We start from the raw sequence: 72,089 nt of genomic DNA, 5'->3' as shown, positions 1-72,089 counted from the left end.
AGTCTTAAACAAAATCTCCCATCTGATCCACTTTTATCTTACAAAATTCTTTGGCCTTAGCAAGAAATTATTTCATTAACTGTGTAATACAAGTACTTAATATATGTGGCTTCAATCCTGATCACTACAATGGTCACATCCTACGCATAGGAGCTGCCACAACTGCAGGAAAAGCACACATTGAAGACCATTTGGTCAAAACACTAGGACACTGGTCCTCTGGTAGTTACTGCAGGTATATAAGAGTGTCATCTACTTCAATTAAATATGCACAAGATTTGTTAGGAAAATATTAACATAAACATTATAATGTTTCAATACTGACTACTTTTAGTAAAATATTGTAAATTAGAATGTAGATCTACACATATATATATATTCATGTACATAGGTTTTTCCATTGTTATTTTTTTATATTTTTTTTCTCTTTCTCATGACTTTATTGAAGGTGAATAAATCTCAATCCTAAATCCTTGGCACTCAGCTGTTCCATCTGAGTTTTTGGACCTTGATGGAATTTTATCACTCAGTCTGGTTATTTGTAAAATTTCATTCATCCCCAAGCATTTCGGGGAAAATTTTTATCAAATTTATTCCAGCGCCAGTTTGATAGACCCCTGCTACTCTACTAGCACATGGGCTATCCCCATGCAGACTTTGCACACACCGACTGCAGATGAAACGCCTAGTCTCATCACCTAAGTGGAGAACCATCGCTTTACATTCCCTGGCTGGCGTATTGTCGGGCAGGCAGGTTCTTCCTCACACTAGAGGTTGCAAGCTGACTTGCTCAGGCAGGAACTCAAACATTGTCTTGTATGCTGAGTGTTTCCCTAAGGCCAAAACCAGATTGATTTATTGTTTTTTATAATAAAATTATTATTCATTCTAATATATCTTTCTGGTTTAAGCCAGTATGATTTTGCTAGGACCATGTTTTTTGGTTTACTCACAGATATCCCTTATGTTACATTTGGTAATGTTTTTCGGAGCTGGTATTTGCTCAATTACAAGGATGAGATCTGGACATTAATTGAGATTTGCTCTATTATGAGAGTTTGACTTTGAGTAAGTGTTGGGTCAGGAATTGCTCATTAATACAAACAGAACAAAATTTTACCAGAAAAGTTACACCTGTTAAAATATAGGTCGATGTGATCATTAACATTTCATTTCATCAATGGAAGGCTTGCATATTGATGCTTTGATCTTTGGAAAAGGTAAATAAAAATTATGTCTCTAGAAATTTAGTAAGCCTGCCACTGGTGACCTGGAATGTTTTGATCACTGACACTAGAGGCATAGACAAGGAGTATTTGCAAAACACTCTAACAACTATATAAAAAAATACAACATCATACTAAAAGTACAGAAACAATATTTCACTTTATGAGACTCAATAAATATACAACATTACACTGAGTAAAATAAATATGAGACTACAGAAAAGAATTACAATATGAGACAACATAATACAAACTTGGCTTGTTTGTATAAACTGTTGACAAAAGTTTGAATTGTTTGAAAAACTACGGATAATCTATTCCAGGAATAGAATACATGTTATAGACAACAATTGCTGAATTTGGAAAACGTTTTTGAATTTTGAGTCTTTTATGGTCTCTAAACATTTTTTCATTCGACTGTCATTAATAAGTCTTTTGTACACGAAACACGCGTCTGGTGGTCAAACATGTTTTCTTTGACTATCTTGCTTTTTTTCTTTGATATTCAATTTTCATTGTTTTACTTTGACGTCACATGTGAATATCCAATCAAAAATGTAAACGAATCCTTTATTCATTTGATTAAGGTTAAAGTCTTTATAGTACTATTATTTTGGAGGAGATATGATTGATTGAGGGGTGTTTTCTGACCGTCCAGTGGCAAATACTTTATGCATGCAAAAAAAGTAATGAAGAGAATAATTTGCAAACAAGAAACACGAAGGGACTCGCGTTGTCGTTGAAAAAGAACGACGGGAAGAAAAAGTTTAGAAACTGCATTTTTTTCTGCCGTTTCGCGAATCTTGAGGTGTTTACAGCAACAAAGCATGAACAAAAACAGCGGAACTTTACAAATCTATTGATGTTTACAAAAAATAAAGATGTTAAACTTTTAAAATATAGTATTGTTATCCATAGCACGTCACTTATAATTTAAACGAAAATTGGGGGCCGTTCTCTGATGCTTGTCTTTTACTATTTGCAAAAGTATGAATTATTCAAAGTACCAAGGATTTTTTTTATCAAAGGCATAGATAACCTTAGCAGTATTTGGCACAACTTTTGAAATTTTGGGTCATCAATGCATTTCAACTTTGTACTTGTTTGGCTTTCTAACGTTTTTTATCTGAGCGTCACTAATGAGTCTTATGTAGACGAAACGTGCGTCTGGCGTAGTAAATTATAAGTCTGGTACCTTTGTTAACTATTGTAAGACTTTATACCTGAAGCTACTCAGATTTTCAAATGTATTCAATGGTGAAATTTGAATCAAAATATTAAAAACATTAGCTCCAAGGGAAACTCAAAACGGAAAGTCCCTATTCCATTTGCGAAACCAAAAGCTCAAGTTTACACATTACATATGTTAATTTCCTAGATAACTAGAAAGAATTTCATAACGCATCTTATTGATAACAAATTGATAGTTAACGTATTCCATATGATTTCCAAGTGAAACAAACAAATTAGAAAAAATAGCAAATCATGTTTTTCTTTCAAATCAAAAGGGACTTGTAACAGCTTTAACGGTATCGGCATCCTTTATATGTAAGTAAAACATAGAAATGACATTGAGCGCGAGTAGTAAAGGTCACGCAAAATGCAAAAGAAAATCCTGATAGTTTAATCAATCAAACGAACTTGTAAATAAAGGCAACAGTAGTATACCGCTGTTCAAAACTCATATATCCATGGACAAAAAACAAAATCAGGGTAACAAACTAAAACCGAGGGAAACGCATTAAATATTAGAGGAGAACAACGACATAACACTAAAATGTAACACACATAGACAAAATCCCACGAGAATAACAAATATAACATATATATAACATCAAAACCAAATACATGAATTTGGGATAGACAAGTACCGTGACACGTTTTATCGCAATGTGAATTTACACTCAAAAATAAGAGAAAACAAACGACACAACGTTATAAGGTAATACACACAGAAACGAACTATAATATAACAATGGCCATATAACCGTGTGCAACGAAAATAGAAATGACATACCTAACACGCAAATGTGACACTTCACAACACCCGAACATGGATTTGTCATTTCTATATTTAAAAGAAAATCGAACGGTGGATCTAGACTTATATATCAAAAACGAATATAAATAATGATGAGCTTATCAACTAAAAAAAGAAACTAGAAGATATAATAAACCAAAATAAGTTTATAAATCAGAGTTTTTCATGGAAGTGTTTGATTTATTAGATCGGTATAATAATTCAGTTGAAACTAAAAAATGATCGAAAAAAATTAAACTGAGAAGATGTGGTACATGTCTGAATGTGTAAAAAGTAAACCAGTATAGGTCAAAGAACGGCCTTCAACACGGAGCATTGGATTAAGCCTTTTTCAACTAATTTTTATAGTTTGTTCTTATGTTGTATTGTTATACCACTGTCCCAGGTTAGAGAGAGGGTCGGGATCCTGCTCACATGTTAACCCCGCCACATTATGTATGTATGTGCCTGTCCAAAGTAAGGATCCTGTAATTCAGTGGTTGTCGTTTGTTTTTTTCTTTAATTTTTTAAATAAATAAGGCCGTTAGTTTTCTAGTTTGCATTGTTTTCCATTGTCATTTCGGGGCCTTTTATAGCTGACTATGCGGTATGGGTTAAGCTTATTGTTGAAGGCCGTACGATGACATATAGTTGTTAATTTCTGTGTCATTTTGATCTCTTGTGGAGAGTTGTCTGAATGACAATCATACCACATCATTTTTTTTTATACAAAATTACTAGTGTAAAACAATTCAAACATGAAATTAACGGTTTAATCATAAAAAATACAGAGAACCACTTACAAACCAAATCAACAAACAACAAAATAACTTTAAATAAAATAACATACAAACGTAGTTTCAAATATTATATTGCTTTAAATTAAGAGTACGGAAATATTTAATTAAATAAAGTTGCTGTTCTTAGTACTTGAACTGATGATAATGTATCGTTATACTAATTACTTATATAACTTGTACATACTAGATGGGCATTAGCTGCCAAATCTATGTTCACCGATTTGACTACAATTGTCATATTTGATTTAAAATCTGCTAAAGCGTATATATATAACTTATAAGAAGTCTAAATTGAACAATTCACAATTCAGAATGCATGGACTCGATAATATTCAGTCCAGACGCCATTCAAATAACCATCGAGTTGTTCTCCGAAAACTGTGGATTGTCATACTACTGGATATAAATATAAATATATATAGAGAGAGATGTGGTATGATTGCCAATGAAATAACTCTCCACCAGAGACCGTACGGCCTTTAACAATGAGCAAAACCTATACCACATTGACAAATGTAAATTAATAACAACGAGAAAAATTAACAAACAGCTGATGTATGTACAAAACAATAAACGAAAAAATACCCAACAATTTCTTGCTAAAAGAAAAAGAAGTACGTGTTGCTTTATGTTCAGTGTAATGTTGTTCAGGTGAGACAAAAAAAGAACAAAAAACCAAAAAACAAATGTACAGTTTTTATCTTTCCTTTCACTTTTGTTTAGTTCAAAAATTAACATTGTTTACAAAAAACAGCAACATTTTTTTTTTACACGGAACATGACCAGGAAAAATATTACTTAAATATATATCAACTAAAACTAGCTTGTGCGTCAATACTACTTAAAACAAACGTTGCAAACATGCGGCTCATTTATAAAATACAGTCCCTGTAACCCCCGTAGCACTGTTATTTTAAAATAGTTCATGTTAAAGTGAGTTGAAATTATTTTCATTTCATTTTCCACTATTTAATTAATTATTTATTTCTGATATACGTATTAGCAGAGTCCCCATAGATTCAGAAGCCGGTCAACACATTTTCAATTTGATTGAGAACAATAGATTCATACAAAGATTATTTGAACCGAGAACTACATCATTCTTTAATTGTAAACAACTTGCTGTTTTGTCTTTTAAATCATTACTTAAAGTTATGTTTTCAGTTTTAAATTCAAAGATATGAAGTTGTCTTTGAATTGGCTTTCTGTGTTAGATTTTGGACTTGTAGGCACGATTTGTCTTTCAATGCTATTGTGTTGGTCACTTGAAATAATTTTCAATTGTTTTCCTCTATCTAATTAATTATTTATATCTGGTATGCGTATTAGCTGAGTCACCATAGATTCATAAGCCGGTCAACACCTTTTCAATTAATTCTTTAATTGTATCAAACTTGCTCTTGTGTATTGTTAATTACCACTTATTATTATCATAAAAGCATTAATAAGAAACGCATCATAGACTATAAGCTCGTTGTTGTTCTCAACATTCAAAGAGGAAAAGTTGATTGATTAAGTTCGATGATTTTATCTGATTGACAACTTGCTTTGCGTAAGGGCCGAACACAGAGATCGTACTAGTCAGGAGCGGACAGATAAACAATTCATTCACGTGAATTTATTCATTTAACCCACCATTTAAAAAATGGACGAAAAAAAAGAAATGGAATATTCCGGACCAGGGTTGTGGACAAATTTCACAGAAACCACTGGATTTCATGGTTTGAACAAAATGACGTTTGATAAGAAATATCCAGGACGTGTAGTTCGAAGGTATCAATTGTTTAATTATTTATTTACTTTATTTATGTACAAATTTTGATTCAATACAATATTAAATTTAAAACAAAGGAGTCGTATGATTTCATCATGCTTATGACCTCTATAATCAATATTTATACTAAGGTTAGTATTGTTGTGAAAAAAAAAAGAACTACGTGAAATATTACTTGTACTTTACATATGATTGTAATCTTGTCCCTATTATACTATCTGAAAGATTCTTTTATTTTATTAAGACCGTATTTGCATTAAGGGAAATTTGTCAAAAATTAATATCTCGCCAAAAAGAGAACCATAAAAACGTTTTGTTTATCAACGGTGTTACATTTGACCTCATTAAGAAAGATTTCAGATGATTAAATTTTCTTTAAAAAAAATGAATTCAAGGTTAAAACATCCTTCATTGTATATAACACTAGTGATTGGTGGTAGTCATGGCAGTATTGGTGATATACCAATATTTTATTTGCTGAGCAGTTATGTGCAGTAAAACAGTTATAATCAGACCTGGGTCAATAACATGCCAAAGTAATTAACTACATTTCAATTACATTGATTTTTTTAAAATTTAATTACAATTACATTGCCAATGTAATTAATTACATTTCAATTAATTTTATCCAAAGACATGTAAGAGCTATATCATTTAGAACAAAATCATGAAAATAACAACCAGCTAGAATAGAATGAAACTTATTTATACATATATACCAGTACGTTTACTTTTTAACAATGAAAAAATTCGAACAATATTTGTTCAAAATAAAAAGTTTTCATTTTTCTAACGTTATTGTTACATTTAATCACCATTCGTCTTTCAATGCTGATTATTTGAAATTTTGTAGAAAGTGTTTAAATAATACCCATCAGTACAGAATTTTAACATATAAATATGATAGTTTAAAAAAGCATTGCCTTTGGCATTTTGGGCGATATCTTTTTGCGCAAAAAATTAACTCATTTGTGCCACAACTTATTTGCGCCAATGCTACTTCTGCGCCACTTCATAATAAAAACCATAGGTATCATTTGCGCCAATTGAAAAATCATCTTTTTGCGTCAATTTTATGAATTTATATTTCTTAAATGATTTTTACACAAAACAAAGTCATCATCTTCGTTTGTTACAACACTATTTCATCAAGAATTCCATGAAATTTGGGTTGATTTTTTTGGCTCAGATGGGGGCAGTTTCCTTCTTTCTCTGTACATGGATTGAGATATTCCAAATTTTTCTTTTACAAATCTTCTTCGTCAATTTTGAAGAGCTCAGAAGTAATCATAAACATATCATGCTTTTTGTAAGCATGCTGTTTTCAAAAACTGTCTGTCTAGTTTCTGAGTATTAGTTTCATGTAAATGATCTAATTCCCCATTCAAAATAACCGTACAAATTTCATCTGTACACAGCCTAGCACACTACGACTTAACTGTACATCTCAATCAGACATCTTTAAATGTGAAAAAACTATTCTCTTACTGAACTATGTGTTTCTTGGTGACTTTTCTCAATTTTGATAAGTGTTGAGTTTAATCTGAAAGTGATAGGTTATTCATAGTACATGATTCTTGTATGCTATAGGTAAAAAATATACAGGTAAATGTGGCGCAATTTGATGCCATTTATTGGCGCAATTGATATCATCAGAAAAATAAAGAGTAGTGCAATTAATACCTTTTCAGAACTGTAATTGGCGCAAATTGATTGTGCCCGGCATTTTAATCAAGGGACAAATTTGTACTTAATAATTAGTTATGTGAAAAGAGAATAACCTGAGTCTAAGCTTATTGTTAATTGTTAAAACAACATATTTACAAATTATATGTATATTGGTATTGTTTAAATTTATAGATTTTTTACGTAAACATGTGAAAAATTAATGAATTAAATACAAATAAAGATTATCATACATGCTATAAATTTGAAGATCACATACTAGTAACCATTTATGGCGGAGGGACGGGAGTTGGGGTGAGTGGAATGTGTTGCAGGTGAATAATCATTCCCACATTCTTTTTATTATTTTTTATTTTTGGAAGGTGATTTATATCTTACATATCCTCACTAGTCAAGGTCTTATCTTCAGAAAGGTCAAACTTCGAAATAATGGAAACGTATTGTCTTATTCGATACTAACAAATGAAGTGTAGCGTACTGAAGCTACGATTTCGCTGTTTTAGAAATGAAGAAAAAGATAGCAAAAGGGGACTAATAGGCTATATCATACCCATACAAAACTGCTTAGAAATCTACAGGATGACTAATTACATAAACGGCATCAATCTAAAGAAAACTGTCAAGCACTGGGGAGGGGGGGGGTTCCTGTTTCATTTGTTGCTAATGGCAAGTACATATTCGGAGGTAAGTCGTATGTGGAGATGACCTCATTGGAGTTATCCTTTTATAGATACCTTTATTCAATTCAAAATATACAATTGATGGTTTGTGTGCTGATGTCAAATTATATACACGCTGTCCACCATTTATTTTATGGTCTTTATTTAAGAATTGAATGCTTCTTTTTGTAAATTTATTGGTGTGTAAAAGCGTTGACCGAAGTACATTTTGTATGAAGCGCGGAAGTGCTTCATTCTAAAAATGTACACAAGGTCAACGCTTTTACAACCCTATAAAACTACCAAAAGAAGCATTCAAATACTTTTAATTATATTTGTTTTTGTTATGATCATAAAACACGATTTCTATCAAGTTTTTTTTCATTTACATGTGCACTTAATTGTGAAAGCTCGTGCCATCATGCATGTTGAATTTCATTTTGAAATGAAGATTAATTGCAGAATGACGCGAGATTGCTGTTAGCCAATCAAAATAACATATTATAATGAGTGTATCTGATACTGTTACCTATGTCAATTAGTAGTAGAGAAACAGGGATATTGGGAAAGTATGCATGGGGCCAACAAACAAGTTAAACCCCGCCAGGAGTCGGTAATTCGGTGGTTGTCGTTTGTTGCTGTGTAGCATATTTGTTTTTCGTTCATTAAACTATACAAAAATTAGGCCGTTAGTTTTCTCGTTTGAATTGTTTTACATTTGTCATTTCGGGCCCTTTGATAGCTGACTATGCGATATGGGCTTTGCTAATTGTTGAAGGTCGTACGGTGACCGAAAGTTGTTAATTTCTGTGTCATTTGGTCTCTTGTGGAGAGTCGTCTCATTGGCAATCCTATCACATCTTCTTATTTTTACAGATGAGAGTATTTTCTGATATTTGTATCTTTCGAGGTAGTATTGTAGTTGCTGGATACATATTTAACTATACATACAGACCTGGGGTCAATCACAAGGCAAAGTAATTAATTACATTTCAGCTACATTGATTTCTAAATGTAATTAATAACATCACAATTACATTGATTTTCAAATGTAATTAATTACATTACAATTACATTGCCAATGGAATTAATTACATTTCAATTACTTTTATCCAAAGACACAGGAAAGGGCTATATCATTTAGAATCAAATCATGAAAATGGCTAGAATAGAAAGAAACTTGTATATACATATATACCGGTACGTTCACTTTTTAACAATAAAAACATTTGAACAAGATAAGTATAAAAAAAGTTATATATATAGAGATCCAGATTATTTTTTTTTTTTTCTTAAGAATTTTTTCTTAAAATTTCAAGTGTCTACTTAAAATGTTAATTTAATTTAAAGGTTTTCCTATGTACCTCATGTGAAATTTGATGTAACTTCACAGATTAAAATTGTCCAGTATATTGGACTCCAGTTTTGTATGTTTTGACTGGTTTTTTTTTTATTTTGTAGAAATTGTTTAAATAGTATCCATCTGTACAGATTTTAACATATAAGTATGATGGTTTAAAAAAGAATGCATTTGGCATTTTAATCAAGGGACACATTTGTACTTAATAATTAGTTAAGTGAAAGGAATACATGAGGCTAAGTTTATTGTTAATGGTTAGAACAACAAATTTACAAATTGTATATAAGTAAATTGGTATTGTTTTTATTGTTTTTAGATTTATTATGTAAACATGTGAAAAATTAATGAATTAGATACAAATAAAGATTATTATACATTCTATAATGATTAATAAAAGATCTTGGGGAATGTTATATGTTTTTCATCATGATAAATATTTAAAAAGTATTAAGACAAATGAAAGTACCAAGTGCATATATACTAAATGAAGGGAAAAACATAATAAATGTACAAGTTGCAGCAGAAAAGCCCAAAAAGTTTAAATGTCCTTGCAATTATTTAAATGTAATTCAAAGTAATTGAAAAGTAATTCATAATTACATGGCAAAAAGGCAATGTAATTTATTACTTTCAATTACATGTAATTGAAAACATGCTCAATTACACATTTCATTGAATTACTTTCAAAATTGTAATTAATTACAACTAGTTACCATTACATTTTTAATTACCCCAGATCTTGAGAGTACGTATGATAGTCTTACTCGCATTTACTCGCATGACCCATCTGTTGCTATGTAAACAACACACTTTATTCAATTTTTTAAGTCATAATATGCATGAATGGCAATTACCGCGGAAAGGAGTACACCAAAACCAGTAATAATATCGAATAATGGGCTTTCTTAATTTTTCAAATCAAAGGAAAACACTTTTTTTTCGTTTTCTATATTTATGTTCAGCAAGCATAGCTAGCATTTTTTTGACGTTTCGTTATATGCTATTCAAGTTTAGGTAAAATGTCATCAAGTAAAGGCAACAGTAATATACCGCTGTTCGAAACTAATAAATCGATTGAGAATAAACAAATCCGGGTTACAAACTAAAACTGAGGTAAACGCATCAAATATAAGAGAACAACGACACAACAGAAACACAACATTAAAATGTAACACACACAGAAACGAACTATAATATAACAATGGCCATTGTCCTGACTTGGTACAGGACATTTTAAGAAAAAAAGGGTGGGTTGAACCTGGTTTTGTGGCATGCAAAACCTCCCGCTTTTATGGCAATGTTACATATAACATTAAAATGACAACATTACATGACAGGACTACAATACAAATAAATGGGAGAACATATAGGACAGAGAAACACACATATAATAGCTAACAAAAGGTACCAGGTTTAAAATTTAATACGCCAGACGTGCGTTTCGTCCACACAAGACTTACCAGTGACTCTCAGATGAAAAAAAGTTCGAAAGCCAAAATATAGTACAAAGTTGAAAAACACCGAGAACCAAAAGTTCCAAAAAGTTGTGCCGAATACGGCTAGGGTTTTCTGCCTGGGATAAGATCATCCTTATTATTTAGAATAATTCATACTTTTGCAAACAGTTAATTTTATAAAATGACTATATAATAGATATACATGATAAAACTGAAGTGGTGACTAACTACATAATAAAAACGGATACATTACATAAAACAACCTAATCAAGCACATAAAAACACACAGCCGAGCTTATAGCCATAGCCTCAACGCGCAAAGTGACGTCACATTTGAAATTCTAAAAAAAAAACCACACAAATTGACGTCACATTTAAATTTCTAAAAATATTTCCCAAAAATAAGATAGAATTAGGATTGATTCAAGACTAGATTTGTAATACTGATATTACATTCATTAATAACAATGAAAATTACAATACTTATTAATATCAAATTGTGGTAGTAATTAGATAATTAATTGTATTATCTAGCTATGTCGGTGTTTCTTCTGAATCAAACTGTAAACCAAATATATTGTATAAATTTCATTGAACCAAACTAAAATCTAATAAATGAAGGGGTGATTAATTATCTTTACCATAACACACGATCATATAACAGAAAAGACGTTAAGACATTTGACAAAATCCGATGACAATAACAAATATAACATCAAAACTAAATAAATGAATTTGGAATAGAAAAGTACCGCGACACGTCTAATAGTAATACGAATTCACACTCAGCAAAACAGTCACATTCGGGAATAAATCACGTTCGGTAATTTAAAGATCAGACGACGTAATGACAAACCACAATCTAACACGTGGTAAACATGTCCTTAGTTAGTTTGGACAAAGACACATCGTATGGATCAACCAATTCGTGATGGTGTCCTTAAAATTTAATCTGTCCTCCTCATAACATTGTTGGAGCAGTTTCTGTGTTAGGAGCACACTCCTGTATATGAAGTCCATATAGTGTGAACAAGCACGAGAATAACGTATCAATTGAGATATGTAAACACCACACGAAGGGGCAGAGGGTATGTTACTGCTGAGAAATGGGAAATTGATAATTGGGAAGTTGAAGTCGTCCCGTTTATCATAGATTTTCGTGTGAAGTCGTCCATTTGTGTCAATATTGAGTAAAAGAACAAGGTATGAAGCAGTCCTTCTAGTATCAGTAGTATCCTTAATTTCAAGTTCAACAAAAATTCGCTTCAAAGTATAAGTTTGGCCTTTTTCGGAAACCAGATCTTGTTTCGTTCACTATTACTTCCGGTGGATGATTTGATCTGAACATGTGTATGTAAAAACTGTTGGCAAGTACCGAGCCATGGTACACGACAATGGAAATGTAATAAGTGGTACAATAATGACTTTCTGTAAAAAAAGGTCTGTTTAATGTTGTGTTAAAATTGTAATATCAAGGTTCTTGATATTAAATTGGTACTGTTGAAATTAACCTTTATACACACTAGTGCACGTAGGTTCTTAATATTGAAGACTTGATCAGTGAGTTTGTACACCAGGCACCCAATATTGCTTTAATGACTGATATTGATCACTATAACAACTTAAAATATTTATCATTTATTTTAACAACTAAGTTTAAATCTCCAATATTTAGATAGTAAGGAAGATAAATTCCTTACACAATGTGGTAATGACGTAATACGATATATACGGGGTCAGTAAATTCCATATTGGGCTCGAATTTCATACACATTACAATAAAATTGACTGATTGAGCAAGATTATCATAAAAATCTTGAGAAACTTTAATGAGGTAAATCAATTCAATTCAATTCAAATCTTTATTGTCATTACACTACTATATTCAAAGCATGTGACACACCATTAAAGAATGAAAACAAACAGTAATCAACAATATCATTTATATACATTATAAAAGTAAATATTTGTTAAGATTTTTGTTGAAAGAGTCTGATGTCATCATTTCTTCAGACTGTTTTAAAAAGGAATCATGCTTCTTTACCTGAATGTGTGATCCTCGGTTGAGGATATATGTAATTTTATCTATATCATTTAAATCTATAAAGTGTGAGTTCTCATTTATCGAAAAATTCAAACAAACAAAACCAACCAAACGAAACTTTTTTTTTTATTTTTCTGTTAATATCTCAATATAAAGAGAAATGAATGTCATCTTATGCTATTTTACAACCAATCTAAACATCTACAAAATAAAAGAATTTTTTTTTAAAGACTCGTCATTAGAAAATAATAAAACACAGACATTTTTGTTTTCATGAATTAACCTTCATCCAAATTATTTTAACACATTTTGCAGTTTAGTCTGGACATTAGTATGGCTTGCGTGTGCTACAGTGCTCATCTATATAATTGTAACGGAGTTATTGAATTACTACAGTTACCCATCGCTTTCTTCAACGTACCTCCGATTTGACCAAAAACTTCAGTTTCCTGTCGTTACACTGTGTACCCAAAATCCAACCGATTTTAACAGCGTATCATTGTATTTCGATCAATCTTTTGTGGGTCACTCGGAAATACCAGTGGTTGAATATACAGATTTTTACTTTTATGAGACTGCTTATATGTGTGGCTGTGTCTGTAGAAGATTTAATGCCAATGAAGCGTTTGTTACAAGTCAATATGGAATATCGTCTGGTCTGTTTCTTCAAACAACATCCAAAGAACTGCAGGTATTTAAAATTAAAAGATATCATGGATATTGCGCAACACAACTTTAGCAATTATGAATGAAACTATTTCAATGTTTATTCAATTTTTCATAAAACATATTTAGGAGCATGCATTCAGAAAATAAAATGGCTACAAAGATCAATGATAGTCCATAAATAAAGAATGTATCACCAAATTTTAGATACTCCAATTGAAATCCAGAATAAACTCAGGTGTTCCAGAAAGAGTTCCATTCCATCTCGATTGTTGATAAGTACCAATTAGTTATAAGTCCTGTCAGTGGAATTGTTTCTAATGGCATGCGTGTATGTCAACATGAAGGTTTGGATAAGAAGTGAAAATTACGTCAAAATGACGTAACTATTGGAAGACATGAAGTAATCGATGCTTCTATTTTCCAGCTTTGCGTTTGATTTTTATCTCATTAACTTCTATTTTCCCGCTTTGCGTTTGATTTTTATCTCATTAACCTGCTATTACTCTTTGTATAATGATTTCGTTTTCGATAATCATTTCTGATGTTAATAACCTTTTGAAATACAGCTGTGCTTGTCAAATTAAATTATGAACTAAAATGGCCAAACGAAAGTATTCAAGGCGCCAACTGTTCGTTAGAATAAACCGTAAGAACATATTTTGTAGAATGAGCTTCTTCCATTATGAGTAAATGATTTGTCATAAAAAAAAGGTAGGAGCGCCGTAAAACATGTATTTTCTAAGTACTTATGGAAAGTAAGGAATATGGTAGTCAAGCGTCAATTGGTAATAATTAAAAAAAGATAGAACCTTCAAATATAATTGCAAAAACAAGGCAGGCGCCACACTACAAAAACAAGTAGATTTTCATTATTTACAAAGTAAAAACTTATCAGAGGAATTCTATAACACGACGGACCTTTCGGCTATATCAAAAAACTTTCATTGTCTTTTAAACAATAATAGCACCATGAACAAGATGACTGTTAATTTGTGAGTTTCGACTTTACACTTGATATCTTCCTCCTTTGAATCAAAATATCAGTTTCCATGATATGATTTCACGTTCCAGTGTACTTTTTTAAGTAATCTCCGCTGATGCCCAACTTGGGTAACACAGACTGTCTTTACACTAAATCAAGTGGATGTGTTCTGATTGATACATGAGTAAGGTAGACAATCGTTTATATATCAGTTGTTATTGGCTTTGCACTAGCTTTCAGTAACTGTGAGTACTATTAGACCGTTACTTCGTGTCTTTTATTTTTATGCTAGTAATTCCATGTGTCGATCTGGTTAGTCAAGCCATTTCCTACTGATTTTGTTACTTTGTTTTGATATTGTACTGTTATACGACTGTCCAAGGTTAGGGGAGGGTTGAGCGCTGACAAACATGTTTAACCCCGACACGTTCTTTATTTACAGGTCCCGAGACAGCAGTCTTCCATTCGGTGGTTGTTGTTGGTAGCTGTCTGTGATATATGCTAAACGTTTATTGATTTGTCATAAATAAAGCAGATAGTTTGTTTGGTTTGAACCATTTCATATCTTGTCATATCGGGGCCTTTAATAACTGAGTATATGGTATAGGTTTGGCTTATTGTTGAAGGTCTTACGGTGGCATATAATTATGTAAATCCTCGTCATTTAGACTCTGCGGGATGATTGTCTCATTGGCAATCATACCACATCTCCTTATTTCATTCAATATATGAAAATCGGATGTAAAACCATAATGACTTGATGACTTGTATAATGTTTCCGTTGTTAGTCTTAAATCAAGATCAAATAATTGTCAGCTTCAAAAGACGAACACAAAGAACATTTGCACACAATGTTTCAGCGTTAAAATTGAGAACGATTGACGTCATAGACCAAGAGTTTCACTTTGAAACGTGAACCATAAAAAAGTGTGCCTAAATTGACACATCAATAGGATATTTTGTCTTCTATTTGTCTTGTTAACTGATCTTATTCGTTTGAATCGCAGTATGATTTTTAATGACGGGAAACTTGTAATCCTAGTAGAATATACAGGTGAAATGCTTGTTCACTGAGGGAAATGGATGATTTGTTGGTAACTGTAAATTCAGAATTTTTCACTATTTTGTTATTTTGACGAAAAACACAACGGTATGGATTTCTCAAACCAATAGCCAAATATAGGATATATAAGATATGAAGAATTATAACAATCTTTTTGTAAAGTAAGCCCTATAAAACTCGATTTTTTGGCAAGGACAGATTTTCGATTTTTTTTTCATTTAAAATACACAAGGAAAAAAAGAATGTATAACTTTTTACAAATAATACAAAAAACAATAGTTTGAAAATATTTTGTGATACATGTTATAGTTTAAGAATGTACTAAGGTGAAATTAAGAAAAAAATCTGGAATTTAAAATTGATACTATAAGTAAGTAGAGAACTAGTTAAGGAACAAAATAAGTTAAAAATATTAATTGGTTATGGAGCTCCCTTTTGAGATATTTGATTTAAGAAAAAAAAAATGACGGGAAAAGGCTTACTCGTACTTTTACCTTATATTTGCATTGGTATTATTTGGGTCTCAAATTGAAAGAAAAGAAATCTAGAATCTGCTTAAGTTTTGGTAAATGACTTTTTATGAGCTATTGAAGTCTTATATGAAAAGAAAAATGGGTGTAGTGGGGAAAATTATTTTACCTTGTATCGTTGGAAAAAAACCAAGGAGTCCGAAACATCTGACAAAAATTCCTTATAACTGACCTTAGTACACCTTTAAGACGTATTTTATTGAGAAATATAGCATTATATTTTGTCCATTAACAAAATTAAATTTCCGACGCCATTTTTTTAGACGTCTAGTATTTTTGGGGCTTGGGTAGAAGCGTGATTGAAAACTTATTTGAATTTTTATGAGTGTATGTCTTTTTTTTGTTTTTTTTCTTTTCTTTCCTTTTATTTTTTTTGGGGGGGAGGCTCTTCAAGGAGAAACATCGTTGATTCTGTGAGCATCAATCAGTGTCAATTGTCGCCCTTTTGGTGCCAATGCTCTACTGTTCCTTACATTGTCAAAAGATTTTTTTTTGTGTTAATCAGATTGCTATTCATGATCCACAAGAAGATCCAAATATGGTGAGGGATGGTAGAACTGTGAGAAATGGCACTGAAACATTTATAGAAATTCACAGGAGAGAGGTCAGTATTCGTTATTTAAGTTTTGGTTGAACTATAGATCTTTTTTTTAAATCATTGAATCAGTTTGATGTAATTGCTGAAATTACAGTTCTGACAATATCATCAAAACCCTTCCATTTTGATTTATAAGGTTTAAAATGTGCAACCATCTGAAAAGCATAAATTATATTTTTTCATATGACCATTTCCGACCAATCAAAGGCCACTGATAGAAATTTATTTTTAAAGGAATGTTCACCTGACTTAGTCGCATTATCATACATGTATGAATAAAAGAAAGATGCGAGATAACATTGATGAGACAGCAACATAACGCCAAAATGACCATACAATCAATAAATGCAATACACCTTTAAGTTATTGCTATTTATCCGCCATTACTGGACATAACAAACGTTCGCGTGAAATTTTGACGTCACAAGAGAAAATGTCTGACGCCACAAAGGGAAAGTGATTGTTGTATGACGTCAATATGTCAAGTGTCGCAAATGCTTGCGTCAAGTGTTGCAGCTTCCCAAATAACGACAGGTCTATTATTGTGTTGCAGCTTCCCAAATAACGATAGGTCTATTATTTTGTATCGGATGGTTCTGATTGAATGACACTCAGAGTAACATTATCATAACTGAGTGAAGCCGACATTTTGAATTCTAGAATAAATTCCTCCAATAATAAGCAAAAACTCATTGTTTGCACCTGGATACATGTATCTTCTTTTGATCAAATTGTATTACATTCTGAGGCGAACAAGAAGCAAGAAAACATACCTAAGTTTGGGTGCGAAAAATAATAACATCATTTCGCGGAATTTTTGTTTATTGAACATTTTACCGCGAAATAATGGCCTATAAGTAAATGATTTTTCAATTTTGCATTATAATTGAGATTACTGTGTTGTATTTGAAGCTTAGGGGTCATCCATGTTAACTCAAATTTCGACAGTAAAACAATACAATACTATTAGTTATCTTACCTCCTATACATTTATAGGAATATGATTGGTTAATAGCGACCTCGTGGAGACTGTGTATATTCAATATTAGGTAAATTAGGAGGAGGGACTTATTTCAATACACGGTTAGTAGTGGATTTACAACTTAGGCATTGTTTGATTATTAAAAAGTATTGAAAGATCTGTTTAATATTGTTATATCAAGGTTGTTGATAATAGATATTTGTCGTTTACATTATATTTTTAGTGCAGACCAATTGAAGAAGGTTCTTAAAATTGAACACTTGAACACTTTTATACAGAAATAAGAAGATGTGTTATGATACCAAATAAGACAACTTTAATCTAAATTCCACTAATTAAGATAGTCGGTAAGATAAATTCGTTACATAGTGTGCTAGTGACCTAATATGATATAAACAGGGTAAGTAAATTCCATTTGGGGTGAGAGCGAAGCACACTATGTAACGAATTTATCTTACCGACTATCTCAACATGTGGTATATATATATATAGACTATAGCTAGTGGCGTATCAAAGTGATCAAGTTTTCAATACCACTTGTATAACAACTTGATAGATTTAAATGTGTTTTATGAATTTATTTTAATCAATCGTTCCTGAACAATTTTTCACCTTTAAGATTTTCCTCAACACCGTGTTGTTTTTACAAAGGGACGTAATACCACTATTAACCGTGTATTGAAATAAGCCTCGCCTACTAACCTTATATGGAATATACATGGCCTCGATACGGTTGCTTTTAACCAATCCTATTTCTAGAAATGTATAGGAGGTAAGATGAAGTTATCTCTTGAATATCTAGAGATCAATAAGAAGTCTTCAACAATAGACAAGTCTTTACACTATATATCAAGTATAACATCTCCGGATCTAAACACTTTGTGAATACACCTTGTATCTATATATCATGCTTACAAATTTTTGTGTATATAGTAACAAGTTAAGGGCATACGATACGGTATCGAGGGTATATAAAATCGCCTTGCACTGTGCCCGACGCGCTAGACCACTGGACCACCTAGGCTCTATTTATAGATAATGATGAATCCAAACTTAACACGTTGTTATCACAAAAGTGCCAACGATAAGCATCCAAAATTCTCGGAAAAATTACTATCAACGGAACATGAAGATAATGTATTATCAAGCACACGAAATCTACTGCGGGGGCAAACAAATTTTTGGCAATAAAAAACTTTTGACTTCTTTTTCATCAATACATTCGTATATAACAGTAATATTTGTTAAGTTTTGATGTACGGCGGGAACTACATTGGGACGTTTATTACAGTTGCGGATCCAGCAATTTTCATAAGGGGGGGGGGGGGGGGGGGGGGGCTCCAGTCACGTTTCAGTGATTCCCTATATAATTAACCGACTTTTTCCCACAAAAGAGGGGCACGGGCCCCCCCCCGACCCCCTGGACCCGCCTATCCGTTATGTAGCGCCAAACAAGTGAAATAGGATCACCGGCATTTCAAAAAAGCTAGGTTTTCTATTTCTAGCTAAAAAAACCACTGTTTAATTTGCAATCGATTATATACTGCTTCAAGAAATCTGTTTCTAGCTAAAATATAGCAGATGAACCCACTTTTTAATTTGCAATCGATTATATACTGCTTCAAGAAATTAATTATATATAGAAATTGCAAGAATCAATCAACTATAGATTCTTTTTGGTAAATATTTGTATTGTCTACTACTTTTTATTACCAATAATTGTAAGATGTACAAAAATGTATTTCAATTCGGCCATCATTTCATGACTTTCTTAAAGGCCAACTGGGTGAAAATATCTCTTTCCGTATGATAGTTGTGCTTTATTTTCAGAAAAGTATTGACATAAAATATGCATATTTCAAACTAAAATATCTCGAAAAGTAAGTAAATTCTATGACAAACGCGACGATTTTAATTTTGAAATTATCAATTTCTCCCACCTTAGTAGCAATATACCAACTTCACCTGCATATATGGAATATACATTTCCCAACTCATTCGATATTCAAGAGCTTGCAGCTGCTACTCAGACTTTGTTCAACGTCACCAGTGTCTGAGCAGAGAGTTGATGTCAAAGAACGTCTCGTTCATCGTCCATACTAAATGGATGATTGATTTTGTTTACTGTAAATATAAAAATTGACAAATAACCTCATTTTTCATCAATGTATTATTCAATTTATATTTAAAATTTTCAAAGACTCATATGTGTCAAATTTATTAAGGATTAAGTTTATATATTACAGTATAAATCTTTACCAAGTCCATATATAGCGTATGGAAATCAGATTTGTATAGACGACACCGATTACGGCTTTGTTGATTGCAAACGTAAATGTTTTAATGAAATGTTAAAGAAAGAGTGTAGCTGCACGATGAACCCTTCTCCAACAGGTATTTTTAGTAGTTACCAAATTAATGCATCGAAAAATGGAAATACGGTAAATCGTAATGAGAATTTGTTTTTGAACTGACCAACTGAAATCATATCATAAGATAACAAAGAGCTTTTTAGACGCACTCAGTGCTCATGGTTCCAGAGAATATCATCAGCCTAGTTTTCAGCACACATATGTTAATTGACATATTCCTGATGCGGTTATTTTCTCTTCAGGAGTAACTTCGGTATGGGCCCTTTTTGGACCCAAATATTAAGTGCAATCTTTTCAAATATCTTGTCGAGCTTTTTATACAAAGCGTTGAAACACTTAATGTTTTTCTACCTCCAGGCATAGATGAGTTTTCAAGATTTGGTTTTCAAAAAGCCCTTTAACTGCGTTATTGATGTATCATTCAAACTGTTTTGATTAGAGCCCATTATGTCTTTGTCTCTTATTTTAACGAAATGTGCATACTAAATTGTTAGTCTCACGACTCTGGTATCACTAAGTTGTTCGACATTTAAGGGCAAATAACCGCCCGCAAAAGGACTTCAATGCAAGCTTATTGAGAATAATAGCACCAATGAAATCATCAGCATGTTTCATATAACGGAAGATATATAAAAGTAAGGTAGACGCTTTAAAAACTTCATGATTGAAATTGTCTTTTCAAAACATTAAAAAGATTTTTTTTCACTTTTCGTCGTTCATAGTCTTTTTTAGGTCATAAAATTGGAATGGAAAAGAGGAATGTGTCAAAGAGACAACAAAAATGTGTACTAGTTCAGTTAAAATGGACACTAAACTCCGAAATGTATAAATGAACTAAAATTAAAAAAAACCATACAAGACTAACAAAGGCCAGAGGCTCCTATCTTTGGACAGGCGCAAAAATGCGGCGGGGTTAAACATGTTTTGTGAAATCTCAACCCTCCCCTTATATCTCTAGCCAATGAAGAATAAACAAAATCACAGCAATACGCACAGTAAAACTCAGTTTAAAAGAAGTCAGAGTCCGATGTCAGAATAGGTAACAGAAGAAACTAAGAAATATGACAATGATACATAAATGAACAAAGAACTACTAGCAGTTACTGACATGCCAGCTCCAGATCTCAATTAAGGAAATAGACCTAAGTTAAGGGAAATAACTATGAAATTCATCAATACGTTTGTGTCAAACATTTTCATAGATATTTTCTTAGCTTCTATGTTACATAGACTATTTCCAATCTGTCTCAGGTAAATGCTTAAAATATATTGATGAAACTTGACTTTTAAAAACGCATGACTGATTTATCTCCCTGTACCAAGGTCTACCCTCTTAAACTGATTGAAAGAATATGTCTTCATAGTCTGTACCAACATGAACACGAACTACATGGATGACCAGATACTACATATCATTTCACATTTAGGATAGGCTTCAACTTTGAAGATTACAAATTCTAAGAAAATGGAGAAAAGAAAAAGGTCCTTATCATACCTTGACCTTTTATAGTGTATTACATACAAAATGTATTAGGAAAAAAACACACTTGAAGCCTTAGCTGTTCAAGTTTTCTTAAATTATATCGATCGATAGTTTTAATAATTTAACGATAAATACTTCTTTTTTTGGTGGTTGAAAAACTAATTAATATAAAAGGGAGGTTTGTTTTTATAAACGTATGACCACTACCTAATCAACGTACTACTGTATGTCGCCTTTTTATCGCAGGTTGAATCTACGAAGGGACAGTTAAATATTGGCCAAGTACACAACAATCAAGTAGACAGTCAAATGTTTGCATACACTTAATTTTGCTTCAAAATGCATACTGCTTACTGCAAACAAAATACAAATTAGAAGGACGTAAAAATGTCCCGATATACGATATACATGTACAATGGTTCTTTTCCTTAGCTGACCTTATTTTTTCCTTATTTGTAACCCTATTTCGTACTATTTTCTGAAAAAAGTCATCAAAAGTATTATAACCGGAAGTTGACCCTTTTTAATTTTCCTTATTAGGAAATGAAACATATTGCGTCGATGATTACCATACCAATACTTGTGCCGCAGAACTTTATGGTAAGTATTTATATAGTTATACATATATTGCTACCTATTATGGTAATGATATGGTTTCAGTGGCCATGTTTTGTTTCATAATTCGGACACGATCACTGACGCATTCTGCACATGGATTCCAGGAAATTCAAGTTGAGGTCATGCTTTAAACGACAGTAACGACAAACCTTGATTTTTTTCTCAATTTTCCGAAAAATAAGTTATGTTTTTCGTGGAGATTAAATGTAATTGGGCAAAAAATGGTTGGTGAATACTAAGTTTTGATACCTTGCTATGTAAGATCTAAACATATAGAGGACATGGAGACCAGTCTTAACAAGGAACGAAAAATCTCGAAAACCGAGAGGTCAATAAAAATCTTAAATGAACAAAAGCTTTCTAGACATCACTTAAATAAATAATTGAATATAAACATATCTAAATGTTATATCTTTTCAGAAGAAGCGTAACCGATTCTTTCAATTAAATGAGGAACATAAACAAATGTATAAAAGCAACATGCTTATTTTCTTATTTGACATACATTTATTCAGTTTTACATTACTTACTTTTACAGGGGCTATATTACAGTCGTCAACATTATGTGTTTGTCCTCCAGAATGCCGGATCATTAAGTATGACCAAGTATTATCATCCGTAACGAATAAGTAAGCATACTAATTACTTGGGTTAAAATTTAGGCTTGGCACCATAGAATCTTAGTGTTATTAGAACTTTGGATTTTTTTTTAAATATATACATACATTTAACTTGGAATTTATTGGAGGGGAACGGAGAGGAGTGGAAGGGGAAGCTGGAATTATGTGCAGAAAAAATATTGACTTACCATAAACCTTAACAGAATGATTTTTCCATAAAACGAAACAGTATGACTTTAAGGACGAAAGACATTAAAACATTTTGAACAAAAGTAAACCTTATTACTCACTAAACATAATGTATATATTCAGGTACTAAAGGCTTTCTCAGATGAGCTTGATCTTAAACTTTTCTCAAAACCCTAGATGAGATGATTATTATAAAAAACTTGTATTTGTTAAAATCTTTGAAATTTATCTTTCTATCGCACATATTTTTGGAACAGCTTTATTTCCTAATTATACTACAAGCAGCTGGTTTTTTTGGTTTTTTTTTTTCGTTGTTCATAATTGATTTGGTATAACGGCTCAAAAATCTTTACATATTAACTTTTAACTTATCTATATGAAATATATAAAAATGGTCCAAAGCCAACCAATGGCACGATAAATACTGAAACAAACAAGCACGCTAAACTAAAAATTCTATTGCGTATTGTTAAAATAAGTTATTTTATTGATAAAATTTGACTTGAATAATTTCGTTTTGGAATTGTAAAGATATTTGGAAAACCCAAATTAACCTATAATAAAATATACACTTTAACATATTAAACATTTCCGTCTTTTTTATCTAATGAATTTCAAAATCTAAAAATTATAAATTATATTGTAGAAATGATTTTCAAAGCCATTACCTGAAGATTCGAATATATCTGAAAGACCTGTCAACAACAGTAACTGAACAAGTTCCTAAATACGACGGTGTTACTTCATTATTAGGTAGATAAGATAAACTCCTGCTAGGAAAGATCTATATTGGTCGGCATAATTAAAACTAAGCAAAGATACAACGATTGTAATAAGATGTTTTGTATAGCTCACAGTCCAGCATGACTTGGAATTAGTTTTTCGGTTTTCCTTGGTTGATCTCTTTAATAATACATGACAAATATGGGGATGCCGCATAGCAATAGCTTGTCATTTTGCAGCAGCAAAGGACTTTATACCCTATACCCGGTTTTCGTGGGGTACATTTAGTCAATTTCTCATGATTATGTAATCTGACTTATGTGTATAATCACTTGGTTACGGCCTTGCTTGTCGGAGGATTTTTTTCAGTTTCTGTTAAAAGAAATTCCGACGTTTACATTAAAATTAAATCATCTATTACCTAGTTTTAATGGACCGTTTTACAAACTGGATTATTTCAAATTTCCAATAGCCAACGTCCATGTTTTCTACATGTATTTTGTGTTTTGTATGCTGTGGTTTATGTTTTTGGTATTTTTTTCTTTTTTGTCATATATTTATATTCGCTTTATGAGTTTGAATGTTACTTTGGTATCTTTCGCCTCTCTTTTCCAATTTCTCAGGCTTTGAATGGCGTTTACATTATTCAGGTGATACGTTTCTTTCGTGCACATTCACAGTATACGGTATTTATAAACTGTGGAATGCTTTTTACACTGAACTGCTCCATAACGACTGAACACCATGGCTAACAAAGAAAAAGAAAGACAAACAAACAAACAATAGTACTCAAAACACAGCGTAGAAAACTAAAGACTAAGCAACACGAGCCCCAGCAAAAACTTGGGGTGATCTCAGTTGCTTCGGAAGGGTAAGCAGATCCTGCTCCACAAGTGGAACCCGTCGTGTTGCTCATGTTAGTACAAACCCGGTAACAAGTCTTATTCGGTAGGTCACATTCATGAAGAGGGGAGGGGATTGTACTTACCATAAGTTTTACTGTCATTATCTCCAATTGGTCTCAACTCACCAGGGACATATTTTCGCAGTCTTAGATCTATAAATCCCGAATTTACCATTTGTGTCCTATTATCGATTGTGAAATTTTCTGTTGATTCGCATGACGGGTTATGGATGAAAAACAGCAAATAAATACCCTAGCGAAGCATTCTGTCTCGGTTTTTTTGCAGTTGATTCGATTTCCTAATTTTTGTTTGTTGCCTTCATATTGTATATTTTTTTCTATTTTGTTAGTTTTTTTTACCTCAAGTCCTAGTTATTTTAAAGGAATGAAGGATATACACAATAAGATATACTGTTAAGTTATCTAGCAATTACCTTGTATTGTTTTTATTGGACATATACTTGGTGAAGATAAATCTAGAAAAGCCCTTTGAACGAAATTAATAGATCAACTTTTCTTGAGGGAGTTTGAACCTTAATTTCTTTTTTAAACTTACGGGGCTATTTTAGAAAAAATATTTTATAAATCGTGTCAGCACCGAAGCATGGACTACTGAAATAATGATAACCTGAGGGGACGAATAGCCCACCTGCAATATCGACTAAGTGCTAGTTAAAGAAAATAACATTTTAACATGAATTTTGTTTGCATGAGATTTCAGCTTATCTATACATCCCTGGCTTTCAAGTGTTTGGCATGTTTGGATTCTGATGTAGGTGTATTAAGTAAAGCACTTATGACGCACGACACTTTTAAAGTCTTTATTTTCATATGTCTCGTGATACACATTTTATATAACATTTGCTTAAATTGTTGATTTGGAAAGTCTTCCATTTGCAATACGGCGTGAAGTTTTGACATAGGCTGAAAATCCTGTTATAAAAACCACGCTCAGGATGTTTTCTATAGACCACACTTTATGTAACGTCTCCTTGAGGTGCTGATAGAGCTTTTTAATATATCTATCAAACTGTCAAGATGTTTTTTTTTTTCTTTCGATCAACCACTTTATTTGTTATAGACTCCAATGTGAAAAATGAAACACAAGTGCTGGTTCTTTTCCTTTTGTTTAATCGTATGCATGTAGCTATATAGGGATGAATTAACTCGTCGTATCAGTTGAATAAATATATTTATTTTTTCATCAATTGATTAACTAGGTGCAATTACCGGTAAATCCGTCTATGAATGAGGTTTAACAAAGTAATGAGGAAATCAGATGTTTGTTAAGTCATTAGTCGGCACAATTGATACATTTGAGTTATACATTAAAAGGTTTAAACTGAACTGTATATATCGAAAAATGCCAATCGAACCAATCTTTTTCAAATATGTGTGATTTTGGAAAAGATTGATTAACACTGTAATAGTGAAGCGGGAATTGAGCAAAAACTAAATAATTGAATATTATCAAAACTCATCTAAGATAACAGGCATATGATTTATTATGCCAGGTGCTCATTTTGTTAACATAAGACTCACATTTGTCGCTCGAACAAACAAATTGGAAATTGGAATAAATAATGAAGTTGAACAGGATTGAAAACTAAAAATTCCAAACTGATGTACATAACATGGGATAAACATCTATATGTTAGGGTACCCTACTTTTTCGAGTAATTAAATTTTTTTAACACTTGATGAACTGTCGATTAACATAAAATGTCCGTATCAATGATATTTCATTTCGAAATATGAGAACTGACTCATACTGAACTATGAGCTTATGAGTTTCTCAGGAACTTCCAACAGCGTGGCATTGACCAAGTGGTGGTAAAAACTAATTCACAGTTACCAAGCTTATACTTCATACGCTAAACTCTCGTATGGTTTCGTCGCTCGAATCAGAACAATAAGAAAGTCTCGCAATTATGAAGTTAAACAGCATTGAATACCAATATTTTCAACAAGTTGTTCCAAATCTGGATAATGCATGATGCATGGGGGAAATAAACCGTAACATATTGAGTAATTAAAACAGTTTCCTTTTTAGATAATTTGGTCCACTGACATGGTCTCTTGTCTTCCAATTGACGTTTGTACGTAGTTCATATCTAATAAATGAGTTGAGCCTTCTCCCGAATTAAGTTTTGTAGCATAAAACGGTTTTATGGATGCTTTTTCTTCTATTTCTCGACAAACTTGAATAAGCTTACATGTCTTATTAATCTTTTCTCCACATCCCTTTGTACCTCATCATTTACATTACAAAATAGGAAAGCACAAGTTTGTAGATAACATTTAAATCAAATATAACTTTGCCTAACTTATACAAGAGGATATGTCTGAATGCAGTATGATTGAATTAATCGCAATTCATTTACACATTATAACTTTTGGATGGAATTGAAACAACATTAACTCAACGTGTGATTTGTTGGTCACTTAGCTGTTCGAGATTGAAGTTCTAGGAAATATTAATTTACAAAATAACTTATTACGTGTCAGATTTTAGATTTAAGAAATTGCAAAACTCTTTTTTTAATGAAATTTTTTTTACACAATTAATTTTGTGTGACAAGTGACCCAATTGTACATTTAAAAATATGCAAAACATAAAAGAGTCATTAAATTGATCTACAAGGGTTTTTAATACACATATCTAAAGTTTACTGAATAAAAATATATTCTTTTGCAGCAACTCTTGGAGGACAGATGGGCCTATTTCTTGGTGCCAGTATCCTTACTATTACAGAGCTGTTGGAATTTATCATATTTATCGTGTGGACGGTTATTCAACGTCGTGCGAAAGGAAAGAATGCTGTTCGCCATATAGACATATAAAAAAGACATTTTAAATAAATAATATGATTATAGTACATTTCGACATGTTAACCACAGAATAACAACGAATACCTAAAATAATTAAGGACAGTACACAAAAACAGTATAATAGTATTAAGAACTGTCCGTCACACGAACATATCAACGCCAGAAAAAAGTAACGTCACAGGTAAATTTCTAAAAATTGGATATAAATCGAGATTAGGTTTGCAATTATGTTATTTGATGTATTTTATAACAATTACAAAAATAATAATATAGAATTGTGTTAGTAATTGTGTAATTAATTGTATTATCTAGCTGTGTCGGTATTTCTTCTAAATCAAACTGTAAAACAAATAAATCATGAACATATAGTTGCTTTAAACTAAAATCATATGAATAAACTGGGTAATTAATTATCTTAACTTTTACATACATTGTACGTATAGAAAATAAAAAATAGAAATAACTACAAACGATAAGAAATAAAACAATATCCGATCAGACTTACAAATTGAACATCACAACTAAATACATGAATGTTGGATAAACAAATACCGAGACACGCCTTAGAGGAATGCGAATTCACTTTCAGCAAAACAGTCATATTCGGGAATAGGTCACATTCGGTATTAAAAGACTAAACGACGTAAATGGTAAAACGCAATTTAAGACGTGGTATAAATGTCCTTAGTTAGTTTAGACACAGACACATCGTATGGATCAACCAATTCGTGATGGTGTCGTTACATTGAACGACATTGTACGACAATTAGAATCGTTACAATGTACGATAATTTTCATCTTTCAGCCTTTTCCTAGTCTAACTTTGCAAATTCGTCATAACATTTTGCTTTGAAATAAAATTGAGAATGGCAAAGGGGAATATGTCAAATAGACAACAACCCGACCAAAGAGCAGACAACAGCCGAAGGCCACCAATGGGTATTCAACGCAGCGAGAAAATCCCGCACAGGAGGTGGTGCTCAGCTGGCCCCTAAATAAAATTGTGTACTAGTTCAGTGAAAATGAACGTCACACTAAACTCCAAAACATATAAATGAACTAAAATTAAAAAACATACAAGACTAACAAAGGCCAGAGGCTCCTGACTTGAGAGCAGCGGGGTTAAACATGTTTTGTGAGATCTCAATCCTCCCTCTATACCTCTAGCAAATTTAGTATAAAGAAATACATAGCAATACGCATAGTAAAACTCAGTCTAAAGGAAGTCCGAGTCCGATGTCAGAATAGGTAACATACGAAACTAAGCAAAATGGCAATGATACATAAATGAACAAAGGACTACTACATGTACGTAGAGGAAAGTGATGGATAACTGTAGTAGTTTAAAAACTCAGTTATTATATTATAGATGAGGAGCGCAGCACTGGCTAACCATACCACTGACCAGACTACACTGAAAACAATAAGTTACCTTTAATTATAGATTCATGATGAAATCATTATTATTGACATACAATAACTAAATTGAACAAGATGGTATCACAATTTAAAGTAAAACTTAGTTAAGCTTGATTTTGTTAAAGTATGGTGAAGACAAATTATTTCTTTACAAATAATTTAAATGTTCATTAATGCTGTATATTCGTTTATCGATTACTTAAGGGTTTGTTTTTTTTTTACAGATAATTGTCTATTTTATTAACTTAATCTAAATAAGATGGTAATAATGGTACCTATTCTCATAATATCTAGATAAAGATGGCCAACATACCAAAACATTTATATAAAAAAAATTAACATTATGACCAAAACGAAAAATGTCATCACATTACTTAGAAAACAAAAACTATACATGAAACTCGTCGCCTTAAATTCAGGAAAGACATTTACATTATACATCCGAAGCACCTGAGATCACCCCTAGTTTTTGTTGGGGTTCGTGTTGTTTATTCTTTATGTAGTTTTCTATGTTGTGTCATGTGTACTATTGTTTTTCTGTTTGTCTTTTTCATTTTTAGCCATGGCGTTGTCAGTTTGTTTTAGATTTATGAGTTTGACTGTCCCTTTGGTATTTTTCGTCCCTCTTTTCTTTTACATTAGAAAAAAGATCGATCTCTCTCTATATATATAACTGTGTAAATATCAGACTGTAAAACTATCCAATATCTTTTATCATATATTACAATATGGATACGTAAATCAATTATAGGAAAACAAAGTATATGAAGTTTCAGTCATGACATTTAATCAGGTAATGCCCAACAACAAAAACACACACACAAAAAGCAAAGGAACAATGCTTTTATTGCTGTTCTTCATCTGAAAGTCACATTGAGGCCTTCAACACAAAGCAACAACAAAACAAAACCAACTCGCACGCACTGCATGTTTACGACGATCCCTAGCACCGGGCTGAACGGAATTCTTTGCAAAAATAGTTTGGATAGACCTTGTTTTTACCATGTAATCTGACCCTGTCAAAAAAGAACATGCTGGAAAGTTGTACATATTTAAAACAATAAAGTTCCAACGCATAAAGGTAAATCTTTAATAATGTATTATATATTATAATAGTAGTTAATGTATCAGATGAAAGTTGAAGTACTTGTGATCCCTGTAGAACACACAGTTTTCTGATAATGTTATCTTCAAAATCTATTATGTTAAATGTTTATCTGATAAAGATGCATAACTTGCTCAATGTAAAATAAATATATTGTTATCAAGGAACTGAGGGGCGTACACATAAAGATGTAGTCAGCCTCCGATTTATAACATTTAAGATCAATGAATACTAAATGCACGGATTAAAGCTTGCATCATGAGAAAAAAATAACACCATTGATAAAAGGTTGGTATAATGCCACCTAGAAAAAAATATTAATATCAGACACAATTATGTTCAACGCATACAGGGTATTATTACCACAAACAGTTTAATAAAGGGACACCTTTACAACCAAATCTAAAACAATTCATCATATTAACATTTTGTTGTAAAAGAAACAATATTTGATACCTTCGAATTAAACGTCCTGGATAGTTCTTATCAAATGTCATTTTGTTTAAACCATGAAATCCGGTGCTTTCTGAAAAATCTTCCCATAATCCCGGACCTGAATCCTCAGATTCTCCTGTCTTGTCCATATTGTCTGAATGGATTCAATGAATGAATTTGATAAAATGTTTTGTTTATCTACCCTCTGCTGCTTATAAATGTCTCTGGTTCGGCCTTCACACAAAGTAAGTTGACAATCAAATGGTAACATCAAACAATATCAAACAACGTTTCCTCTTGGAAAAGCTGAATACATTACGACCAATTAACCAGACCACTTTACTGATTTATGATTTATGATAATAAGAAGTCAAAACTGCCATTTTGATACAAATTAAGACCAAATAATATGTTTAAGAATAGTTTTTTTTTCTCAATTAGTTGAAAATGAGTTAATCAGCTTATAAATCATTAGGGATTCTGTATATACGTATACCATTAATTAATGGATAATGATATAAGTGAAAAGCATTGGAGATTATTACAGACGGAAAACAATTGACCTTGACAGACTAGCCATGCTTACAGGGCAATGGCCAAACACAGAACAGAACTTAGACAAAAACAAATTATATTTCTAAAGATGTAGTTAGTTTTCTGTTCATGACGCATGCTAAGTCCAATATTTTGGCATAATTGATCACTTCATGGTAAACGAATGAAACTTTAAACAACGTTAGTTATGAAGTTTAAAATATTTATGGATATGGAACCATCTAAAAATATTCCATAAACTCCGCCGAATTCAAAATGGTTGCCAATTGTCAAGAGGTAAATTCAATTTATTGGTACAATTGAACTCTTTAAAATAAAAAAACACGAAACTTTGCACAGTGTTAGTTATAATGATAATTAACATTTTTTTTTAAAATGGAACCATCTATAAAAATCCGTAAGAAGCTTCTGTACCCTAGTCATTCCTTCATTGATCAGTATGATTTAGTCTAGACCCAGTATTAATAATCGTTCATATTCTCAGTCGAAATTAACAACAGCTTCTGGTGTATAGTTGTACAAAGAAATAATTCGACCGTCATCTGAAAGATCATGAACCCAAAGGACGTTCTTTTTTGGGATTCATGATCCACTGTAAGACTAGAAAACGTGATCTAGTAGACACTTTCTTCCAACAAGTACTATCTGTTTCCTCTGACATATTGTTAGAAATTCTACTTTGATGGCCAATGATGCTTGTCATCGTTATATCTAGGAAGGTATTGTTTGCCCTACCCACACTGCACTTCTATTCTACTGCAAAATGTATTCACTTCCTCTGATGTAGACAACACTGACCACAATTAAAGTAGTATATCATCAAAAGATTCATTTCATGGTGCCGGTATATCTTTATTCCAACATAATTCGAAAGATGTTCAAGGAGTTTTGCAAACATTAGCCCAATCTGAAGCTATTTTAAAATGACAATCAAAGACATTCTCCTTTTTACTAGAGAGTTATTAAAATCTTCCACCAGCTGTATTGAGATCCAGCAAACCAGATATCCAATTAGCGAAAGGAGAACTATCAATTGGTATGTCATCATTCCCAGTTGCATTTAAGGGTGAAGTTAAACGCCTTAAAGATGTTGCGGAAAATTCAAGCGTTAAGGCTGAAGATGAGACAAACATGTCATGCTTCATCGTTGCCAGATGGGAATAACCTACCAGCAATCTTTGCTCTATTACTTCGGTTTTACAAGCATGCTTAATCCCTTGCAATGATATGACATTCTTTAAACTTATTCGTAGCGCTGTAATAATGCTTAATCGAGGTCAAACATACGTTTTTATTTTTTACTAACCTCTTTTCACAGTAGTAAAATCAATACAATGGAACTTGCCTTGGATGTATCGTGAGCAAAACTTTGTCATTATATTCGGCGGACTACATATAGAAATGGCTGCGTTCAAAGCCTATGGTAGTTGGCTTCACGATAGTGAAAGGACTAGTGTTTTAGTAAATACCGTAGTTACTTCACCCAGTACAGTAGATTCATTCCTGAAGGCGTCTCATGTTACAAAATCACAAAAAACACACCAAGTTACAGCAAATACTTTCCGCCAGTACACATATTCTATGAATGACTATGTGGTAATCTTAGAATCCAAAAAGTGGTGTTAATTTTGAAAGATCAAAAGAATCTCCTCATTTTAAAATTCTGGTATGTAACCCTGCATTTGAATTGACAGTAGTGAAGCGTGTATGGTTTACATGTGAAGCTAACGCCGTGCCGACCGAACTGTCGTTGATAAAATCAAAAGGAACAAGTTACCCCTTTTTTTTTTAAATTACCTCATGCAAAGAAAGATTCTACGATATATCAAGTTACTTTATTTGAAAAGTATTTTCAGGTTTTTCACAACTGTATATTGCTTGTCATTCAAGAGATGAAAAAATCGCTTAGTCAAAATGTTACTATCAGTCTAGAAACAAAAGCTGACCTGTCAAAATGTCTATATAATATATCGCTACTTACAGATGTTCAACCTGTAGCATCTTCTATTATTCTTGGTGGATCTACTGAATTGACAGTAGTGAAACTTGTATGTAGATATAGGAAGATGTGGTGTGAGTGCCAATGAGACAACTCTCCATCCAAATAACAATTTAAAAATTAAACCATTATAGGTTTAAGTACGGCCTTCAACACGGAGCCTTGGCTCACACCGAACAACAAGCTATAAAGGGCCCCAAAATTACTAGTGTAAAACCATTCAAACGGGAAAACCAACGGTCTAATGGTTTACATGTGAAGCTAACGCCGTGCCGACCGAACTGTCGTTGATAAAATCAAAAGGAACAAGTTACCCCCTTTTTTTTAAATTACCTCATGCAAAGAAAGATTCTACGATAGATCAAGTTACTTTATTTGAAAAGTATTTTCAGGTTTTTCACAACTGTATATTGCTTGTCATTCAAGAGATGAAAAAATCGCTTAGTAAAAATGTTACTATCAGTCTAGAAACAAAAGCTGACCTGTCAAAATGTCTATATAATATATCGCTACTTACAGATGATCAACCTGTAGCATCTTCTATTATTCTTGGTGGATCTTCAGATGCAGAAACCAGAATGGAGCTGCATGCTTTAGATGCTGCCTAGAAAGAGTACAACCGAATATTGATCAGAACAGTTGACAAAGATAATGTTGTATTGTATGTGTATTGTTTCAACAGATTTCAGACTGAACAGTTGTAGATATGTTTTTGCACTTGAAAGAACTTCCGAGTTTTTTAATTTTATGGATTATGCCTTGCTCTAGGACCATTAAAATCGAAAGTTTTTAGAAAATCAAAATGAAGTGGAAATACTAAAAGTAATAAAAATTATAGAAATGATTGTTGTTCTTCTGTGTGACAGATCTAGTTCATTTAACACAGTGAATGAATTTAGAAAACATTTATTGACACAGAAGACAAGAACAATTGACAACATTCCTCCAACACGAGATGCACTACTACAACATACGAAACATGTAACTTACCAAGGTATCGTTATTTTGGGTAATTGTTAAGTCGCTTATCCTAGTATGCCATCACCAGATTATTTGTATAGAAAAACTTGATGGTTACGTGGGTACCATTATCGGAGGAGCTTGAAGAAGCTGCAAATAACATGTGAATGCTTGAAAGCAGCATTGCAATGCACAGCATTATGTAACTGCTCATCGGACTGTGAGAGAGAAACTGTTTGAGTCTGCGCTTAATTTTGAATATCCTTCATTTGGATCTTAATTAGTAATAAATAACTTGAATATGGTCTATAAGGTTTTTATGCCAAATAGTTACTTTTTGTTCCTATATTAAAAAGAAAAAAATAATTGGTTTGTATTTTTGAAGGGTTTCATACATATTGTTCATTGCTAGTAAATTGAAATTTTTCTGAAGTCGCGTTAACATTAACTATAACTATGTAAACTTAAACCTTGTCAGAGAAGCCATTTACACTTCGTAGTTTAAGCCATCTCTTACACAAACATAATATGTTGGTTTGCATTTGTATCGAAATACAAACATAATATGTTGGTTTGCATTTGTATCGAAATAAATGTTTCGGTATTTATGTATCATTTTATATCACATAATTACAAAAACAAAACGTCAAATTTTGAAATTTTCTACGATGCCATTTTGATTAATTATTTATCTATAAATTTTAAACAAAATTATTAGCATATCTTAAATGTATTTCCTTAACTTTGTGATATCTACTGAACTTTTGCATATAGGTACACTTCATCAAGTGTATGATGTTGTATTACCAGAACTGTATTTCAGTCATCTTTAATTTGGCGGTCATTTAGATTTTTTTTTCGTGGCTCCATATCGTTATTTTGTTTATATAAACACTTGCATATCTTTCATTATGTCAAGTTTCATGCTTTTACCATAAAGTGATCAATTATTCTTATATCCGCTTGACTATATGAAAAATCCAATATGGCGGCCATTTTAAAATGTCTACCAATCAGTCCAAATTTCAAATTTTTTATGCAAAATGCATTTAAACCAAACCTTTTTTTAAATCATATAAAATGTAATCCAACGTTTTCTAGTAAGTCATGTCGGTATATTATAAGACATGTCGTTATATTATTAGACTCTTGGCCGCAAAAAAAGGGAAAAATGAACCAACTTGAGACAAGGCTTTGCTGATATTTATTTCTTCTATCGTTTGGAGGTCATGCAATAAAATAGATATTGCGTGGCGTAATCCCTTTTGGGATTATGCGTGTCCATGAACCATGGATGCTGCTTGCAAGACAATTTTATCAAAGGTCCCAAAAATAGAAACATTCGAACGATTTTAGGACGCGGTCAGGATTTGTGTAACCGTTGAGTACCATCTGGGAACCAGTACGTTAATAAAACCAGATATGATCTCTATGTTTCATCTCATAGAGACATAACCTGGGAATGTAACCATGTTAAAATACATGGTAGTGGCAAAAATTGAATTCTGAGGAAGACCCAAAGGGAATGGAGGGGTAGTACAGACTTTTGGTATTAGTTTAAACTCTTCGAAGTTCAGGGCATATAAATGATGAAAATATGTTGCACAGCCCTATGTTTTCATAGTTAAAGTGACACAGTTTAAGTCGTAAAGGGAGTTCCTATGTACAATTGCATTGTTTATTTTACAGATGTGCAACCTTGATCAATCACTGTTTTCTAATCAATCACATCAGATTCTCAAAGATGCCATTTCGATATGAAGACATAAAACAAAACTACTTTTTGTTCTGCTAGAAATATGTTTTCCCAGTTCCACTGTTCCAATTTTTAAAAGCAAAAATCCTATGGGAAATTAATTGCATTGTCTATATTTACAGAAGTGCAACCATGATTAATCACTGTTTTCTAATCAATCACATCAGGTTCTCAAAGATGCCATTTCGATATGAAAACCTAAAACAAAACTACTTTTTGTTCTGCTAGAAATATGTGTTCCCAGTTCTACTGTTCCAATTTTTAAAAGCAAAAATAAAATGATTGATCACAAATAATAATTGATACATGTCTTGGACAAAAATTAACACATTGCTAGATTGTATTCAAGGAATGTCGAATCGTTGTGACAGATTTGATCTCTTCCCTAAACATTGGTCAATGATGACAGATATGTAAAGATGGATGACCATTAAGCTTTGCTCTATAGTTATTGTTGTCAATGTTTTCCATGACTGATGTAAAACCACCATGTTGTACGGGAAAGATCACATATTCAATTTTGAATGTTTCATAGATTGAATCTTCTAATACTGTAGATAAATGGATAATTAAACTATACATTTTGTCTCATTTAGTGCCTCCTATCCTAAGCCTTCCATCCAGTAGAAGATCTATTTACATTAAGAAATAATTTTATTCAGTTGAATGTAATGTTAGAAAAGAACAGAAAAACAAAACAGAAGTAACTTCGAAATTGTTCACGTCGCATTTGTCTCAAAGGAATAACTCGACTGTATCTGAACATTTGGCCAACAAATTATCAACTAATGTTTAATGCCTGTAGAAAAGACTTTTACCTTCATCATGACTTTTACAGGAACTCAAATTTTTAGATCATTACCATTTCCTCTACCAGTTGAATACATGTATAAAGAAAACTTCTCGTCGAGAAGTATACATTCTAGTTAAATTTAGCTTAGCTTAAATATTGGAAAATCGCCACTGTCTATACGAAATCCCTCGGTTGTAGAATAATATTCTGCAAGAACTGAACCATAGTAACGATTGTCTATACTTTCTACACAAATCTTTTGATGTTTGGCTTTAGCATATACATGTGGTATACACTTGATATTATAGAGCACTTAGTTTTATGAAGTTACGTCAAAACGAAAACTTTGTACCTTATATAAGGAATATCTGTTCATTTTGATATTTTATTTTTCTTGGAAAAAGCCCCAATATTTGAATTTCAAGATGGGTCCATTGCTTATATTGATCGAGCTACCCAGCACTACTTCCATGTCAAATTTGCACTAATATAATTGATATCTGTTGATTTTGATATTTTATGGCGTTCATCTTGGAAAAAAGATTACATATTGAAATTTTAAGGTAGGTCCATAGTTTCTTTTGTTCGAAACACCTAGCACCACTATTATGCCAAATTTGACCTTGAATTTGACCATATATAATGGATATTTGTTGATTTTGATATTCTACGGCGACCAACTTGGAAAAAGCCGCCATATTGGTTTCACGGTTGGTTCATAGTTTATACTGTGTGAAACACTAAGCACTACTAGCATTCCAAATTTGGTGCTTTATCATTAAACCCGCCATTTTGTCACCGATCTGCAGGACTATCTGGGTCTTCTATCTTCTGAAACTAAAAGCTATGTACAAAAGGTTTACGCCTTCGCCAACGGATTGTAATCCATATGTCTCGCCCACTGCGACTTAAGTCGCAGGCGAGACAAAAAGCATGATATTTTTTTATAACATATGTTCTATGTCCCTTATTAATATGGCTTACCTAAAGCAGTCATTAGTTGGTTTTTGTGCCGATCCTAATGTTGTGCAATAACAATACTGTCCCAGGTAAGGGAAGTGTTGAACACTTGCTAACAATATATTCTAAACCACACTACCTTCTGTATGTACCTGTCCCATGTTTGGAGTCTGTAATTGAAACGATGTTGGTTGCTCTCTGTCATATTTGTTTATCGTGTATTGCTTTAACATCAATCAGGTTTTCTTGTTTGAATTGATTTACATTCTGTCATGTCAGGTCCTTTTGACCTTACTACATGTATACATGTTTTGCTTATTGTCGTTGGCAGTAGTTATAACATTTGTTTACAACCACATTCATTGGGCACTTGTGGATATATTTGTCTCATTGGCAATCGAACTTCATCTCCTAATTTTCATATTAAAGTATTAACGATGATTGCTAATTTTGTGTATCCAAATATCTTTATTTACAGATTTTGGTACTCCTGATCAATCGTTGTTTTACTAAATATAATATACTATAAACTAATGATTTGTCTCACTTGTTTATAAATGTTAAAGTAAAATGCAAACATTGAAATCATAATGGTAATACTTTTAGATGAAAATAATGCAAAATACACATAGTCAATGAACCATGACAAGGCCAAACGATTTCTTAGAGATAAGATATCCAATGATAATACAATTGCAGGTGTTGTCTCTAAACACGTCAGTCACTCAACCAGTTAAATTGCTGTCCAACTTAGTTTTAAAAAATGTAAGCAGACAAGTTAGATTACTGCATCGGTGTTTTTTCTTTCTTTTTACTACTGCAGACTTATTGACAAGTCTGCTCCAGACCCGATCTTTGGAAAGACTAGTCTGCTTTTAAACAGTCATGAGGACAGGTTAGCTTCAGGCCAGACTACAGAAACGGATGTAAGGGAACAGGGGCCCGGCCCCCATTATGAGGCTTCAGATATTGTAAATGCATATTTTTTTACAAGTATCCCTCCCAACGTTGGCTTGCCAGTTCCTCTTTCAAAAAACTGGATCCGTACCTTGACCAGACCTGTGGAATGCATGCTTTTTACCAGTCCTGAGAATAGTCCGCTACTGACCAGATATAAGGGGAATTCAAATTTTGGCAGATAGACTTGTTTAACACTTTTTATATCAGACCTGACGTTTGATAATATAAACGGTGATCATATTGTGTTATATCCAATACAGAAAAATATCGTACTTTAAACACTGTGACTAAAGTAGAGAATGGAATCAAGGAACGTGTCAAAGAGACTACAACCCGACCAAAGAGCAGAAAATAGCCAAAGGTCACCAATGGTCTTCAACACAATGAGAAAATCTCGCACCCAGAGGAGGGCTTCAGCCGGCCTCTAAAAAATAACGTTTACTAGTTCAACGAAAATGGACGTCACACATAACTCCGCAACATATAAATGAACCAAAATTAAAAAAACCATACAAGACTAACAAAGCCCAGAGGTTCCTGACTTGGGACAGGTGCAAAAATGCGGCGGACTTAAACAAATGTTTTATGAAATCTCATCCCTCCCTCTATACCTCTAGTTAATATAGAATAAACAAACACACAGCAAAACTCAGTTTAAAAGAAGTCCGAGTCCGATGTTAGAATAAGTAACAGATGAAAATAAGCAAAATGACAATGATTAACATACATTAACAAAGGAATTATTGACCTGCAAGCTCCAGACCTCAACTAAACTGATTGAAAGTCTTCATCATATAAAAACCAAGCAAAATTACTTCCGTTAAGGGTTTAGTATCATATCATCATAAAATAGATGAGAGTATCATGCCAACACCTAGTTTTAGAATTAATGTGTTTATTTCCGAATCTTAGACCCTATGAGTGAATATTAATACCTACAAATGTCATCTGTAATGTCCTGACAACAGTATCATAACTATATACCTTCTGATTAAGTGTGTTAAAAGTTGGATTAGCTTTTGCGGTGAATGACAATATTTTTGTGCTTTGTATAGAATATTAGCATAAAAGATGAGATGTGAAATATCTGCACGTTGATTTATATTTACAAATGATATCCTTGTACCGATGATTAAATAGTAAATGTACATGAGAATTTCTTTTTCGTTCATTCTTGTATGAATCAAAAAATGGTTATAATATTTTGCAGGTGTCTATCGACATCGGCATGCATGTATTATATTAAGAAAGAAACGCTTTTGTGCATTCGAAGACGGACAAAAAGGTTATCCAAGAAGATGAGATATTAACAACATTGTTTCAACAGCTTTTATTCCCAATTTAATATAATATCCTCTATGTATTATTCTCGGAGTTCGGTATTTTTGTTATTTTACTTTTTACATTGATTTTTAATCGCAATTCATTTGGTTTGCCCTGGATTTATAATATACTGATGGCGGAATGTTCAAAATAAGGTTGTGAAAGGCCCGGTTATTTAAGAATTACTGTATAATTTACTAATGCACGTTATAATTTTCTCGTCAATTATGATTAATATGTCTCTGGTATAACATATGTATAGACGACTTTTAAGTTTCAGTTTTATGAATGAACCACTTCGGTTGACCTGGTGTCATTTAGGAAACCAAAAACGTCAAAGGAAATTGAGCCATGAAGATATTTGCATTGTTACATCATTTTTCTCCGAAAAAGAATTATTAATTGGAAGATCGTGTATGTTATGTCTAAGATTTCGGTTTTATCAGCTCCTCAACATTTGCATTGTTAAATATTTTTAAAACAATTTAGTCATACAATATTTCATCAACTTCCGAGATATTAAAATTGCTGATAATTTTGTGTGTGACGGTTAAAAATTTTGAATAAAAAGAGGAAATGTTGGCATCCCAAATTGATTTTCATAATTAAGGTCAAATATGGTTGACCTATGCGGGGGAATAATGTGTTATACGCATCATCCTGAGATATTAAAACTTCTGATTTTACTGACAGTTCAGTATTTTGAATAAAAAAGGGAAATGTTAAAACTTTAAACAGAGGCCATCAAAAATTTGTATTCATTGTGTACCATTATTGCTGTCATTTATATTATACATTCAAGGTACCTCGGTGGCCGAGTTGTCTATTGGCTCAATTCATAGAACCTTGTATTCGAATACATAAAATATATGCGGGATATAATCGTTATACAAATTACAATAGAGGTTCTCGTGATCCTGGATAAATCACTTGGAAGCCATGTTTTATGTGTTAAGGGGTCTAAATAATTGGTTTTGGAGACATTAAAAAATTTGGAGTTCTAAGTAGAACTTCTGTATCATTAGCTTGTCAACACTGAGGTTGTGAGTGCGAGTCCTGTACGTGGCAGGTGCCCTCTACTTCAACCTTAATTAACTACGATTGATGTTTTTTTACCGAAGGTTGGTGGTTCTCTTCAGGCACTCCGGCTTCCTCGAACAATAAAAACTGACCGTTAAAAAATAGTACAATATTGCTGACAGTTGCATTTAATATCAATCAATCAACCAATCAATACATTACACATTCCATCATATGCTCATCGCTAATTTAACAATTACGGACAATTTCACAACCTTTCCACAAACCCTAGATCCACTCCTACCTTTTGAAACCTTCCCGTGGGGTTAACAGCCAATTAATTCAGTGGTTGTCGTTTGTTGCTGTTTGTCATAATCGCACCACATTTTCTTTTTTTTTTAAATTGACAATATACACTGTTTATTTGCACAAACGCAATCAAATCAATCAGTAAAAACTCAATACAAATAATATTTATTAAAATACATATAATATTCGCGTGGGACTATTGTTATACAAAGTACAATAGAGGTTGTCGTGATCTTTGATAAATCATTTGGAAGCCATGGTGTATGTGTTAAAAGATCTGAATAATTTATATCAGAGACATCGAATGCAAGAAACGTTGACTACACAATACTAAAACCAAATCACACGAGCTGCTGGTAACAGCAACTAACTAAAACAAACAGGTTAAATTTACAAGGAAGTCAAATGGCATACGTAATAAGTTTATTAGAAAAAAGCATTACTGTCTTATTTTTGTGCTGGATGTGAAAGAGATTCAATGAAATTTTGCAGGCTGCAGTGAGAGTTAATACAACTTAACTTTTCACAAAATTGAGTTAAATATTTTTTCGAGCAGTCATTTAAATTAATTTGAATAATTAATCAATAAAGTGACTTAACTGAAATTCTGAAAGTCTTTTTATAGACTTCAAAAAAAGCTTCAACAAATTTTAAGCCGAACTGTTCCTGAGGCAATAACAACATTAAAGGTCCCAATTTTATTGGCATCCTTCATTTATCCGACCAAAGTAGCTAAGAACACCTTTAGTTTTCAATGTTGTGTATTTAGTTGTTGTCTTTTCGTCTTTTTTCTTCTTTTTTTGACGTGGCGTTGCTAATTTGTGACTCATGAAATTGCATATCCTTTTTGTATCTTCGCCTCTCCTTCACCAGGGGCGTTACTTAAACAAGTTATTTTTTTTAATTACTTATATAAGTATTTTTTTATTTTAAAAATAATAAAATTACTTAATAGAGTTATTTAATTTTCAATAGAAACATAGACTTAATGTAGTTTTCATGATTTTAAACAACATTTTATATCATAAAATGATGAATTTATCAGATTTGAGAGGAGTATAGGAATAAAGGGTTACTTTGAAAATAATGACAAAAATGTTACTTGAATAAGTTAATTTAGAAATTTTTGAAAAAAAATAGCAATAACACTTATCTAAGGCACATATGTAATTGATTTAGGTTACAAATTATAGATAACTTCAGGTCTTTATTAATTCACAAGTATCTATCTATTTATATCAGTCTACTTTCAAGATTTTAGAGGAAAATGATAATTTAATAGTCCCGAGAGACCAATCTTTGACCCAGAAGCGTCGGTATGAAAGATAAGTGCGTCGGAAAGTTAATTAGTGTTTCTGAAGAATTAGTTTTTATATATCAAGGGAAAAATAACCAGATGACTGTGAAAAATATTTAAAGCTAGTAAAATTTGTATTCTTGGACACCTATAAAAATAATATTCAGAAAAATAACTTATATAAGTTATATTTAAATTAGCCTCTTTTTCAACATTACTTGTTCAGGTAATTTTAATTGTTAACTGTTTAAGTAATGACTGATGAAAACATTTCTTTAAAATAGGCCACACCATATGACTGTTCACATTGTTTTTGTGTATATTTTATTAAAACTAAAGTTATAGAACAGAAAAGATACGGGGGGGGGGGGGGGGGGGGGGGGGTTATGCATTCTCGACACAAAATAAGTTTGTGCATAGCAAAAAACTACAAAAAGCATAAAAAACATCGCTTTGCTGTTTTTCATTTCAAAGTCACAGTTGGGCATTAAGACACTATCAAATTTTACCGCCGTCGTAGGATTAACTTTCAAAGAACATAAACGAATAGTTTTAAATCATAATGCAGAAGCTTTACATTTGTGCGACTTTTGAGGTAAAATTGTGAATTGGTAATATAATGATGAATAACGTAACATTTTTATCGTTATCAAGTAAATGGGAAATTATATTTTTTATCGTTATCAAATTACTTTAAATTGTCTTTTTTCTCGTTATTAGGTTACTGGAAATTGTTTTGGCGTTAGTATTGGACAGTACTTTACAGTTCGGATATTTTCCTTTTGCAATCACAAATTAATCTGCGCGTTGTAATCGTCTTCCTTGGTGTCTTTTAGATTTTTCATTACGTCTAAAACATGATTAAGTCTAGATGTGTTCCATTTTTAATAGCTATGAATTATATCGATCATGCCGATTAAATAATCAAATTAATTCAGTTTGACCATTTTTAAATATAACTCACTGTTTCACTTAATACGTTTTTGAAAAATAATCACTGGTTTGTCAATTCGAATATGATTTAGGCAATATTATATAAGAAATAACGAAAAGCAAATAAAAAAAGCAATTACAAGCTGACCAAGTTCGGTCAAAATTACCTGTACCTTGTTGGCACATTAACCATCCAGTTTTCCTATATCGTTTAAATTGAATTATTACTATGCTCATAAAGGATTTTAATTACGTATTCTTCATTTTGATGAATTATCAGTTTTTTTTTTTTGTTTTTTTTTTTTGTTTTGTATTAAAAAACATTATAATTTTTAATCTCTTATCTATTTTTTTTTAGTCAGAGGGTTTCTAGGTAATCTTATAAATTCCGTATTTTCACTTTCTACTTTTCACTTGATTGCATAGTTCTGTTGCCATTGTCACTACTTCAAGAATTGTTAAGTAGAAAGTAAATATCTGGCAAATAATTTTTACTAGATTGAATGAAATGTCTTTCTTAAATGTTTTTTTAAATGTCTTTCTTAAATGTCTTTTTTTAGATGTCTATATTTTGAACAGCATTCCTTCCTTTCGCACGACGTTGAATAACCGTCCACACGATACATATGATAAATTCCAACAGCTCTGTTATAGTGAGGATACTGGCACCAAGAAATAGACCCATTTGTCCTCCAAGATTTGCTGCAAAAGAATATATTTTTATTCAGTAAACTTTAGATATGTGTATTAATCACCCTTGTAGATAAGTTTAATGACTTTTTTTTTTTTGCATATGTTTTAATGTACAATTGGGTCACTTGTCACAGAAATTTAATTGTGTAAAATAAATTTCATTCAAAAGAGAGTTTGGAATTTCTTAAATCTAAAATCTGAAACGTAATAATTAATTTTGTAAAGTAATATTTCCTAGAACTTCAGTCTTGAAAAGCTAAGTGATCAACAAAAGTAGGGTACCCTAACATATTAAAGCCATGTTATGCACATCAGTTTGGAATTTTTAGTTTTCAATCCTGTTCAACTTCATTATTTATTCCAATTTCCAATTTGTTTGTTCGAGCGACAAATGTGAGTCTTATGTTAACAAAATGAGTACCTGGCATAATAAATCTTATGCCTGTTATCTTAGATGATATAAAAAAGAAGATTATCAATGAGACAACTGTCCACAAGAGACCAAAATGACACAGACATTTACAACTATAGGTCACCGTACGGCCTTCAATAATGAGCAAAGCCAATACCGCATAGTCAGCTATAAAAGGAGTTTTAATAATATTCAATTATTTAGTTTTTCCTCAATCCCCGTTTGACTATTACAATGTTAATCAACCTTTTTCAAAATCACACATATTTAAACAAAAAATGGTTTGATTGACATTTTGTGATATATACAGTTCAGTTTAAACCTTTTAACATGTTTAATGTATAGCTCAAATGTATCAATTGTGCCGATTTCGCTATAGAGATGAATTAATACAACTAAATTAATTAATGCCACACAACTAAAATTAAGAACAACGAAACATTTAAGTGTATGACATGAATAATATATTGTTGTATTGCATTAGTTTTATTTTAAACAATTCTTGAATGAGTTAATGGGATTAATTTATAAATTCACTAAAACTGGCTTTTGGATATATTTATCTCAGTTTGCCGAACAAAAATTTTGATTCCAAAAAGGTGAATATTTGACAGCACTTGTATTTCTTTTTTCACATTGGAGTCTATAACAAATAAAGTGGATGATTGAAAGAAAAAAAACGTCTTTGGTAGATGTATTAAAAAGCTCTAGTAACATGCAATGGTTACATAAAGCGCGGTACATACTAGTATAGTAAACGTCATGTGTGCGGTATTAATGAAATACTGGGGGCTGCAAAAAGTTACATTAGCAAGGAAATGCTAAATTACGTTGAAATGGATAAACAAGAAAATCAAATAACTGAAAACTTTAAGCGTCTCTCAAATGAATTAATGTCCGTGACAAGTCCTTTGAAAACTAAATATAGATACAAGTAATTAACCCCAAGTGTCGTCTGTCTGTCCGAGTGTCTCTAGACTTCATATCTAAGTTTCCGTTTTGTCATAGTATTTACATGAATAACGAAGGCTAGCTGAAGTATAAATCGGCGGTGAAATATCAAATTGAGCTCAAATGTATGTTTGCATTATAGTAAAGGTACGTTCAAACTCTTAAGTCGCAAAAAAAAAACTGACAACGCCATGGCAGAAAAGAAAAAAGACCTGAAGACAAACAACAGCATACAAAACACAACATAGAAAACATGGAAGTTAACAATTGAAAAATTGAAATCATCCTGTTTGTAAAAACGGATCATTAAAACTTTGTAATGATTTAATGTAAACGTCGCCATTTCTTTCAACTGAAACTGAAAAATCATTTGACAAGCAAGGCCGCAATCTAGTGTAAATAAACATAGTCAGATAGAATAATCATGAGAAATTAACGAGTATGAAGTCCTCTGCTCCTGCAAAATGCCAAGCCATGTTGTGTACTATGTGGCACCCCGGGTTTGTCGCGGATTATTTACGATATCAAAAAAGTGAACCGAAAAACAAAGCATAGACATGCTGGACTGTAAGCTATACAAAACAATTGATTATAATCCTGGTATCTTTGTTTTAATAGCTTTGATTAGGCAGACCAATCTCTACTGGCAGAAGTTTATCTTATCTACCTAATAATGACGCAACACCGTCGTATTTAGGAACCTGTTCTGTTACTGTTGTTGACAAGTCTTTCAGATATATGCGAATCGTCAGAAAGTGGCTATCATCATCATTTCTACAAAGTAATTCATGATTTTTAGGTTTTTGAAATTTATACAATAAAAAAAAGACATGATTGTTAAAGTGTATATTTTGCAGTAGGTTGATTTAAGTTTTCCAAATATCCTTACAATTCCAAAACTAAGCTTTTGAAATCCGATATAATCAATAAAATTAATTATTTTAACAATTGAAAACTTCCAGTTACCCCTTCCCCTCTGCTCTGTTCCCCTCGAGTAAATTCCAAGTTACATGTATATTTTTAAAAAAATCCAAAGTACTAATATCACTAAAATGATATGGTGCCAGACCTAAATTGTAACTAAAGTAATTAATATGCTTACTTGTTCGCTACGGATGATAATATTTGGTCATACTTTATGACATGACATTCTGGAGGACAAACACATAGTGTTGACGAATGATATAAATCACCTGTAAGAGTAAATAATGTAGGACTGAATAAATGTATGTCATATCAAATAGAAAGCATGTTTCTTATATGCATTTGTGTACCTCAATTAACTGGAATAGTCGGCTACGCTTCTTGTATAAAATATAACAATTAGTTACAATTGATATTCATTTGTTACTTTAAGTGTATGTTTTAAATTAAAAAAAAAGCTTTTGTTTATCTCAGATTTCTATTGACTTCTCGGTTTTCGACATTTTGCGTTCCTTGTATAGACTGGTCCCATGTCTTTTATTTGTTTAGATCTCACAGTGTCAGAATTCTGGAACAAAACCTTGTCACTGAAACCAAGCATGAACATCATGGTAAGTAGCAATGTATTGATAACTAAAAACTTACTATAAAGTTCTGCGGCACAAGAATTGGTATGAGTATCATTGACGCAATATGCTTCAGTACCTAGTAAGTGAAATATTAAGAAAATATCAGCATCTAGTTTAACAACCTTTCCAAATCTTATTCAGAATATAGTACGAAATAAGGTTAGGCATAAGGAAAGGACAAGGTTAGCTCAGTAAAAGAATCATTGTGTATCGTGTATCGGAACATGTTTGCGTCCTGCTAATTTGTATTGTGTATGCGTTAGGTAGTAGGCATTTAAACGCGAAACTAACCGTATGCGCACATTTCACGGTCTATTTAATTGCTGTGTACTAAGGCCAAGATTTAACTGTTCCTTCAAAGACTCAAATCGTGATCAAAAGGTGATATACGTTAGAAAGTTTATCAAGTAGTGTTTACACTCTATACGTTTACATTTTATGTAAAAAAAAACCACTTTTATTTTATAATGAAAAACGAAAAAAAAAAGTACTTACCCTAAAATCATAACTATCGATCGATAAAATTTAAGAAATAAATTAGTAATTTTGACCAACTAAGGGTCTATGTGTTTGAACTAATGTCATGTACATTTATTATACTATCAACGGATAAGTTTTGGTTAGGGCTAATTCTTGTCCCTCCTCCTTTTTCTTCGAATTTGTTATCTTCAGTAGTCAGCACTTCTGTGTTATCTTCAGTAGTCAGCACTTCTGTGTTGACATGAGTTATCATTGATATGGTCATAGTTATAAATTAACTGTTAACAAAACTTTGAATTTTTGAAATACTATGGCTTTTCTACCTCAGGAATAGATTACCTTAGCTGTATTTGGCAAAACGTTTAGAAATGTTTGGTCCTCAATGCTCTTCCACTTCGTACTTTATTTGGCCTTTTTAACTTTTTTGATTCGAGCGTCACTGATGAGTCTTTTGTAGACGAAACGCGCGTCTGGCGCAAATACAAAATTTCATTCCTGGTATCTTTGATGAGTTTATTGAAACCCATCCTAAATGTGAAATCATCTGTAGTATCTGGTCATCCATGTAGTACCTTTTTTTTGTTGTTTAATGTGATCATTTCTGTGCAGACTGCGACCTCGAGAAGACTATGAACGACGGAAAGTGAAAAAAATCCTACAATTTGGTAATGTTTGGGAAAGAAATCTACATCAACACCAACGTAAACAATCCTGAGATTTTCAATCGTCTACTTTACTCTTTTATATCTTTCATTATATAAAATATCACGATGGTACTTTTATGTGCAATAAGCTTGTATTGTAGTCCTTTTTGGGGGGTTACTACAGGTTATTTGCCCTTCTGTGTTGAAAAAACTTAGTAATACAAGACTTATTATTTAGTATGCGCATTTCGTTAAAATAAGAGTCATAAGTGGCGCTCGATTCAAACAGTTTGAATGATGAATCAATAATGCAGTTATATACTTTAAAAACCAAAAGATCCAAAAAAATGTTAAAAATCTGGAAAAGGTGGAGCGTATGTTCCAGAAAACCCCTATATGACCTTCATTTCAGGCTTAAATTTCATCAGATAAGAATGTATTGACCATTATGACAATGAATAAAAGCTAAACATTGATTTAAGAGGCACTAGCTGTCAAATTCATTGTCGCCGATTTCACTCATATTCGCATATCTTTTTTATAACATAGTACAACGTATATATGAATTATACATTAATTAATATACATGGACTCGATATTATGCATCAGCATTTCGTGTGTATTTTTAGTCTAGATGCGATCTAATTAACCATCGAAGTGACCCCAAAGACTGCCGACGGTCATATAACCCGATGTAAACATAAATATGGATATAAATAGATAGCAAACACGTGCAATTGTATTTTTCTAGGTCTGTTTGATTTCATATAATAGGTTAGAAAATATGTTAATTTTCGTTGTTACATGTATAAGTATGAGTTTTTGTGGATCGAATCAGTCAACCAAATGATTTACGGTACCCTTGTTTCACTTTATGTTATTTCAATGTTGCCATTCTTTTCCTTTTAACAGCTGTACACGTCTAGTTTATGCGCATCCCATCTCTAACTAACGTTAAATCTAAGTTCACATAAATACGGATTCAATGAGGTCGAATTATTCACTTGCAATTGGATAATTCATCAGTTATGGTTCTTAGCATATTTTGACAAAATTGAACTAAACTAGCTGCTAAAAGCAAATTATTATTTCACTATTTCACTGTCTTTAATGAAAATCGTATTTTAATTTGTTAATCTCTCGTAGCTAATGCCCTTTTATATAGGAGCAGGCTCCTTTGTTGAAAATTTAGGAATCAGCATTCTTTTTATGATGTAACCATTAGCATAAATTTTTATTTTTAAATGTAATTCAAAGACAACAGATAATTTCATTAGTTTAAATGACATACAGCTCATACTGGGAAAAGAGGGGATACATGCCAACGCTTTGTATGAAAAGCTAGACAAACATAATTCTATTTCTCATGTGCTTTCATCAAATTCAAAAACGTTTTATCTAAAACAATGCACGTAATATTCGAGTCCGAAAAGGGCCCATACCGAACTTACTCATTGTTAGTACTTACGGAAAATAGCTTCATCACGAAAATGTCATGTTTACAAAGGATTGCTGTATACTAGGCTGGTGATACTCTCGGGGACAGTTTGCAAATATATGTAGTACGTGAAATTAGCTCTTTGGTATCTAATGATATGATTTCATTTTTAGTTCAATAAATATTTTTTCATTAAGATTAACCGCTTTTTACCTTTTTCGATGCATTAATTTTGTTACCATTAAACAATTACCGTTTGGAGAAGGGTCCATCGTGCAGCTACACTCTTTCTTTAACATTTCGTTATAACAGTTACGTTTACAATCGACAAAGCTGTAATCGGTTTCGTCTATACAAATCTGATTTCCATACCCTATGTATGGACTTGGTAAAGATATGTACTGTAATATACAAAACATAATATTATACAAATACTAACTCCTTACCAACTTTGACATATATGCGCACGTCTTTAAAAAATTAAGATAGAAATTCAGTATTTCATTGGTGTAAAACATTTTATTTACAGTAAAAAAAAAAAAAAAAAACATGGCAATACTCATGGGCATTTTGTGTTAATGCCCGCCCGTTAGATTTCTTTAATAAAAGAAACATAATAACTCCATATGAAGGATGTTTTCAGTCTAAAGAGACTACCCTCTGAATATCTATATTCACTTCAACAATGATAATGCCATCGACTCCGGCCAGAGACCTATCTATGTTTCCGTCAATTATTGTGTCTCTTGGGACGTCTATATTTACCAATTATGAACTTTTGACGAGGTCAATACAACAGCTTCCATTTGCATTTGATTATTTCCAAATGATCAAATTCTGGATTTGGCAAGTTAAGAAAGAGACATTTTCTAACTAGTACCTATAGGAACCTCGATTTTTAAAGAAGAAATGCCAAACGGTTGTTATCATACTGTTTACTGTGATCCTCAGATCTATTTCACTACTAGCATATCAGTTTTACATGTTTTAACACTTCTTATTAGCTGTAAATTGTATCCAATTGATTCCTTGATTTCTTACGAAAATTCAACTATGGAGGCTTTAACAACATTCTGTTAAAATCAAACTATGTATTAAAGAAACAATCAACTTATCAGCATTTTGTTTAGAGCAATATGTCCGAAGAGAACAGCTTAGATGCTACATACTTATGTTAAGAAGGCCATTGATACTAGATGCTACTAACTTATCAGAATTATGTATTAGATGCTACAGACTTATCAGAATTCTGTTTAGAAGGCTATTTCTAGAAGTTGCTACAGACTTATCAGAATTCTGTCAAGAAGGACATTGGTATTAGATGCGACAGTCTTACCAGAATTCTGTTCACAATACCGTATGTCTTAGATGCTACAGTCTTATCAGAAATCTGTTACATTGGTATAAGATGCTAAAGATTTATCAACATTCTGTTAAAAAGGACATTGGTATTAGATCCTACATACTTCATCGGAATTCTGTTAAGGGTTTCATTGGTACTAGATTCGAGAGTCTTGTCAGAATTCTGTTAAGAAGGCTATTGTTATTAGATGCGACATGCTTATCATAATTGTTGGCCTTTCATTATTCTGATACAATGCTGTGTTGTCTGAATTATGTAAAGGACATGGAGAATATAGACATGTATGTCTATCAGAGTCCTGATGGAAAACAACCATGTAGTGGTATACAAATCCTGCTAAGTAAATAGTAAATATTGTTATTTGTTGAAGGCATAACATCAATTTTCAAAAAAAGAACAGCACACATATTTTTCTCTATACGTAATTTTGTGACTTGGATGGAGAGTTGTCTCATTGGCACTCATACCACATGTTCTTATTTATATTGGGTCGGTTAAAGACGAAATTTCATGTCTCCCAGCTTTTATGTCAAAATCAATGACTCTTAAGGATGTATTCTTCTGACGTTTCAGTCTCGTTGAAATCTCGTTCTGGAATTATTTCCAAAACATGTGATACAAGAGAAAACTTAACTCTGGAAAAAACATTTTGTATTTACGATAAGTGGTTTTGAGTAATAAAATTTTCAAACCAATCAAGTCAGTCTCATTAGCCAAAATGTTGAAAAAATAGGTGAGGGGTACAAGAAAGGTTTTATCAGCAACATGTACATTCAATATCAATTTTTTTCTTTTCAAATTTCTTAGATATGTATTGTTTCAATCATTTATAACATAGACTTTGGAATAATATGCTTTTTTGTTCTAAAAAAAAGAGAAAATTCCCAAATTTACAAAATTGAAAGCACGGTAAATTTGACACGAAAAAGCAACAAAATTATATAAAACGTTCTTATATTAACACCTACCTATAGTGTTTTTAAGTTAAATTTATTCAAATTGGTCAATCCACTTCATCTTTAGTGAAAGTATGAAAAAAAGTTTAATTGTGAAACTGTGCACTTTATGCAGTTGTATTGTACCAGTGTAGTTTGTACAACTTCAGAAAGGATTTTAATCTTTAAAAAAAACTTAGTTGTAGGACTTTTAACCTTTTAATTCTGATGAAAAAATAGTTTGAAAATGAAAGGCAGACTTACAGTGATGAAATATGATGATGAAGTGTTCATTTTATCTCCCCATAATTCTCTCTGAATTTTTTTTTTTTTTTTATTGGGCTTGCTTTTTTATTTCATAAGTATTAATTCAAAGTACATTTGTAGCATTTTTTTTATGCAACCTTTTTTCTTTAAATGACATGTTTATGGTCCAATTAACCTTCGATGATCGTTAATCTGTTGATCATTCAATCTCGGTTTAATCAGTGTCACCACTTCTGATTATACGTGTGCAACAATTAAAATGTTTACTTTTCAATTTCTTTCAATTGAGACAATTTTATTCAGAGATGAATCAGCTTATTTCTGAAAGCAATTATTTTATAAAAAGTTTGATGAACAAGTAAGTGAAGATGAACACCATATAATTATTTTCAAGAATCTTCGCTTCTGATGGGTTTAAATTCTTCACCTGAATTTTTTTCTCAGAAAACTAAAATCCACGAATTTTGCTCTATCCACGAAAATTGATACCCACGAATAAAAGGTACTTTCACAGTACAATAATGAATAACAAAGTTCTCACAGTCACTCATCTTGAGTCTTGAGAAACAGCAAAGCAGATTTTGATAATCATTTATTTTGGAGTATATCTATACACCACAAGCATCGAGATCTTGACAGTCACTGTCTTGAAAACCAGCAAAACAACACAAGAACCGAGATATTGACAGTCACTCATCTGGAGATAAAGTAAAACAACACTAGCATTGAGATCTTGACAGTCACTTGTCTTGAGAAACAGTAAAGCAACACAAGCACCGAGATCTTGACAGTCATTCATCTCGAGATACAGTAAAACAACACTAGCATCAATATTTTGACAGTCACTCGTCTTGAGATATGTTCATACTTCACATGCATCGAGATCTTAGCATGACTCATGTTGAGACATTTTCATAAACAACAAGCATCGAGATCTTGACAGTTACCCATCTCGAGATATATTCATACACCAAAAGCACCGATATCTTGACAGTCACTAATCTTGAGACAAGGTCATACACCACAAGCACCGATATCCTGACAGTCACTCTCTTGAGATATATTCATACACCACAAGCACCGAGATCTTGACAGTCACACATCCTGAGATATTAGCATACACCCTCCACGAGCAACGAGATCCTGACAGTCACTCACTTTAAGATACATTAATGCACCACAAGCACCTTTGCCTGATGGGAATAGAACCTTTGATGAAAACAATGTACTGGTTTTCCTGCAAATATACTAAGAATAATCCAGATCGTGAAAGTTTCGGAACACAGGTTTTTATTAACAGTTTTATTAATAGTTTTCGTACAGTGTAAATGGTGAAGGAAAAAATAAAATTTGTTTAACGAGTTTTAGAAACAGAGAGAAAAGCGAGGCTCTCCGCGCTTTTCTCCTGTTTCGTAGCGAGTACAAATTTTCCTACACTGTACGAATATTGCTTTATCATGCAATTTAACATTGAGCTTCAACGTATAGGTTTTTTTCCATCCCTATCGTTGACTTTGATTTTTGAATGAAATCGACATAACTTTAAGTTGACCGCAATAAGAACACATGTTACAACTCATTGTTGTTGAGCTCCTGACCAAATGTGAAGTCATTCTGTTAGTACGTTTCTGAGAAAAATGGGACGGAAATATTTGTTTGAATGCCAAGATGATTGTAATACTTCCCCCAAGTAAAACTAGAATTGCTATTGCAAGCAAAAGCGGATGTCACCCACTCCCATAACCTGAGTTACCGCAGTCATTTTGAGAATTCCAAAGTGCAATGGCAGATATATATTTACCAATTGACATTTCTGTAAAGTTTCATTAAGTTTGGAGCATTAGGAAATTTTTCTCATTTTTGCTGTTTCCATGGCAACGGCGGCCATTTTGGAAATTCCAAAGTTAAGAGTCTCATCTGCACTTGCCATATAACATTAATAGTAAGTTTTATTAAATTTGGAGCATTTTGATTTTTTTTGGACATTTTTTATGTTTCCATGGATGGTAACGGCAGCCATTTCCAAATTTCAAAGCAACTCTGCATATGCCAGTTAACATTTCTGTAAAGTTTCATCAAATTTGGAGCATTTTGAAATTTTGGGACATTTTTGTATTTATTCTGTTTCCATGGTAACAGTGACCGATTCCAAAATACCAAAGACAGCTGCCACATTGGCACATGACAAGGAACATACCATTATAAGTGAGTAAATGCTACTTTAAGAATTTCTCATATGGTTTAATGGTAAACTTTCCCCCAGTTTCCATGGCAATGGCGGCCATTTCGGAACTTCCAAATATGGACAACACATCTAGGCATTCCAAGCACGTTCCCATAAAGTTTCATCCAGTTGGGTCTTATAATAAAAGATTTAATATTTTGATTTTTTTCACATTTTTGCTGTTTCCATGGTAACAGCAGCCATTTTTTAGTTCCAAAGTTCCACTGCAACACAAAAGTTAGTGTTCCTCATTATAGTGAACAATCATTTAGATTGGTTTCATTGGCTCCAAGAAAACTGCTTGACAAAATAGGTGGAAGTATAATAATAACTAGAATTGCCATTGCAAGCAATAGCGGATGTCACCCTTCCCCTATTGCCACTAAGCGGCAGCTATCTCAAAACAATTCAACAGTAAATTAAGCAGATCTATGAATTGCGATATATCTTTCTGTAAATTTTCAGTACATTTAAAGCATTGTTAAAAGTTTCACATTTCTGCTATTTCCATGGCAACGGCAGCCATTTTGCAAATTCCAAAGTCAAAAGTCTCATCTATACATGCCAGTAAACAATAATATCAAGTTTCATAAAGTTTGGAGCAATTTGAAAATATTTGACTTTTTGCAGTTTCCATGGCAACGGTGTCCATTTTGGAAATTCCCACTTCAAAAGTCTCATGCAGACTTCACAGTTAACAATCATATTAAGTTTCATCAATTTTGAAGCATTTTGATTTTTTTGACATTGTGGTTGCAGCTCCTATTCAGACTTTGTAAAACGTCACCAGTGTCTGAGCAGAAAATTTATGAACCAGGGGTATGTCAAAGAACGTCTCGTCCTTTTTCTAAAAAAGTTCATCGGAAGATACCCAGAACTTGTTGATAAATATTCCGTATCAACTTCACAAATAATACAAGATGGTCTTGAAGTATAGATTTTGCGTACTGACGTTTGTCATCATCTTAATTACGTATTATAGTATTCTTTTATATATATATGTCTTTTTTAGATATTCATTTGAAGTGACTCTGTGGTTATGTAAAACCACATACTTTGAACGGCAAAATTATTTCATTTATTGATATTACTTTTCCTTAAGGATCTTGACATACTATGAATGACAAAACTATTTTATTCAATAAGACTACTTTTTCTGTTTAGTCTTTTTTTATGATATACATTTGACGTGAAACTGTACTTATGTATCCCGTCATACTTTGAACCACACCATTATTTTATTTATTATTATTACTTTTACTGTTAAATCTGGTTTTTGTTATATCTACTTTACGTGATTCTGCATTTATGTATGCCGTCATACGACAAAATAATTTTTATGTCTACCTGTGCGAATTTCAAACGCGCAATTTTACACCAGTAATGAAAACCTTCTATCATTTATGGGTAGACTTTACATAGATAAATTCAGCCGTATTTGACGTGAAACTGTACTTATGTATCCCGTCATACTTTGAACCACACCATTATTTTATTTTATTTATTTTTTTTACTGTAAGTCTGTTTTTTGTTATATCTACTTTACGTGAGTCTGCATTTATGTATGCCGTCATACAACAAAATTATTTTTATGTCTACCTGTGCGAATTTCAAACGCGCAATTTTACACCAGTAATGAAAATCTTCTTTCATTTATGGGTAGACTTTACATAGATAAATTCAGCCGTATAAGAAAAGCAAAATGAGAATGTTAAATTTGATGCATGCCTTTTTGTGCTACTTTGTTACATTTGTTGTTTATGTAGTGATATTAAGATGATAACACAATATTGACTGTTGTACCCCTATTTTTGACATTTTTACTCTTTGAGTATGTTTGTTTTGTTCATGCATCGTTGACAATGTAATGGAATTTGATGCGACTGTCATACAAGTGAGAGGTTTAGCTAGCTATAAAACCAGGTTCAATCCACCATTTTCTACATAAGAAAATGCCTGTACCAAGTCAGGAATATGACAGTTGTTATCCATTCGTTTGATGTGTTTGGACTTTTGATTTTGCCTTTTGATTTTTGATTTTCCTTTTTGAATTTTCTTCGGAGTTCAGTATTTTTGTGTTTTTACTTTTTTCCTATGGTAACAGAGACCATTCCAAAAAATTATTGACAGATAGCACATTGATACATGGGAGGGAACATACCATCAAAGTTTCAATCAATTTGACCTACCATTTAAAAAAAGTAAATGCCACTCTAAGGTTTTTGGAGCATTTTGACAAGTTTTGCATTGTTTCCATGGTAACGGTAGACATTTTGGAAATTCCAACGCCAAATTCCACATCTACCAATACTGCTTATCGTTACTGTGAAGCATTTAGATATTTTTGAAATTTTTGGTGTAGTTTCCATGGCAACATAGTAGTTCCAATGATTGCCAAAATCATACCAAAACCAGTATATAGTGGGCACCTACATTGTATCAAAATATAATGATTCTCCGTTTAAGCATTATCCAAATTATCCAACAAAACCAAAAAGTGAAATTTTTCACATTTGTTCTGTTTCCATGGTAACGGCAGCCATTTTTTATGTTCTTAAGACCTACTGTAACCCGAAATTTTGTGGTCCTCATTAAAGTTAACTATCATTAAGATTGGTTCCATTGGCTCAGAGGAAACTATCGGACAAAGTAGGTGGAAGTATAATGATAATAATACAGAAAAAGAAACAGAGGAAAAGCTTTGCCACTAAGCCGCAGCCATTGAAGATTTTACACCGTAAATGCAGAAATCTACCGATGGCTATACATATTTCGGTTAATTTTTAGAACATTAGACAAATAGCACTTCTGCACACAACCTAGTTATCATTTCTGTAAAGTTTGGAGACATTTGAAATTTTTGGACATTTTGGTATTGATGCTGTTTCCAAGGTAACAGTGACCGATTCCAAAATTTTAATGATAGATGCCACATTAGCACATTACCAGGAATATACCATGAAAGAATCACGGAATTAAACCTACCATTATAAGTGAGTAAATTCTTCTTTAAGAATTCACATAGGGTCTAATGGTAAATATTTTCCCAGTTTCCATGGTAATGGCAGCCATTTTGGAATTTCTAAATATGATCAACACATCTTGGCATGCCAGGCAACATTCCCATAAAGTTTCATCCAGTTGGGTTTTATAATTAAAGATTTCATGGATTTGCAATTTTGATTTTTTTTCTTCACATTTTTGCCGTTTCCATGGTAACGGCAGCCATTTTTTAGTTCCAAAGTTGCATTGCAACTCGAAACAAAATTAGGTGGAAGAAAAATAATAATAAGAATACTGAAAAAGAAACAGAGGAAAAGCAATATGTCACCCGATATTGTCAATCGGGTGACATAATAATAACTAGAATAATTTTGTAATTGCGAGCAATAACGGATAGCATCCTCGTTCCCCCATTGCCAGGGTAACGGCAGCCATTTTGAAAATTCAAAAGTCGAACAGCGCATGAAAACATGCCAATTAACATTTTTGTAAGGTTTCATGAAGTTTGGAGTATTTTATTTTTTTTTGAAATTTTGGCTGTTTCCATGGTTACGGTGACCATTCCAAAAATTCCAAAGACAGATGTGGTGCCACGTTGGTTCATGCCATGTTACATATCTATAAAGTTTTATTGGGATTGATGTTATATTCTCTAAGAAAATACAGCTTTAATGTATTTTCCCATCGGGTCAATGTTAAACTTTCGCCCTGTTTCCATGATAATGGCGGCCATTTTGGAATTTCTAATTATTGTCTGCTCATCTAGGCATGCAACGTGACATTTTCATAAGTTTTTGCAATTTTTTATCACATTTAAGCAATTTCCAAGGCAACGGCAGCCATCTTGACGATGCCATACCCCGATTGCAAATCTACAATTGCTGCTTAAAATTATGGTATTATAGTTCCATAACAATTGCCTCATACAATTCCAAGATATAAGCTGGACAAAAATAGTGGAAGAAAAATAAAAGTAAGAAAAAAATAAACGTAGAATAACAATATGTCACCCCAACTCCGTTGAGTGTGCCATAAATGGTATAGTTCCATAACAATTGTTTCATACAATTCCGAGAAATAAGCTGGACAACAAAAGTGGAAGACAAATAGAAATAAGAAAAAAATAAATGTAGAATAACAATATGTCACATAATACGGTGCCATAATAATACGGAAAAAGAAACAGAGGAAAAGAAATGTGTCACCCGACATTGTCGATCGGGTGACATAATTTAAAGACGGGAAATTATATCCAATATTAAATTCTATTTGAAGGTTCATAATTACCAGGTATGAGGAGCAGCCAGAGGTTCGAATCCACAAAAACAGAAGGCAATACACAGTTGGAAAAATAATTCTATAGTAAATTTGTTGAAAACAAGTTCAGAAAGTTGTTAAACTCGAGCGGGTATATAAAGCTAGATTTTACAACATGCAAATAAATATGTTTAAACAGCACAAAACTTGCATAGAGGAGTACATTGCAACCAACTTGTCCTAGGATCCGTCCGTAGCATTTGTTACATATGTTACATATTACTCAGTTTACTTTATTAATAAATGAGTTGATGTAATGTTTAGAGCGGTTTTCAGATCCGCAGGACAGTCACTTTTTGTTTGATAATTCTTTGAATTAGTTATTCTCATTGATCATGTAATGTGTAGTCAGTCATTTATAATTATTTATACAAAACAAAGGATTTTGTTTTTGGTATGGAGCTTGATATTTTAAAGTATACAAGGCAAGCATTTTTCTCACATGGCATGCAGTGATATGATTTTGCATTTTTAATAAAGTCTTTTTTTTCACTCAGTGTTTGATTCAGTTAACACCTACCACTATATATAAAACAAACACCATCAACACTGTAAGCTTAGTTTTTTTTAATTCCTTTAGGCTATGGTAATGCGAAGTAAAGTTTAAACACACTTATATCAGATTAAGATTTCAGAGCATACTGATATTTGTACTTTTGTTTTCTGAAGATGCTATACTCATAGATAAAATGTGCCCCGTCTATCAAAAAACAGGTACTCTTAACATAATTCTGATAAGGTTGTTGCATCCAATTACAATGGCCTTCTTATCAGAATTGTGATAAGACTGTCACATTTAATACAATTGTAATCAAGGTAATTTTTAACAGAATTCTGATAAGATTATAGCATCTAATACCAAATTAATTTATTTCTTTACAGTATGCTGATAAGATTGTTGCATCCAATACCAATGTAATTCTTAAAAATATTCTGATAAAACAGTCTCATCTAATACAAATGTAATTCTTAACAAAAGACTTGCACATAATATCAATGTAATTCTAAACAGAATTCTGAAAAGACTACAGCATCTTGACAAAATTCTGAAAAGACTACATCATATAATACCAATGAAATTCTTAACAGAATTATGATAAGACGGTCGCATCTAATACCTATGCAATTCTTAATAAAATTCTGCAAAGACTAGAGCATATAATACCAATGTAATTTTTAACAGAATTCTGATTAGACGGTTGCATCTTATACCATTGCAAATCTTAACAGAACTCTAAAAAGACTACAGCATATAATACCAATGTTATTATTACCATGTAATTCTCAGCAGAATTCTGATAAAACTACAACAACTAAAACCAAAGTAGTTAACAGAATTCTGATATGACGGTCGCATCTAATATCAATGCAATTCTTAACAGAATTCTGATAACTCTGTCACCTATCATACAGATTGAACTTTTCTAGATCTTTGATACTCTGCTGATAACCAGTGGTTTTAATATTCAGATTTTTTACTGAATACAAATATATTACTCTCAAGCAACTTCTGATAGTAACAGAATTCTGATTTCTATTTTGATAAAGCTTTGATATTTTAATTTTAGTCAAAATGCAAGGGGTCATAGCAACATTTGGATGCAATTTGCAGTTTATCAGAAGTGTTGAACATGTAAAACTAATATGCTGGTAGTGCAATAGATCTGAGGAGTACAGTGAACAGTATGATAAAACCAATGTGGCAATTTTTCTTTGAAAACCAAGGTTCCTATAGTGACAGGTTAGTAAAAAGTAAAATCACAAAAATACTGATCTCTGATGAAAATTCAAAACGGAAAGTCCCTAAACAAATGGCAAAATCAAAAGCTCAAACACATCAAACGAATGGATAACAACTGTCATATTCCTAACTTGGTACAGGCCTTTCTTATGTAGGAAATGGTAGATTGAACCTGGTTTTATAGCGCTAAACCTCTCACTTGTACGACAGTCGCATCAAATTCCATTATATTGACAATGATGCGTGAACAAAACAAACAGACATAATGGGTTAAAAAGTCAAAATTAGGGGTACAGCAGTCAACATTGTGTTACAATCTTCAAAATGTCTCTTTTTTTAACTTGATCCAGATCCAGAATACAATCATATGGAAATAATCAAATGCAATTGGAAGCTGTTATACATAAGATATGAACCTGTTCAGATTAAACTGACCTAGGACGAAGTCTAAGTGTCAAACTAATCTAACAGGGCCATATATGACGTATTGACCAAGTGAAAGTTCTTAATTTATATATTACATATGTAAATAGTGCATTATGGAAATGGACACAATGTCCTTTCTGTTTATTGTACATTGTGTTTTACAAGATTTTCAATATAGACCGTCAATGTGTAAATATAAATAAAAACATGGCGTCCATATACCGATAAAAACAAAGCTTCAGATACACGGCAAACAATTTGAATCACGTGATCATAATAACCAATGAAAAAAGAAGAACGCTACACCACATGTAATATATTAAGATAATGTCCCTTCTTGAGTAGCTATTTTTTATTGATCTCTAGATATGTTGTTTTTGTCGTTATGTGCATTCTCATCGATGTTATCGCGCATTTTTCTTTTATTCATATTTGGGCATCGGTGGCCAAGCGGCCTAAGTAGTCGAACTACTGTATCAATAGCTTGTCAAGACTAACAGGCACGACTCCAATCTAATTGACTAGGATTGTCATTTTCCTACCGATGGTCAGTGGTTTTCTCTGGTCACTTCGGCTTCCTTCACCCCTAAAAAACTGACTACCACGAAATAGCACACTAGTGCTGAAAGTGGCGTTTAACACCAATCAATCAATCAATCAATCAATTTATTTATATCACAATGCAACTAAGTCAATTGAACATTCCAGAGTTTAAAAAAAAAATATCTGTGAGTGGCATTATGAACAAATACAACTTATACTTTTCAGATCTAAAGTTAAAAATTTTAAACATTAGAAATAAAAATGGAAGGGTTTTTATGATATTTTGAGAACTGATTATGAAATTTCATCAAAATATATCAAATTGACGCAATGTTTTAAAACAAATATCTATATTTTTACCAACGCTTAAATAACGAAAACTGACCTCTCTCCTGTGAATTTCTATTAATGTTTCAGTGCCATTTCTCATAGTTCTACCATCCTTTGACATATTTAGATCTTCTTGAGGATCATGAATAGCAATCTGATCAATATCAAAGAAAACTTAATCTTTTGATAATGTCAGAAGCAGTGGGACATTATGCATCAAAAGGGCGACAATTGATAATGACTGACGCTCATAAAAATGTGTTCTCCTTTTAGACCACCCCCCAAAAAATAATAATATAATAAAATAAATAATACCCATAATAAGACAGTCGTGTAACAGTACAATTTAAGAAAAAAAGTGTAAAAAGTAGTAGAAAATGGCTTGACTCACCATATCGACTCAAGCATCCATCAGTACACATCCAATTGATTAAGTGTAAGATGTCATGAACGGTCTGTGTTCCCCAAGTTTGGAATCAACGGAAATTACTTAAAAATGTCAAGTACATTGGAACGTGAAATAATTTCATGGAAACAGATTTTTTGATGCATTGGAAATAAAAGGAGGAAGATATCAAAGGAACAGTCGAAACTCACAATTCGAGGAGAAACTGACCGTTATCTTGTCAATGTTTTAATATCCTTATAATTGTTTTAAATAACAACGAAAGTTCTTAATATAGTCGAAAGGTCCGTCGTCTTGTAGAATTTGTCTGATATGATTAAACTTTGCAAGTGCTGAAAATCTGTTTTCTGGAGTGTGGCGCCTGGATTTGTTTTTTTTTCAAGTATATTTGAAAGTTTGAATCTTATTTTCATAATTACCAATCCACAGGTGACGCTTGACTGCCATATTCTTGACTTTCTATAGGTACTTTGAAATTAGAAAAAAACCGGGTATATTGAATCATGTTTTACGGCGGTCTTGATTCTAGCTTGTTTGACCTCACATATAACATGCAAGTTTTCTATACATCTTACTCAAAACGGAAGATGCTTATTTTATAGGAAATGTTCTTATGGGTTTAATTTTATGAACAGGGCGCTTTTAACTTTGTCAATATTAAGGTAAAAATTGCACCTGATCATTTATTTTCCTTGTTACAATAATATATTTATTGTTATAAAAATAAGGAGATGTGGTATGATTGCCAATGAGACAACTATCCACCAAAGTTAAAATGAAGTGGATCTAAGCAATTAAAGGCAACCGTTCGGCCTTCAACAATGACAAAACCCATACCGTATAGTCGTAAATAGATATAGGAAGATGTGGTATGAGTGCCAATGAGACAAGTCTCAATCCAAGTAACAATTTATAAAAGTCACCGAACAGCAAGCTATAAAGGGCACCAAAAATTACTAGTGTAAAACCATTCAAACGGGAAAACCTTAAGTTTAGAAGTAAAGTTTATTTCTTAAATATAAAGTTCAAAATATGTGTTGCTAAACTTGTTTTACTCAGTATATTCAAACACTGAAACAGTTTGATAAAACATGCACTTCGTTAAATTCATTGCGAAAGTTGTGCGACGCAAAATCCATTATATCAATTAATTTTAAATACCTGAATTTCTCTGGATGTTGTTTTAAAAACCAGACCAGACGATATTCCATACTGACTTGTTACAAACGCTTCATTTGCTTTAAATCTTCTACATATGTCTTTGTACATAGCAGTCTCATAGAAGTAAAAATCTGTGTATTCAACCACTGGTATTAACGAGGTACTCACATAAAAGTTATCGAATTCCAATGAAAAGGTGAACAAATCAATTGGATTTTCGGTACACAGTGTTACGACAGGAAACTGAAGTTTTTGGTCAAATCGGAGGTACGTGGAAGACAGCGATGGGTAACTGTAGTAATTCCTTAACTCAGTTACAATTATAAAGATGAGCACTGCAGCACACGTTAGCCATACCACTGTCCAGACTATACTGCAAAATGTGATAAAAATTTGGATGAAGGTTAATTTATTAAAACACAATATTCTGTGTTTGATTTTTTATCTAGTGACGAGTCTTGTAAATTTTCTTTCCATTTTATAGTTGTATGGATTGATTAACTAACTAAAGATTCTAAAGATTAGTCGATTTTATTTTAATGTGCATTAAATAATTAAAACAAACATTAATCGGAAATGCTTTGTAAATCATCTCTTATATGGTTGTGTCTCAATTTAATATCATATTTCGGGTGTTTTGCATCGAACGTTGAAATAGTGTAAGATCGGATTTCTACCAATCCCGAAATTTTTTAGAAAACTTTCAATTACCTGGTTAAACACTAGCTTAAATGGTACCGTATTGAATAATTTCTGTATAAAGAGGGGGATATACCCAGGCGACAATAACAAAAAATCTTTTCAAAGGGTAACAAACAAAGCCATGGCTAAAACGTAAAACGACAAAGAAAAAAGTCCACAAACTACTCCATAAAAAAAAAAATTAGCAACATGAATCCCAGAAAAAAGTGATTTAACTCAGGTTTTCAGAAAAGTGTACATTAGAGATACGACAACTGTAATGGTGTTCTATAAGTAGTCATGTATAGGACTATACACATGTATATGTAAAAGAATTTAAGCATGGACAATATGTCTTTTCTTGCAATCAAATAGAGGTTGTCCTTCTTTGTATTTATACACTCATATAAAAAAATTGGAAATGAAGGGTTAAAAACTAAAATTCAAACACATGATTTAAATGTTCCCTTCATGAACTTTCGATTTCTATGTGGCATAATTCCAACATCATCTCCAAATGGGATATACATCTCCCAGATGTTACAATGTTCCAGTGCTCATTAGCTACCGTCATTATTTAAAAGGTTGTTTTTTTTTCTTATAAGGAAACTTTTTGAAGTTTTACCGGTACCAGCGTGCTTAGGTTGACAGATATTGAATAATTTTGGTACATAGATGACCATGCATAGTTTTGAATTCTTGTGATTCTTCTATTGGTAATAGTTTTGTGTATCCGATGTCACGAACAACTTTTATTTTCGATTGTGTGCGAGGATTTACGTGGACCAAAGAATATAAATTAAGTAATGACTTGGACCTCGGACTAGACAAAAAACACGAACCAGTCATATTGTTTGCCGACTTATCACTAAAGGCATAAACCAACTGGTAATGAATAAAAGTAAAGGTATATTTTTGATGCTTTTGATGAGCATTGCTATTATAGTATCCGTGAGTAAATAACTCGTTACTTTTATTTTAATTTTGTGACAATTTAATGTTTACAAGACGTTTTGTCTGCATTAAATCGTTATCTTGACATCAGCTTTGAACTAACAGAAGTCAAAAACTTATTCTCAACCCTTCTGGTGAATTTAAATCCGAAATCACACATGTAACCAAGAAAACGATTCGTTTTCTTTCATTTATGAAGTTTTTTTATTTAAATACACAATGACCATGTAGTAATTCAGGGGATTATACAAAAATACTCGATTAAATACATATATTTTATTTTGACAAAAAAAAGTAGCTGAGTGATACCGGCGCAACATTCATTAAATTCACCGTGAGATATTGTGAGTCATTGATTAGTATTGTATATACATATTAAATATTAAACACTCTAATAATAAAGTAGAAAAAATATAATTGATTGATATGTGCTACATTTATTAATCATACGGAAAATAGCTCAATTTTGTGTACCAAGAGAAAAATTAGTAAGGTATTTGTTATGTTACACGCTATACAAAAACGTAAAGCATAATGTACATCAGAGAAATGATTGTTTTAACCAAAAAACATGAAACATCAATACAAATCTTTGATAATAGTTCATGAAGGTAAAGGAAATTAAATTGTACACGGCGGTCCATATTCCTTAGTGAAAATCCAAAACTTATAGAATGTACCCGCTTTATACTTAAGTATACCAGGCACGCGTTTTGTCTACCAAAGTGTGCCCAATCTGGGTAAGGTCATTTATGCTTTGAGGTAAAAAAAACAACCCGTAGTATTTCGTATGATTTGTTTATTTTTTAACATTCAACTTTCAAAAAGTGCTGACTTCTAGGATTATGATCAAAACATGTTAACGATTCCAGGCTTATAGCTTGATACAACAGAGGCAAGTGTTGTCTGATAAGACTTAAGTGGCGCTCGAATAAAAAAAGTTGGAAGGCTAAATAAAAAACATAGTTCAAGGGCATTGAAAACAAAACATTCTTAAATGTTCTGCCAAATTTTGGTAAGGCTATTAAAGCCTGGAGATAAGAAACCATAAGTGTTTCGAATAATTCAACATTATACAAACCGAATATTTCCATAATATGACCGTATCAATGAAAACCTCGGGTACGAAACGTCCACAAGCAGTGCCATCAACCCAGGGGTTCAAAACACTCATCAAAGAAACCAGGATTATATTCTTTATGCCGGACCTGCGTTTCAACAACATATGATATGATCTGATTTCCAGTCGAACAAAATTTGTTCCTTGAATAACTGTCATCGGGCACGCTTGAGACCAAAAGTTTGGAATACTCAATATGCAATAATAATAACTGTACCAATTTAACTGCATTAGATGCGCATTTCGACAATCAATATCTCTTCAGTAATGCTTGAGGCCTATTGAAAATTCAAAATCTACTACAACGTTGAGGAGCTAATAAAACCAAATAAGACCAAACTAAGGCCAAACCCGGTGAGAAAGCTGAAGCATGCACGAGAAAGAGAGTTTCCTTAATTAAAATTTTTATAACAACAAATTTCAATAAAACAACATCCGTATTTTCATGCCAGTACAGAAGTAATTTTTAAATTACTTGATTTAAGTGATACATTTTTCATAGTAGAATTTCCTTATGAGTTTGTATCTCAAACATGTCATGTCTTCTAGAAAACAATACAAGGTATACATGACTGTTTTAGGGACAAACTGTATTCATCATAGGCATGATCGAATGTTGAGGAGGCTGACGAAAAATTGATATATGTAAAATTGGAGCACTTATCAATATGCCATAGTCGTTTACCATGGCGCGTTACACGCGAATCCATTGTACATACAGATAAAGTCATAAACCAGAAGTAAAAGCAAACGAAAAGAGACCTGGTTTCCGAAAGAGGCAAACGTTTACAAAATTTTGATGAGTAATTATGATGACTTTTTGCCTAAACTTAAATAGCAACGAAATATAAAAACTTGCTAGGTATGCTAGCCGGACACTTACCTTTATCAAAAGTGACAATTACAGAATTTAATGCTAATGTTATCACTTCATCTCGATATACACCTCTGCTGATGGACTGTTAGTCCCAAAGAGTATCACCGGACTCGAGCCCAGTAGCCATTATGTCGGTATTGGATAATCCCTTACTGAAAGTTGCAGTTTTAAATTTTTTTTAAATTAAGGAATGTATCTCCCTCAAGCATAGCTTTGATTCCGTGTCCGGATTAGGTTATACATTTTGGTCCATTTCGGTTCATTCAGATTTCAACACTTGTAATAGATTTTGGATTTTCAAATATTTTGGCCTCGACCATCACTGAAGAGACATTAACTGTCAAAATGGTGCAAAGAAAAATGGTACTGTTTATGTGATTTAAACGATGAATTCTTATTTTTACATTACTGTTTTAGTGTCCTGTTTAATGACGTTAAAATGATTTTCAATGTGAAAAACAAAATGAAAAGGGATTTTCCTTTGATATGAAAAAATGAAAAACGTTCATTATTTGACATTATAACTGGTTTTGGTGTGGTTCTTGTCCGCGGTAATTGCCATAGATTATAACTTGAAGTTGAGTGAAGTGTGATGTTTGGAAAGCAACATAGAGTACATGCGAGTTCACGAGATTAAGATTATCGCACGTTCTCACATGGTTATTTGTATAAAGCATTTGATTTGTATACTGCAACTAGAATACTACCTCGATTGATATGTATATTAAACAGTACTTCAATGCATATTTACCCAAATACTACTTTGAAAATTGAAAAAAGAGATACCTTCGTATAAAGCGTCCTGGGTATTTCTTGTCAAACGTCATTTTGTTCATGCCATGAAATCCAGTTGTTTCGGTAAAATTTTTCCACAGCCCCGGTTTTGAATCTGCCTTTTCTTCCATTTTGTCGGGATTAATACAATTAATAGATCACGTTAATGAATTTTTGTGAGAACTGTCCTTTTTTTAAGTTAATTGTTGGAAACGCCGGCTTTTATCAACATCAGTTTCTGCTCTGTATTCTGAAAATGATAACGACTGTTTAGCTAGACTTATTCATGACTTATGATCAGTTATATGAAACAAGAAACAAAGCAATGTTTACATAATAAAAAAGTCATCGTTAAGGTAAAGCACAGGTTGAGAGAATCTTTTGTTCTGAATCAGTTGGAAAGTTACATAACCTTTTAATAATTAATGGTTGAAAATATAAAATCGAATTAAACACATTTCTAGTGGCAAACAATCAACCCCAAAGGACAAGAAGTAAACAGTTGAATGTCCTAGCCAACTGATCATTGTGTTTTTTCTATTTAAGGACTGAATCAGAAAATGTAAGCATGCAATAAATTACTGCAAAATAAATTGTTGTGAGCAGCTGTAAATATTTTCCACTGGACGTAGTCTCGTCAGATTTAAGAAAGTACTTTGTTAACTGGCGCAAAGAGGCTGTTTTTTTTAGAAATGTCATAATCCGTTCTGGGGAATATTGGTTTACTTGTTTGTTGCTGAAAATGACTAACCAAAATTAACTGGAATGTTTCTTCTTTTTTTTATTTTTTGTAGTGGAATCACTGAGCACTTTCTCGTTGAGCATTGCAATAGATTTTGTTGTTTTACAGTTAACGACTTTATTCTATGTATTATCATCGAACGTTAATGTTAGAAACCATGACATATCTATCAACGGATAAATGTTTATATATAAAAATAAGGAGATGTGGTATGATTGCCAATTAGACACCTATCCACCAAAGTTAAAATGATATGCCGTTCATAATTTTCATCTGAATCATTACCACATTTAACTTCCCTTTGTAATTATATATGGTCGAAGTTATAAGAATACTGTAATATAATCAATCATGCTTATTCCTTGTTACTTCTGTGGATTCATTATTTTTCGTTGGTACCATTTTTCGCGGATTGAGGAAAAATTCAATTTTCGTGGATATTTGATTTCGTTCTTTTGCCAAACCTGCATATAAGCCTATATAAAGTTTGTATCGCACGAAAAATATTTATTACACAGTACTTATGAAATAATTATATCAAGACTTGAATTTTACCGTAAATCTCAAACACTGACGAAAATGGCTGCAATGAACCATGACAAATCATCTGGACGTATATAGCATGATTAAACACACTAAAATATAGTATGAAATAAACTATCCATTACTAATATAATACAATACAACATCATTAAACCAGGAATAACCCACCATTTCTTCGGAAAATTTCTGTCCAAAGTCAGTAATAGGACAGGTTGTTTCCACTCGTTCTGTTGATTTTTAACGTTTGGTTTTGTCAGTTTTTATGGTCTTGACTTTGTCATTCAAAATGTAAATGTTTGCTGTAAAGACCAAATTATATGATATAAGTGAATCAAATAATTGGAGGGAAATGTAATGAAAGAGACAGTTGTCTTTCTTCTTGATTTCTTTTTCCGTGTACTGCGCAACAAATGGTTTAAAAAGTTCATATTCAAGAACAGTGGTTTGTTAGTAGTATTTTAAACACGTTTTTGTATACAAATTTCATGCTTTTAACCAGAATTAAAATAAAGCAATTCAGATAAAAGTTCAGAATGAATCGTCATAGGTTTTAATCGTGCAATTATATATGACATTTCCCCCTTCTCTTTCCACAATGTTAGTATTGCAACTTGTAAAATTATATCCAAAGTCAGATATGTTGACAAAATACGGAATCCGACGATGATCGCTGACCTTGACATTGGAAATATAATTTTCTCCTTTTAATACATTTTAAGGATAACTTCAATTTCTTCTATCGTTATTTATTTATACATATACAATTTAAACCATAACATAAAAAAATGTTTGTATCTGAAATGCAATTTATTGAAATACTTCCAAATAAAATGTTGGTCCTTCTTAAACAAATTTAGATAAATACTAAAGTTTGCCAAATCTTTTAAAATTGAAGCATTTATAGGTAACTTTTAGTGTTATCTAGAGTTCCGAAATACAATAAAACTGGAAATACCTCTTCACTTATTTCTTTCGGACAAGTTTTGATTATAGTTTTATTTCATTATGAAGTGAATCAAAATATTGTCCTAATAAATAATTATCTTGTACAATCAAGGATTCTCCTTGTACATCCGGGTAACAAACTAAAAACGAGGAAAAACACATCAACCATAAGAGGAAAACAACGGAACAACAGTAACACAGAACTGCAAAAAAAAAAAAGCAAACGCCAACATACATAGAAACGGACTGTTTGATAACAACTGCAATATTCCTGCCTTGGTACAGGACATGTTAAGAAAAAAATGGTGGATTGAACCTGGTTGTATGGCTAGCCAAACATCCCGCTTATATGCTTTTATGGCAATGCTAAAATGAAAACACTACGTGACAGGAATACAGTACAAACAAACGCAAGAACACTCAGCACAGAGAAATACATAAATAAATAATATAAAAGTACATTACAACATGTAAACCGCAGAATAACAACGGACGCCTCCCATGAATTTTCGACAGTACACCAGGACACCACAAACGAAATATAAACTGCGCGTCACATGAATGGATCAACGTCACAAAAAGTGATGTATTTTTTTGTGACGTTTATATTATCACAGGTAAATTTCTATTTGATGTATTTTCTAACCATGAAAAGAATATTAAAAAAATGTGTTTGTAATGGTGTTATTATTTGTATTTTCTAACCATGTCGGTTTTTCCTCTATAACAAAACTGTGTACAAACAAAAAAATCCTGTGCATATAGTTGCTTTAAATTTAAAATCATATAAATGAAATAGCTGATTTTTTATCTTAACTTTTACATACATATAGAAAATAAAAATAAAATAACTGTATTATAAGGCAAGATCATGTGAGACCAAACAGTAAACACACATGAAAACAAAAAACATAAAACAAAAACACTGTAGACTTACCACGAGTAACTCGACCATAATGACAAATATGACATATGTAAAACGTACCGAAAATACAGAATTCAAACCACAAACGAAATAAACAGACAACAACTCAGCACAAAATGACCCACCGGACCAACACGTATAAGAAAGTAACAACAAAATTGCCCGAAAGCGGGATATATAAATACCGAATCACGTCGTCTCCAACAGCGAACATAATAATTCCAATAAGAAATATAGAATTCCAATTTGTACTAGGAGGATTCTGGATCATACTGAATTCCAATTTGTACTGTAACATATACAATATGATAATAACCAACATGAAAGATTTTGGCATATGGCATAAGTTATGATGTCAATAGGACACAATAATTGGTATGTTGACGCTGATCAATTAAATGTTGACTGTACTTAGGTCTTTATTCGAAAAGGTTATTCTGCTACATTGACAACTATTTGTTGATGTAATGTGTATCGCATCCTTAAGGTGGTACCAAACACCTTGACTAAAATTAATTTGGCTAATTTAATTTTCATAAAATTTTGACAAAATATTAACTTTGACCCTTTGACAAAGATATAAAAATTTAAAAAACCTTGAACCACACACTTTATCGGAAAAATGTCATTGGATATATAGCAGGTTGACAAACACTAATTTTTATCATTGAGAAGCTTAATATTTCCTTAGCAATAGAACGTGATTAAAACATTCCGCTGATTTTTACAGAGTTGTATCCCTGTAGTGTTATGTACCACCTTCAGTACCATTGGAAAGGAAGCTGCAGTCATATTTTGTAAATAAATTATTTTGAGCTGCCCCTTTAACTGCTTTCCAAGTAAACATAATACATTTAGAGGAGACAAAGAGACCAAAATTATGTCTGTTTTTGTTGACAAGTTTGCTTTTGACCAGACCTGTGAACATGTCTTTTTTTTTGGTAACATTTCTGGTTGTCCTTTCTTACAAATTAACTAACAAAGCCTCAAAGTCCACATCAATTCTAAATGTCTATTTTGTAAGTATTTTACATTTTTTTGGGGGGGTGTCAAGGGATATACCGAATAATTCCATTCAATAAAGTGAATGGACATAATTTACAAATTTAATATCAAATAAAAATTATATAACAGTATTGTTTTGCTTTAATTATACTTCAAACAAATATAGCCAATTTAAGGACTTTTTCTTGTAAATTATAAGGACATGGCTTTTTAAACTTAAG

General features: G+C 32.1%; 2 protein-coding genes across 2 annotated transcripts; one reads left to right on the top strand and one right to left on the bottom strand.

The window, feature by feature from the left end:
• The first annotated feature begins 13,345 nt into the window (after nt 1–13,345).
• LOC134687684 (acid-sensing ion channel 1-like) lies at nt 13,346–22,956 on the top strand. Its single transcript, XM_063548142.1, has 5 exons — nt 13,346–13,717; nt 16,776–16,874; nt 20,097–20,244; nt 22,246–22,305; nt 22,862–22,956. The coding sequence occupies exons 1-5, from the start codon at nt 13,610–13,612 to the stop codon at nt 22,954–22,956; spliced, it is 510 nt and encodes a 169-aa protein (XP_063404212.1). The 5' UTR covers nt 13,346–13,609.
• Nucleotides 22,957–43,740: 20,784 nt separating this feature from the next.
• Nucleotides 43,741–63,410, bottom strand: LOC134687683 (acid-sensing ion channel 1-like). The gene is made up of 6 exons (XM_063548141.1): nt 63,303–63,410; nt 61,791–61,889; nt 49,840–49,987; nt 46,574–46,664; nt 46,139–46,245; nt 43,741–44,117 (listed from the first exon to the last, which is right to left on the bottom strand). Exons 1-6 carry the CDS (start codon nt 63,408–63,410, stop codon nt 43,972–43,974), a joined length of 699 nt encoding a protein of 232 aa, XP_063404211.1. The 3' UTR covers nt 43,741–43,971.
• Between the last annotated feature and the right edge of the window lie 8,679 nt (nt 63,411–72,089).

This window comes from Mytilus trossulus, chromosome 10 (assembly GCF_036588685.1).
Source record: "Mytilus trossulus isolate FHL-02 chromosome 10, PNRI_Mtr1.1.1.hap1, whole genome shotgun sequence".
In the NCBI taxonomy this organism is placed as follows: domain Eukaryota; kingdom Metazoa; phylum Mollusca; class Bivalvia; order Mytilida; family Mytilidae; genus Mytilus; species Mytilus trossulus.
This window is presented reverse-complemented; position numbering and strand designations above follow the sequence as displayed.

Bases quoted from the DNA above. Each gene is read 5' to 3' on its own strand.
- LOC134687684 (XM_063548142.1), top strand. From the start codon at position 13,610: ATGTGTGGCTGTGTCTGTAGAAGATTTAATGCCAATGAAGCGTTTGTT. The intron at 13,718-16,775 runs GTATTTAAAATT...TGTGTTAATCAG, and splicing joins CAACATCCAAAGAACTGCAG to ATTGCTATTCATGATCCACA. The intron at 16,875-20,096 runs GTCAGTATTCGT...TATATATTACAG, and splicing joins TAGAAATTCACAGGAGAGAG to TATAAATCTTTACCAAGTCC.
- LOC134687683 (XM_063548141.1), bottom strand. From the start codon at position 63,410: ATGTACAAAGACATATGTAGAAGATTTAAAGCAAATGAAGCGTTTGTA. The intron at 61,890-63,302 runs GTATTTAAAATT...GATATTGATCAG, and splicing joins CAACATCCAGAGAAATTCAG to ATTGCTATTCATGATCCTCA. The intron at 44,118-46,138 runs GTAGATAAGATA...ATTCTTTTGCAG, and splicing joins CGGTGTTGCGTCATTATTAG to CAAATCTTGGAGGACAAATG.